Consider the following 72,089-nt stretch of genomic DNA (forward strand, 5'->3'; position numbering starts at 1 on the left):
CTTTCCCTTTTTTCGGATTCGCAGATCAAAAGTCTCAATTATTTTGCTAAAACTTTTTCTCGATCTTGATGACATATCAGTATGCCATGCCGAGAGAGGAGATATCCAGGAACTCCATCTCATCCTTGATGTACCTATGTAGGCAGACGTGGTACTTGAGAAACAAATGATTCTCAGAATCCTTGATACCCAACTTCGTGCGAAGGGTATGAAAAAAATGGTAAACTTTGGCACATATTGGTCCCTTCCCTATTGTAGCGTTGTCCACTTGATGTATTCATCCTCCTAGCTCCCTACAGGGAAGTACTGCTCCTTGATGGCATCCTTGAATGAGTTCCAAGTGAGTGCAGCTGAAAATAGTGAGTTCGTACTTTCATCCTTCTACTCACGGTAGGTTTCCCACCGGTCCTTGGGGGGCTGCTTTGAGAAGTGCGAAAGTGATCTTTTCCCGGCTGGAAAAATCACAAGAGGAAAAATATCCTTCTAGAAGATTTAACCATTTATCTACAATGTTTGCATCTATCTGAACCTCAAATATGGGAATGTCAAAGTTAACTTGTACCTTAAAGGGTGTGGCACTTCCAGAGTAGCTGCCGGAAGTAGATGCGTCTCCCTTGTGTAGCCACTGAAGGATCTGGGCAAACTTGTCCATCATCGCGTCCCTTTGTCGCTCGAGGGCTTCTTTGAGCAAAATTTTGATAGGATCTCCTTCCCGCTCATCTTTCTTTTCATTCGCCATGGGAGGCCATCTAGATTTACAAGGCTGGCCTTGCAAAGGTTTGACCAGTTCAAGCCCTAACTCCTTATATCTCAACCTCGTTGGAGACAAGAAAAGAAAAACAAGGAAAGAGCAGACTGCTCTGATACCAGTGATTGAGATTTAAACATGAAAGAAAAAAATTACAAATATAACCATAAATACAAACATGCAGTAGAAATAACACTTAATTTCATTAATATCAAATACTGAAATATGCTTACAGACAAAATGGAAATACGACTAGCTCGGGCAATGGTAGCTTATCTCTGAGAAGAGATGTGGTAGCTACATGCCTCTGAACTTTCTTACAATGAGGCTCAAAGGCCTATTTATTGACAAGAAACAATGGAAAACCCTAAACATCCAAAAACCTAACCCTAGGAGATGAAGCGCCAAACTATGGGCCCCGTTTTGGTAAATTGGTACACCAACATCTCGCGGTTGTAACTTTGGCATACACTCTTTGTTTGATGTGCACAATACCTCATTAGAAATATCTATTCGAGGACTACAAATTTTGAGTAAGAAAAATCAATTGAAAGGTGATGTTGCTCCTAGTTCTTCCAAAAAGCATCGTTTCGGGCCTCAAAACGACTCCGGAAGTTCAACACCCGAAAAACTGCCAGAAATAGTAAATTGTGCTACAAATAAGGAAACTGAAAAATGAATAGAAAAAATGGTGGGGGTCCAACTGGAATAGGTTGGTGGTCACAAATATACACCTATATCATTCCTCCCTCCTAGGAAGCAATGGACCCCATTCCGCTGAGTTCCTCCATGAAATGAGGAAACTTCTGCTGAACTTGGTCCACGATGAAGGAGTTGGTATGCTTTGACAAATCGATATAGTTCGATCCTTTGTTGTTAGGTGTTCTTGATATGCATGTCCATGAACCAATCAGTTGTGTCTTTTTCCATACAATCTGGATTTAACACTATAGGTGTGAGTTGTTCTGCAATGTCTGATGTGTCTAGCAATGGAGGGAAGTATGGTCGAAGGCGGTCCACATTGAACACTAGGTGCAGGCCAAGGAATGGGGGAACATTGAGCTCAAATGCATTAAATCCCGCAGCCTTGGTAATGGTGTAAGGACCATATCTGTCAGGCGGATAAATCGTTCTTGCGGACAAGACCGATCTCCCTAGTATCAATTGATATCCAGCGACAATCAGAACAAGAAAGTCTATCTTTCCCTAAACATATTTCGATTCATTAATAAAAACTAAGAGGTGTTTTAGACCCTACCTTAAGTCCAACGCTAGTTTGTGGCAGCCATGCTCCAATAGCTCCAAAGAGTCTCCTTTTAAGAACCTGCAATCACAAACAAGCACACTTCAAAGAACACCAACATAGCTAATATGATAAATCATGTTCATCATAGTGATCAAGGAGCCTATGAAATAAACCATATAACACAAATTATTGAGAAAAATGAACTTGATTGTATTAACTTTAAACAAAGAAAAACTTTACAACCTTCGTGCCTTGATGTTGTACAAGCTCCTCCTAGGGTCCAAGCAAGAATCTCCTTTACTTTGACCAGCTTCACACTCTTCCCAATGAGATCAAAGGGTGTGTGATCTCTCCTCTCAAGCTCAATTAGGAAGTCTAAATTTCATTAGCATTTACCCTAAAAATATTCAACTTTCAACCTCCCCAGTAACTGGCCCAATGCCTCATTTTATAGTGCTAAGGAAGGAAATTACAAGTGCCACCAACAGAGGGATAGGGCCACCAATGGAGGGATAGGGTCCTCCTCCAAAGGGATAAGCTCCTCACATCAAGGGGTTAGCTCCTTTCATAATGGGATGAATGAACCACCAAGGAGTGAACTTGCCACCTCAATATTCCCTCTAGAAGCTTCCAGAAATTACCCAAAGTGAGTTTTTAAGAATAAATTTCCGCCTTTTTGACTTTACAGGGGTCCGCACCCATCCCTTTAGAGACAGAGCTAGCAAGTCCACAGGGAACATGACCAGTGGGTGTGGGACCGCAAGCATTACTAGCAAAAAGTGCAGGCCCAGAGTTTTAGAGCTTCTGAAGGGCTTTCTTTCATTTTCAAGGCTTGACATGAAGAGATGAAACTTAAGACTTGCAAAGGAGGTAAGTATGAGTAGTGATAGACTCACACAGGTTACAGAAAGTCATGGTGACAATTTTTTGTGTAACAGATTGCCCCCTAAAGTGTGAAGTCTATAATAAATGAGGATAGCATTTTTCATCTAAGAAGAGTGAAGTACTTTATCATTTCGAGGATCATCTTGTGGAGAGGCCAGTTGGAACCTGTAAAAACATTCAATACAAAATATATATATGTGATCATATCATCACTGAGGTAGGCATTCCCATACTCAGATTAAAACTGACTAGAAAACTAAACTGCTCTGATACATGAATGATTTTGAAATACATCACAAGTAGAAAAATATGTAGACACAGTATGGGCGTAGCCATCTGTTTATGAATAGTCCACTGTATAATGAATAACAAAATTCCTCGCAGCCTTGATGGTAGAAACTAGATCCAGGGTCTTGATTTCTGCTTCCCGAACTAGTGTGATTCTATCCATGTGAATGAATGTGTCGAAGTCGAACATGGTAGAAACCACTTGATTACCAGTCAATGATGTAAAATGTTAACAAGCGTGAGAGAAAACACCAGTAATGTCAATGGCTCTCTAAGTACTTAGTACAATCCATGAAATGTGAATAGATGAGTCGATGTCGAACATGTCACGGAATCCTTTGATCGATGGTCAATGATGCAACCTATCATCGAAGGCGAGAAACCTACCATTGAGGCATGCAGATTCCAAGGTACTGACGATTTCTAGATCATCTTTCTAGATAATGAGCTAAAGTCGATAGAAAGCGATTCGTCATAGGCAAGCCCACAACACGAAATCATAGATCAAGTTTGAAGAAATATGTTTGCAAGGACTAACTCAGGGATGGTCAAGATGGATGACAGATATTTTGCAGATGAATGGTTTATTTGCACTAACCTCTTGAACACATAATGACACTGCAGATGGTTTGGTGACAATTTACCGAAAGCTAATACTCAGAAACTAGTTGAAGACTTTCAATATGGTTTGATTAACTGTTAGGCAAAGGATTTCCCAACCCAGGTGTTACAGGGAAAAGTGTCTACACAGAACTGCTTATCCCACTAAGGTGTGGTAGCTACCTTAGAAACAAACAAAGTAAAGCTACTTTCATTTTTCCTTTATGAAATATAGATGAGAGAAGAACAATGAAGACCAACCTCTGTCTTGCGCTTATCTCCTAGTTCGATTCCTCTCTCTCCTGATAGTCCTTCGCTACTTGCTTCCTTGTACGCCCAGCTTCACAGAGTACCTGTAGGATTAGAGTAGCATAACACTATACAAGAACATGGATCTATAATCATAAACAATCTTGGATCAGATGTAAATTGACCATACAAATGCATAAAACATAAATGACACAAGAGTATGGAGGAAAACTTGAATAGCTTTTATTGATAATCAAGAAAGAGCCAAGGGAGTTACAACCAGTTGTTCTGACCCAGCATCATCCTCTCAGCAAGTAAGCCCTTTTTCACCTCATGCAAAGCTTAGATCACCCAAAACTATGATGTTGTCTAAAGAAACCAACAACAATTCCTTACAAGATGCAAAATTCCAGCCTCTGAATCTCTGGGATGAGGGATCCATATATAGATATCTGTAAGGGAGATGAGTCAGCTTGTGATTTGATTAGTGTCTTCCCTTTGATAGTTCTTGCTTCCACTTGGATATTGATGATCTCTTACTCATCCTTGGTCGAATTCAGAGAGACAAGTGTGAGAGGAGAAGTTTCTGGAAGATTCCATGCCTCTCCACCTCACGGATTAACACTGCCATTTGTCACTTCTCACCCATCGCACCCCATAGAAGTGATTTTTGAAATGAAACACACCCACAGAGTGTACTTAGGTGAGATGCAACGCACTTTGCCTATGGAGCAGCTGAAATGATCCTGTTTTGACCAGTTCTGAGCAGTTTTTCATGGAGAACTTCTGGGAGAAGCTGTAATCAGTTGACCTTGTTCCTTTAGGGGTTATAACATGTTAAGTTATGGTATGTTCTATGCTTATAATAGTTTACTTCTTTTTCTTATTATATTCCACTGATTAGCAATCACATGTACATAAAGTAAAGTGCAGATAGAACATTAAACAATCGATAGAAAACAAGCCAAGATAAGAGACACAAGATGTGGTGGCTAGCCAGGAACAAACCCCACAATGTGTGGGGAAACCCTTTGATCAAATATTCTTTTATCTTCAATAATTCAGCAGAGAGAAATAGTACAATAAATCTGATTCATATCAGCAGTAGCAAACCCTAGATCAGTAGCATAAGCATTAGTGGCTTCATTATCAAACTAGGGCAGACCATATCTCACAAATCGATAGTCGGATTGACTTCATTCCACCACCAAAAGTTTTGGCTTCTAGAGGAGGTTCAGATGAACCTATAACACAGTTCAGATGAGGAGATCTTCTAGGCCATGCAAGTCAATCTTTACTTCTGTAGTTGCAGCTTCAGTTTCAGAAGTTTCCGGCTTCAAACTAGGGCAGTCGATATCTTGAAAACCGTTCGTCGGATTGACTTCATTCCACCACCAAAAGTTGTGGCTTTCAAAGGAGGTTCAGATGAACCTACAGAGCAGTTCCAAAGAGGAGATCTTCTAGGCCACGCAAGTCAATCTTTACTTCTGTAGTTGCAGCTTCAAATTCAACAGCTTCCGGCTTCACATGTGTGAGAGAGAGAGACCCATTTCAGCGCAGTAGAGAAGAGACTCATATCGGCGCAGTAGAGAGAGAGAGATGTGATGAGATGAGTGAGTCCAAATGAGGGAAAGTCCTCTTATATTTATACACAACGTTGGTGGGTGAATAGATGCGACTGTTGGGCTTCTGAGCCTACATGAGTTGTAGGTCGGCTTGATAATAATTCCATAATCAAAATAAATTCATATCTCCATGAATACTTATCGGAATTGGATGATATTTATATCAATCCTACACCTCTCAATGAGAGGAATCTAATAAAAATATTATTAGCCATGAATAAGATGACCCACATGAAGTTTTGCCCTGGTTGCAAATTTTAACACTCCCTCTCAACCATGGAGAACTTCATCTGCAATCTGTCTATCGGTCGTTACTATTCATCCATCAAATGCACTACCTTGTACAACCTGACCCTTGCCTTGCTCTGCTTTATTTTGCCTGTTCTGCTTTGTCTTGTTCTGCCCTGCACTGATCTGTACTGTTTTGTTCTGTTCTGCTATGCTCTTGCATTGTTCTGTTCTACTCTGCTTTTTTCTGAATTATGAAGAAGAAGAACTGATCGAGGATGTATCATACTGACTCAAAGTTAGTCTCAGAGTATGTACCACTGGTCCCAGACCAGTCTCAACCAACCCAAAGCCAGCGTCATAGTGAGTACAACTCCAATGGTCCCAGACCAATATCATCCTCCACTGACTCAAAGTCAGTCTCAGAGTATGTACCACTGATCCCAGACCAGTCTCAACCGACCTGAAGTCAGCGTCATAGTATGGTAAAACTCCTACCACTGGTCCCAGACCAGTATCATTGATCCCAGATCAATGGAGGTCATCCTAGCATAGGGAGTACGGTAGTTACAACGATGCGTCCATCGGTACTACTATGGTCCCTAACTTCATTTCCCTGCTCATTGATCAGATGAGAGGTACTTCCCATGAGTCCCAGACTGCATGGGTAGGATGCCTCGACAGGAGAACTAATAAATCCTGTCCTCACAGGAGAACACATCAATCCTGCTACAATTGCGATGGAGAACACATCAATCCAAGTCTCACAGGAGAACACATCAATCCTGCTACAATTGCATTGGAGAACACATCAGTCTAGGCTGCCATGGAGAACACATCAATTTAGGCCTCATAGGAGAACACATCAATCCTGCTACAATGTCGCCACGGGGTGTACATGTATACCACCAGGGGATAGTGAATAATCCTGTGGTCATATGCTGCTCCAAGAAGAACCCCGCACCCCCCTGGAGCTCTCAGAGTTCAATGCAACATACATGACCCTCATTGGAGGGTCTTTGAACAACTCCAAGTTGTTCACGGAAAGTCAGAAATTTTACTTTCCAAAGGGGTTTTGTTAGAATGTCGGCGACCTGTTCATCTGTACCGATATGATGGAGCCTTATAGCTCCCCGTTGCACCATATCTCGAATATAATGGTATCTGATATCAATATGCTTGGAGCGATCATGGAATACGTGATTCTCTGACAAACGAATCCCACTTTGGTTGTCACAAAGGATCACAGTGGTATCCAATGTGAATCCAAACAACTCACTGAAGAGCTTTCGCAACCAAACTGCCTCACAAGAAGCCATGATAGCAGCAATATACTCTGCTTCAGCGATGCTCAAAGACACCGAATTTTGTTTCCTGCCCATCTAGGATATCGAAGCAGATCCCAAGGAGAAACAACACCCTGAAGTGCTCTTACGGTCCTCCACATTGCCTGCACAGTCAACATCTGTGTATCCAAATAGTCTCACATCTCTGGCAATGTATCTTAACCCATAAGTGATAGTGCCACGAAGATATCTCAGCAGATTCTTGGCACCAATCCAGTGTATGTGGTGGGGTTCAACCATATGCTGGCTCAACGTGTTGACTGCAAAGCATATATCTGGATGGGAGTTCACTAAGAACATTAATGCTCCGACAAGTTGTCGATGCTCGGTAGCATTTCGTAAAACAGGTCCAGCAGCACTACCGCTTAACTTCTTGAAGTCAAGCTCCATCGGAGTAGTTACAGGCTTGCAGTCCACCATTCCGAATCTTTCCAATATCTTCACCACATATTTTCCTTGAGATGGGAAAATGTCTCCTGGCTTTTGCCACACTTCAAGTCCTAAGAAGTAGTGCATCAGTCCTAGGTCTTTCATTTCAAATTCAGAGGCCAGCTCCCTCTTACATTTGTGAATGAGAAGGTCTGCACCTGTTAGAAAGAGGTCATCCACATACAACACCAGTATGAGAGGCTTGTCATCTTCAAACTTAAAGTAAAGGTTAGGATCAGCTTCACTCCTAGTGAATCCCAGCTTCATCAAGTAGCTATCGATCCTCTCATACCATGCTCTGGGTGCTTGCTTTAGCCCATAGAGAGCTTTCTTCAACCTGCATACATGAGATTTTCGATCATAAATCTCAAATCCTTCGGGTTGCTCCACGTAGACCTCTTCTTTGATCGAGCCATGCAAGAACGCAGTCTTGACATCCATCTGATGTAGGCTCCATCCTTGTGAAGCAGCAAGGGCTATGATCAAGCGGATGGTCGTATATCTGGAAACAGGTGCAAATATCTCATCATAGTCTATACCTTCCTTTTGGGAGAAACCTCAAGCAAAAAAACGAGCCTTATACTTTTCCGTGCTTCGATCTGCTGCATGCTTTATCTTGTAAAGCCATTTGGAAGTAACAACAGTCTTGTCCTGGGGTTTAGGAACTACTTCCCAAACATCATTCTTTATGATAGACTCATATTCTTCGGTCATAGCATCCTTCCATACTTGATGCTTGATGTCATCTGAGAATGACGAAGGCTCATTTTGTATGATCGTGCTCATGATGGTCAGGTATCCTTGATACCTATTAGGTTTCTTACTTTCACGAAAGGTTCCTCGGGGTGCAGCATGTCCTTCAGCATCATCAAGTAACCCCTTAAGCCATGAAGGCCTCTTCCTAGAAGAGGAAGGCTCATATGGAGGAGGATCAATCGGATCCATGGGTTCTTCTACATCAGGCATTGATTCATCATCATTTTCTTTCGATTCCCTGGTGTCGGCTTCTTGAGAGCTCCTCAAAGTCAAAAGATTGATCATCTTGCTGAGGGCCATATCTTCATCAAAGGTGACATCATGACTAATTATGACTTCCCTTTGACCGGCTACATAGATTCTATAGCCTTTAGTATTTTCACCATAGCCCACGAAAATTTCCTTCTTTCCATATGCTCCCAATTTATTTCTTTTCTCTTTCGGCACATGAAAGTATACAGGGCTTCCAAAAATTTTAAAATGAGAAACATCAGGTTTCTTACTGGTGAATTTTTCTTCAAGAGTCTTGGAACCCAATGCTTGATGAGGGCATCGATTTTGTACATATACGGCAGTGTTTGCAGCTTCAGCCCATAGAAACTTAGGAAGACTTTGATCATGTAGCATGGCCCGGACAGCTTCCATAATTGTGTGGTTCTTCCTTTCTGCCACACCATTTTGTTCAGGAGTATATGGTGTAGTAGTCTCCCTCTTGATGCCAACCTCTTTACAAAAATCATGGAACTAATTAGATTCATATTCAGTCCCATTGTCAGTTCTTAAGATCTTGATCTTCTTTTCGGTTTGATTCTCGATTAGGGCTTTGAAGTGTCAAAACCAAGGGAACACTTCATCCTTCTTTTTCAATAAGTATATCCAGGTCTTTCGAGAATGGTCATCTGTAAAAGTGAGATAATATAAGTATCCTCCCAAGGAGTTCACAGGCATCATACCTGATATGTCTGAGTGAACTAGATGTAATATATCGAAGGTCTTGCTTTGACTTGAAGGGAATCGTCCTCTTCGGCACATCCCAGACATACACCTTCTTTCTCTACTTGGAATTTAGGCATCCCTGTTACCATCTGTCTTACATCGGGTAGAGCTTTGTAATGAAGGTGGGCAAACCTCCGATTCCAAAGCTCAGACTGAAGCGTTGTGTCACAAGACATGACACCTAGTGGACTTCCATCGACTTGATATACAGAATCAACTCAAAACCTAAGAGTGAAAGAATCTTTAACATTATTTTTCCATATGCGTACCTTACCATCGCTGAAGGTTACCTTATAGCCTTTGTTTTCCATTGCCAAGATGGATACCAGGTTCTTTTTGAGATCAGGTACATATAATACATCTTGTAAGTGAATCGTATTACCTTGATTCAGTTTAAGAGAAACATTGCCTACACCTTTCACTGGGTATTTCATGTCATCTCCAGGGACAATTTCCAGGTTAGTTTCTTTCTCTACCAGATTATAGAGTACTTCTTTGTAACCAGTGAAGTGTCTTGAGGCACCACTATCAATGAGCCAAATTCCCATTGAGTCCGAAGGAGCGGAGGTAGATAGAGTAGCTGGTAGATAATATTCAGCCTGCTTATCGTCAACAGTGTTAGATTCATACCTGGAATTTCTAGCCTTCTTGAATGGTTGCCCTCTTCCTTGATTTCCCGCATTCCTTTTTCCTTTGTTGTTAAATTTTCCATTCCTTCGATTACCATGAGAGGGATTTTGATCATCGTCACAGTGAGAGTCCTTTCTATCAGGGCATTCCCTTGCATAGTGACCTGCTTTATTGCAAATGAAACATCGTCCTTTTCTTCCACCCTTAAATCCAGCCTTTCTTTTCGATTCAGACCCAGAATTATTTCTTTTCTTAGCATGAGAAGAAAAAGCAGCAGGAGGACCTTTAGGCAAGGGCATTTCCTGCTCTTCTACCCTTATTTGTTCTTGAATGCATCTAGCCATTAATTCCTTGAAACTAGGAATTACATTATTGTTCAGAAGAGTAGTCCTGAACACATACCATTCAGATGGTAATCCTCTGAGAGTTGTGAGTGCCATTTCTCTGTCAGTAATGGTTTCCTCAATAGATAGGATATCGTTCTTGATCTCGGTGATTCTTAAGAAGTATGCTTGCATAATTTCATCTTTACCCTTCTTGATTTCCCTCGACTTATTTCTAAGAAACAAAACTTGATTTGCATCATTAACTTTAAATAAAATCACCAATCTGTCGTAGATTTCCTTGGAGGTGTCTAGATCAGAGATGTAGGCCACCAAGCACTTGCCGATAGAGTCCCGGATGATCTTCTTTGTTTTGACTTCTCCATTTTTCCATTTGTTCCAGGCAACAACAGATGCATTTGATCAAGGCTCAACAATATTGCCTCTTACATGGTCCAGCACTCCTTGATCTTCAAGCGTTAGATCGATAGACATCTTCCATCCGTGATAGTCAGCTTTCACACGGAGCTTGTCTTCGGCAGGAAAGAGTGTTGAGGACCCCATAGTTCTTTTAGGATAGCCTTGCCAATCTTCTCTTCAATGATTGCTCTTGCTCTTGCTCAGGCTTTGTCTTCACCTCAGCTCTGATACCATGTTAATTTATGGTATGTTCTATGCTTATAACAATTTACTTCTTTTTCTTATTATATTCCACCGATTAGCAATCACATGTACATAAAGTAAAGTGCAGATAGAACATTAAACGATCGACAGAAAACAAGCCAAGACAAGAGACACAAGATGTGGCGGCTAGCCAGGGACAAACCCCACAATGTGTGGGGAAACCCTTTGATCAAATCTTCTTTTATCTTCAATAATTAAGTAGAGGGAAATAATACAATAAATCTGATTCATATCAGCAGTAGCAAACCCTAGATCAGTAGCATCAGCATTAGCGGCTTCATTATCAAACTAGGGCAGACCATATCTCACAAACCGACAGTCGGATTGACTTCATTCCACCACCAAAAGTTTCAGCTTCCAGAGGAGGTTCAGATGAACCTATAGCGCAGTTCAGATGAGGAGATCTTCTAGGCCACGCAAGTCAATCTTTACTTCTGTAGTTGCAGCTTCAGTTTCAACAGTTTCCGGCTTCAAACTAGGGCAGTCGATATCTTGCAAACCGTTTGTCGGATTGACTTCATTCCACCACCAAAAGTTGCGGCTTTCAAAGGAGGTTCAGATGAAACTACATTGTAGTTCCAAAGAGGAGATCTTCTAGGCCATGCAAGTCAATCTTTACTTCTGCAGTTGCAGCTTCAAATTCAACAGCTTCCGGCTTCACATATGAGAGAGAGAGAGACCCATTTCAGTGCAGTAGAGAAGAGACTCATATCTGCACAGTAGAGAGAGAGAGATGTGATGAGATGAGTGAGTCCAAATGAGGGGAAGTCTTCTTATATTTATACACAACGTTGGTGGGTGAATAGATGCGACTGTTGGGCTTCTGAGCCTACATGAGTTGTAGGTCGACTTGATAATAATTCCATAATCAAAATAAATTCATATCTCCATGAATACTTATCGGAATTGGATGATATTTATATCAATCCTACACCTCTCGACGAGAGGAATCTAATAAAAATATTATTAGCCATGAATAAGACGACCCACATGAAGTTTTTCCCTGGTTGCCAATTTTAACAGAACAACACCTTTAGGGACTTAGGAGCCCTTGGTTTGTGGACATTTTATGCTTGGGGTTGCAGTGCCCAAAAATGTCTATAACACCATGTGACTAAAACGTGTCGTGTCAAGAGTGGTTGAATGCGTTTCTAAGACACAAAGTATGATAAACAGGTTCATTTTTCTCTCTTTTCCCCACCATTTCTAGCAAGTACCTCTTTATTTTTGACAAGCTTGAGGAGGATAACATTTGCTTGATTATAATCTCATCCTTCGGATGGGTCCAACTTAGTTTAAATTCGAACCCTAAGAAGGAGTGGTCTGTTCCTATTTGTAATTGAACAAGTCCTTTACTGTGAAATTTTAACGAGCATACTATAATAGAAACTCGGTGTTTTTCAATTTTAGGGAGTTAGAAGAAAAACTTAAGAAAACTCTGTGGTTTTCCTTTTTCATAAATTTGTGTCTCCCAAGCTCAAAAAGGTATAAAATAATACTTGAGAGAACTGCTTGATCATTACGTTCAAGGAGTAATTTTCATATTTAGTGGCCCTAATCTGAAAAAGTAAAAAAGCGATCAAAGACATGTCGTTTTATTACCAATATCGAACTTGAAACGACAAAAGTCCTGCAATCTTTTCATGTTTATATGGTCAGAAAAGAGCTGTAAGTGGACCTTATTTTAAATTCTGTTTTAACGAATTTAAAAGTAAAAACTCAACAATCTTTTCATTTTTCATGAGTCAGAAAAGAGCTTAAAGAGGACTCGTCCTAGAGGAACGAGTGGTATAAAGGGTAGTAACTGGTTCCAGTAATAGAGGAACTACTCAAAACATGTAATGGTTAAGAGGCTGGCTAATAAAACCACTCATAGATGCGGTCCCTCAGGAAGGATAAACAAACAAGTGAAAGCATATGATTAGCCAAAGAGATGGTGGCGATGGAATGAAAACAACCAAGGCTCATCTAACAAAATTCAGCGGATAAAGACGACAATCACGAGATGTAAATTGGGTATAGGTTCATTTTTACACAAGCTTGAACCAAAAGAACTCTGCTTGGATTCGGTTTCATGTTTTAACAAGCTTGAAATGAAAAACTATGCTTGTTATAAGTTTTCATGCCCCCAGCATAATGACGCCAAACGAGGTACATGCCCCCCAAGCTTCATTGCATTCAACCAGGTGGATGGAATGAAGCTTTACTTTCAAGATCTTGGAAAGACTCGAGGGAGTTGTTTCATTTTTTAGTGAGGTTGACACAGGGAAAGAAGTATCCTCAAAACCCTTGTTTCATTTTTTGAACGAGCTTGACACAAGATAAGGAACTATGTTCATGACTACTCTCTACAATCTACCTACATAACCCACTGATTCAGTTTTTTTAATGAGGTTGATACAGGAAAAGAACTGTCCTCATACCTAATTCATTTTTTAACAAGGTTGACTCAGTAACAGGAACTATCCTCTAACTTGATTCATTTTTTAACGTGGTTGACTCAATAACAGGAACTTTCCTCGAATCTACTCTCTACAATCTACCTACATAACCTACCCTTGTTTCATTTTTTAACGAGCTTGACACAGGACAAGGAACTATACTCAAGACTCCTTGTTTCATTTTTTAACGAGATTAACACAAGACAAGGAACTATTTTCAAGAATCCTTGTTTCATTTCTTTTAACGAGCTTGACACAAGACAAGGAACTATGCTCCAGAAGTTCGCATGCCCCTAGCATAACGATGCAAAGTGAGGTACATGCCCCCCAAGCTTCATTGCATTCAACCAGGTGGATGGAATGAAGGTTTACTTTCAAGACTCAACTCGAAAAGGGAGTTGTTTCATTTTTTAATGAGGTTGACACAAGAAAAGAACTATCCTCATACTCACTGATTCATTTTTTAATGAGGTCGACACAGTAAAAGGAACTTTCCTCGAACCAACTGATTCATTTTTTTAGCGAGGTTGACATAGGAAAAGAACTGTCCTCATACTCACTGATTCATTTTTTAATGAGGTCGACACAGTAAAAGGAACTTTCCTCAAACCAACTGATTCATTTTTTAACGAGGTTGACACAGTAAAAGGAACTTTCCTCGAACCAACTGATTCATTTTTTAACGAGGTTGACACAGGAAAAGAACTGTCCTCATACTCACTGATTCATTTTTTAACGAGGTCGACACAGTAAAAGGAACTTTCCTCAAACCAACTGATTCATTTTTTAACGAGGTTGACACAGTAAAAGGAACTTTCCTCGACACCTTGTTTCATTTTTTAACGAGGTTGACACAGGAAAAGAACTGTTCTCACACTTACTGATTCATTTTTTAACGAGGTTGACACAGTAAAAGGAACTTTCCTCAAAACATTTGTTTCATTTTTTAACGAGGTTGGCACAGGAAAATGAACTATCCTCACACTCACTGATTCATTTTTTAACGAGGTTGACATAGGAAAAGAACTGTCCTCACGAACACCTGTTTCATTTTTTAACGAGGTTGGCACAGGAAAAGGAACTATCCTTGCAACATCTATTTCATTTTTTAACGAGGTTGGCACCGGAAAAGGAACTATCCTCGCAACACCCTGATCATGGCTTCCAACTGGAAGAAAGACATGTCAATGGACACACCTTGATCATGGCTTCCAAGAGGTCTTCATCAGAAGGAAGAATAGTTCTCTGCAAGGAACACACGTCAAGGGACTCAAAAGGGATAAGAACATCACGGTCAAGTAATCCCATAGAGTTTTCCATGTCAATTACCGAATCTAAATCAAAGGAAGATGAGCAAATAGTGAGAGGCTCACTTATATCAGTAACTAAAAACATGGGACCAGTTGCCACATAATTAACCTGTGGCGGGGTAGATACCACTTTAGAATCAGAAACAGTTAGGGGTGTCATATTATTGGTAGTTGAAACACGACTAGGGAACGAAAGCTGGTCTACAGTCACAATATTTCCATTGTGAGGGAAAGACATCACACGAAAGAGTGTCGATACGACAGTTTTCATTGCATAAACATAGTCTTGCCCAAGGAGTAAATTGAAATCCAAGGGACCTTGAACTACCATAAGATCAATACAGACAGTTTTACCTTGCAAGGTAATAGAAAAATTAGGAAGGATCCTGTTGATGCTTCGAAAATCGCTGCAACAACATCGGGGATAACCACCCGGTCCAGACCTTAGTACAGCTCCTTTTCCGTTTGGAATAGTGGCTCCGACTGGGGATAATGGGACCAGTTTCCCAAAAGTAGATAATCGGGATGAATGGATGATTTATAAAACTAAGCTAGCGATGGGTGGATAACTAAACTATTTAACAAGAATACAAGAACTATAACCTATCCCGGGAATCTATTGAGCTTTAGAGTGTAGCGTTTGATGGTCTATGTCTTAACACAGGCATATAGATGACTCCATTTATCAGACATAGATGTTAACTTTATTCAAGATTGCTGTGCATAAATAGTTAAACAGAGCGATTAAAGCGATATTACCACACTCATCATTTATATTATTGACATATACATGATTAAAAGGAAAGCATTTCATAAAACATCCAATAGTGGAATGAATACAGATCTGCTGTTACAGCGCATGCATATAATCAACAATAGCAAGGATAAATAAATAACAATTCACATAACAGGAATGAATTCAGACATAGATAGAAATACCATATGAGCTGCTTTGACACTCCCGATATCAATTGCTACTTGTAATTCTTCGTTCAACATAGAAACATTCTCAACAACGACAATAGTGCACAATTGCATAAAATACTCCTTGCTGAATTAAGAATAACTGGTCCAGTTTCATAAAAGAATATGATTGAAGCACAATAGTGCAAACTTCAGTCTATTAAGTCTGATACAAAACTTTACGACCCTTTCCAAAATAACGAAAGGGTCTATAAATACTAAACTAATCTAAATATCTAATAAACAGAAATCCTACTTAATTGGCATCAATAACTTTTGATCCTATTTTTGCCATGCGATCTGGCAAGCGGGAGCATGATTCATCAAGTCGGCTGCTTTCCTTTGAATCTGAGCTGACTTATCGCAAGCATTGGCTCTACTTCAGGAGGTTTGTTGAGGCGCGAACTGAGCTGGGCGGCATAGGTGGCATCCTGAATATCGGAAATTATACACCCGATTGCATATGTTAAACAAATTAAGGGCGGCTTGCTGTGTGTGCGGCTTAATCAGAAAAAGCCAATATGCATCCATAGTTAAACTATTAATCCCAGCGATTAATCTCCCTTTCTCCTCTAAATCAGGATAGCATGATTGTTCCAATGTATTTGTTGTTGTCATCTTTCCTGGTGTACATTGGGAAATCATATTTGCTAAGTAGAGAGTGTTGTTAACTAGATCAACCAGATTGCTGGAAGTTGATTTACACCTTGAAGCTGCCCTTTCTGCTTTCATCACCTGAGTGTGCCATTCTGTGAAAAGTATGTCTTTATATGTTTCTGAAATCTTGGGCAAATTTGCTTCTCTCCCTTGATCAGAATCTTGCCAGTCAAGATATCCAGTTATGATCTCTTCGGCCTGGTCTAACTCATTTCTGGCCTTCTCTACCTGCTGATTTATGGATGTCGTTAGCTCACACAATGGCTCTGCCTGAGCGATTTGTTGACACAGGAGCCTAATTTGGGATATTAAGGCAGTGTTTATTTGCACTGCTTCTGCTCTGAATTCACCCACCTGTGAAGTGCCCTTTGCTTTTTCGAGCTGCGATGACAATTGAGCGATTTGCTCATCCTTTGTTTTCATCATTTGCTCATTCGCTGCTCTTAATTGTGCCAATGCCTCCGACAATTCTTTTTGTTTCTGGATCGCGCTTTGGTCGATCCTTTGCCTTTCTTCCTGCAATTGCTGGGTTAATTGATTGTTCATTTGCTGTTGTGCCAACAATTGCTCCTCTGCTTGATCTGCCTTCTGCTTTGTTTCAGTCAATTGTGCCTGTAATGCAAAAATTTCTTGGTCCTTAGTCTTTAGTAGAAGACTTACCTCCGATGCCTTGTCGATTGTTGCTACCGAATAGGCTCCTACATACTGTGACAGTTTTGTCAAGTCATCGGAGGGGTCGAATTCCTCTTTCCAAACCACGCTGCCCGTAACAGTTTGTTCTGGGAAAAGGGAAGGTTGATCAATCCTCCTTCTTTTCCTTTGTCGTTTTACCACTGCTCTATGCCTTGGGCTGTAGAAGACATCCAGGGGAGGAATATCTTCTACCTGAAGAATGATTTGGTCAGAGGGGTCTTTTGGTATTACCTAAACATCCTTAGAAATGGGTGGGCCGCTGGTTCCACTTAGAACCTGAGGTGAAGTGATGTCCTGTGTATCATTTGTCTTGGAAGTGTCCGTATCTTTCGAACATTCCAATCCACTGATGATGGAATGAAACTGCTGCCATTCGTGGAGTAATTTGGGGTCTATGGTAGTATCCATATTGACATCAGTGGTGGTTTGTTTCTCCTTTTCGGCTTAGGACTCCTTCCGCACTGTTTCCTGCTCTCTTTTCAGTTGTTCCTCTTGTTCTTTCTTTTGCCTTTCCTCTTGCTCTTTTCTTTGTTGTTCCTCTTGCTCTTTCCTCTGTTGTTCCTCTTTCTCTTTCCTCTGTTTCTCCTCGTGTGCTCTCTTCTGCCTATCTTCTTTTTCTTTTCTCTGTCTTTCCTCCTGTTCCTTTTTATGATCCTTTGTTACCACCGGAGGTTCCTTTGACTGTTGCCGAACAGGCTCGCTTGATGATGTCGCCGGGGTTGTTGCTAGTAAATCTAGAGGCAGAGTTTGCAACCTCTGTTCTCTAAGCTTATTAAACTCAGTCAGCCCTTCATCATTATATTTCGTTCGAGCAAGTTCTTTAGCTTGACCTATTGTTTCGGATGCAACGAATAGGTCGTCAAACATATCTTCTTTGTGCTCAAATTTTGTCAATTTGGCCTGTTCTAGTGCATTGTAGGCAACTTTGCTTGGATCATATGGCCTGTTTGGGATAGTAGCCAGAGTTAAGGATTGAATTTTTGTGGCTTCCTTTTCTGCATGTTTGAGATCATGCAGAGTATAGACACCACACCTAAAGGGAAAAGAGGGCCAGCCCCTCTTCTTTTCTTTCTTGAGAGTCTGTGTAACACTCTCAGCCATAATCTGATAGGCGATTTCTCTTGCTAGCAATTTATCTGGTATATACAAAGGGAGAACATGTGGGTTGGCTTGGCTGCCGAAAACTCTTATCTAGGTAAATTTCTCCTCTCCAAACCAGCTTGCTACCGCTGTTATATCAAACGAAGCTTGATAGGAAATCTTGGGAATGGGTTTATCAAAAATAGAATAATGAATAGGCACCATAAAGCCATTGCAAATTTGGTACAGATGGTGCTTGTAAGAGGGCTTCCATAGTTTTTGATGGTATATGTGGATAGTCGTGGGATCTTGTGGCATCCACCTCCAGCCGAGCATGGGAAATTCAGAATTGAAACATATTGTATCTAAGATATATGCACTGTAATAGAATGGGGGAATTTTCCTTTCAGTGACGACAATCTGATGTCTAAAATCACGCACAGCTTGAGCTGATTTGTCAGAAAGGATGGTGGCCCAATCCATAATTATACTGTTTACAGCTGCCTCCATTAGAGGAACCATCTCTATGGTAAAATTAGCAGAATCATGCAATCCCCATAATCTACACATCATTATTCCCGCATAGCAATAAGGAGAAGCCAGAGAATCAACCGAGTACTTACCGGAAGATTCGTGTTTGTGTTTGGCTGGATTTTGTCTCCAATCCCGAATGGGTTCGGATTCAACTTCATTTTCGCTTGCAAACTTCTCCAGGAACGCTTTATTATATATCTTCTCCAGCTCGGGCAAATGATACATTTACCTTAGATCATCCGGCCTGAACGATCCAAAGATTCTTCCATCTCTAGTGTTGAAAGTTTTGTCCAAGATTGGGATTTCTTGAATCGCCCACCGCACTACATCTGTGTATGGGAGAATTTGCTCCCTGGCCGCTATTCTGTGAAGGAAAGAGTCGGCTAAATCCTTGAGAGTACATTCCGACTTCCGAGTAGGATCCACAGTAGCTTTTGTTACTGTCTTTTCTGGTTCTTCGGCTTCAATTAGGTTGTAAGTGCCTTGCCAAGTAACTCTGGTGAGACCAGTGCATGTAGTATCAGATATTAAGCCTTTCTTCTTGTCCACGAGAGCTTGTCCTGCAGTTGGTGTAGTGGAAGCGCCTGCGGTCTTCTTAGATTTCTTCCCCATCTTATTTAAGCTTCCTTTTATGGATGAATGCTGCACAGCGGCGCAAATATACGTGATACAGAGAAATAGCAATGAAAACTTGCAAGTGATGAGAAAATATGGACAGATGCGTAATAAGGGATTAGCCTTTAAAATGGGCGCGGACACAATCCATGGGAAGATTTTAGGACTTATGATCACATTAATTGGCCATTGAAAACCTGTCATCCCTTAAATGCCCATTATATCGTTAATAGGCCGAATGATTCATTTAAGCGTGCAGTGGGCATTTTGGTGGTTGAGCGCAGGTGAATGATTGCTTAACCGATCAAGCTTTAAATATGAATGAACCGTGATATCCCATCACTTAACGGCTTTTTATTGAAATCTGTGCTTTATCGCAATCGGGTATCGGGACAACCTTAAACCTTGCTGTATTGACACTATTCACAACCTCCGATCGCCGATAGCGATATCGCATCGCGTCGGGGGTATGACCTGAGCGCCTTTTTATTGTGCATTGGATATTGCCGATCCCTAATTGCGATATCGCATCGCATCGGGGTGGAGAGCTTTGGGCGCATCAAGAATGTTTTATAGAATATCGCCGAACGCCGATCGCCGATAGCATATCGCATCGGAACTAATGGCATGTGGGTGCTTTAAAACCTGCATAAAGTATCGCCGATTGCCGATTGCGATATCGCATCGGCGGAGATTAATGTGCCGCTTATTTGTATTCCTTATGTCATTGCGATATGCGATCTTGCGATCGCTTTATCGCAATGACAAAGATTTTCTTTATTCCATTTTATGGGTTTTACAAAAAGGGTTTTATATAATGATTTCATTTGATTATTGGTTTTTTCGAAATAATGAAGTATTGATACCAGCTAACTTCTAAAGGGACCCATTTCATATGATAATAAAAAGAATGAAATGGGGGGTTGTTGTAGAGCACAACAATTGGCGATTCGCTGGAAGAACCAGTTATCTCTGGAAATCATAGAAATACTTAAGCTTTTTCAGAATAGAGTTTCAATCAAAGGGGAAAATTCTAATATAACTAGATTTCTATGCATTCTGAGTAAAATGAAACTATTTTGTTGACTTCCTCCCTTTTTTAAGAAAATAAATACATTCTAAGTTTAAAATAGGCCTTTATTGGTTTATAATGATAAAATAGAAAACCTTTCCAAATCAGCTTTTATAGTAAACTCATCTGTCATAGGTAGAGCCTCTGCTGCCAGCAAACATCTATAGTTTCGACAGGGATACCTTTTAACCATGTGATTGTCCATTGTCCCATCCAATTAAGAGTGTGATTAACAGAATGAATTCAAAATATGTTTTCATATTTTGTATTTCATTTCCTTTTCTGTTGTTGATAAGATAAAAAGCCATTGTCCTGGTTTGGTGGCCAGCTATTGATAATGCCATTCACTGGTAGTAGTCTAACTGAACAAGCTGGCTCGTGATGAGACCCCTTGTCTTGTAATTTCAAGCCATTACCCTGTTTTGGTTTGCAGTATTGGTAATGTCAGATAAACTATTTCCCTATGAACATGGTAAGCAGACTTGTGATAAGACCTCTTATCTTTAATATCTTATATTTTAGAATTACACTCTGAATAATCATAAACTTTAGTGAATGGGATGAACAATCTTTTCCTTAAGAGTAAATGGATGACAGGGTAAGACTTGAAGATGCTGAAATTGGATTGACTTCTATCTTGATATTGATAACCTCTTGAGGCCAATTTGAAAATAGAAAATGATTTAGAATACTTCTATGCTTTGAGAGGAGTTGACAAAACTTGAACTCTGGTTTCAGAATACAATGATATCTAATTTCCTAGCAATTATCCTTTTTGGTTAAAAGTTCTATTTATTTAAAAGAAAATATTCATACTAGTTCTGTGGGACAACTTTTCAAACACAGCAAAAGGTCAATGGAAGATATCTTACAACCTTATTTTCTAAAAATCCTACAAACTATAAAATCCTACCAAAATGAAAGGAGAAGGGGTTACCTCCTCAATTAAAGAATTTCTTCAAGATAAGGCCATTAACAGGGAGAGAATCTCTCAAACCTGATAAATCTTGCAATATAAAGGTTGAATGGCCTATCTTCTCACAGATCTGAAATGGTCCAAGCCACAACTTCTGGAACTTGGAGTGTTTGCCCTTGTCCTCATGGGCTTTGTCCCATTTCAAAACTAAATCACCGACTTGGAATTGTTTTGAACCGAATGAGACTGAATCAAAAGCTGCTTTGATGACTTGCTGATGTTTGGCATAGATAACCTTGGCTTTTTCTCTTTCCTCTTCTAATTTTAGAATTTGGTCATGTCTAAACTGAATAGAAGAGGAAGAACTTTCCTCAATAAACTGCACTAGGGCTAAAGAAGGAATAACAAGATTTGTGGGTAGTATTGCTTCTTTTCCATATACAAGATTAAACGGAGAAGTTCCAATAGAAGCTTTCTGTGTTATCCTACCAGCCCATAATGCAAACACTAAAGATTTGTGCCAGTTTTTATGATTTTGTTCGATAGTTCGCTTAATGATTTTGATCAGATTCTTATTAGTAGACTCCGCTAAACCATTACCTTGGGGATAGTAATTAGCAGAATATTTTAATTTAAATCCTCTTTTAATAGTGAAATCAAACATAGCATTGCCTGAAAAGTAAGATGCATTATCAAAAACAAGAGCATTTGGGACACCAAACCTGGTAATAATGAATTGATCTATGAATTCAATGATTGCTTCAGAATTTGCTGTCTTTAAAGGGATTGCCTCAACCCACTTAGTGAAATAATCGGTAGCAGTAAGGATATACTTATTCTCTTTGGAAGATGGTGGAGTAATCTCCCCAATGATGTCCAATCCCCATTGCTCAAATGGTTGTTCAATGTTGACTGGTTGCAGAGGGAAAGCTGATTTACGTTGTCTTCCACTAGCAGTTTGAAAATTGAGACATTTCCTTACATACTCGTGGGCATCTTTAAACAGAGTAGGCCAATAGTAACCAGCATGAATAATTTTGTGAGCTGTTGTATTAGCTCCAAAATGTCCTCCTGCTGGTCCATCATGTAAATCCTGCAAAACCTTTTGGGCTTCAAGTTTCTCAAGGCATCTTAACAAGATAGAATCATAATTCTGCCTAAAAAGCACGTCATCGATAATTGTAAAATTCTTTGCTTTCAACCTAATGGCCCTTTTGTTCTTGTAAGATAAGTTCGGAGGTGCATAACCATTCTTTAAATAAAAGATTAAATCTGCATCTTGTGATTCAGAATCAGTAACACTTATCTGATTGATTTCTTCAGTTTGCTCTATATCGCTTGATTCTGGAATGTTGGATGCTCCTGCCAATATCCTGCAAAAACCTTGGCCCCTAACAATCTTTGCTGGCCTAATTTCTAAGTCATACTCTTGAAGCACTGTGACCCAATTTGCCCTTTTTTCACCTAGTTCTTTTTGAATTAATAGTTGCCTAACTGCTGGGAAAGGAACTATAACTTTTGTGTGGGTTTTCAAAAGGAAGGGTCTATAATGCTTGACTGCTTTAAATACAGCGAAGGCTTGTTTTTCTACATCGGAGTAATTCAATTCAGTACCCTGAAGATTTGAGCTGAAAAATGAAATGGGTGCTTCCAAATTGTGATCATTTAGTTGCGTGAGTACTGCAGCATAAGACAAGTCGGATGCAATGGTATACAATGTAAAATGATTAGAAAAATTTGGAGTATTCAATGCTGGCACATTGATTGTTGATTGCTTGATTAGATCAAAAGCCTCCTTTTCTGCTGATCCCCACTTAAAGACTGCATTTTTCTTAATCATTGTCTGAAGTGGAAAAATAATTTGAGAAAAATCTGGAACAAATCTTTTAACAAAATTGATTTGGCCTAAAAATGACTGCATCGACTTTTTATTATGTGGGAAAGGGATTTCAGAGATTTCTTTGATCCGATCAGGATCAATATAAATGCCATCTTTGGATACAATGAAACCCAAGAACTTTCCTTGATCAAGAGCAAAGAAAGACTTTTTAGGGCTAAGAGAAATACCATATCTTTTGTAATGCTGAAAGATTTGATTTAGATCACGCAAATGATTATACCTCTCCTTAGAGAATACAGTAATATCGTCTAGATAGACGACTACTGTTCTATTAATTAACCCTCTAAAAGCTACATCCATAGCTCTTTGGAATGTCGCTCCTGCATTTATAAGCCCAATAGGCACTTTCTGATACGCATATGTTCCCCATTTTGTCCTGAATGTGGTTTTAAGCTGGTCATCAGGATGAACCAGAACTTGGTTATATCCTGAAAATCCATCAAGAAAGGACATCAATTCAGAGCCTGCTACTAATTGGAGTATTTGCTCCATAGTAGGTAATGGGAAATTGTCCTTCAAGCTCGCTTTGTTCAAATTTATGAAATCAATACAAATTCGAACGTCGCCATTTTTCTTTCTGACTGGCACCATATTAGAGACCCAGTTTGAGTGTCGGACAGGAAAAATAATCTTGGCCTTCAAGAGTTTGTTAAGTTCCGATTTAATCTGGGTTTCCAAATTTGGATGTATTTTTCTTAACTTCTGCTGAATTGGTTTCTGATCGGGAAGCATAGGAATGGTATGCTGGATAATGGATGTATCATAAGTCTTCAAATCATCATATTTCCAAGCAAAAACCTGTTTATTTTTTCTTAACAGTTTGATGAATGCCTCCTTCTCTTCTAAGGAAAGTCCTAATCCTAAATTAATATGTTGAGGAGCTTGTTCAGTTCCTAGATTTATCAATTCAAACCTAAGAGTAGAGCTTTGGAGCTTTGCATTAATTACAGGTTTAAATCTGTCTTTAATATCATAAAGATCTTCCAGCTTTACCACAGGCTTAGGAATTGCATTTTCCTGAGGTATTTCTTTCATTTGTAAATCATGGTCATTCTCCTCAATAATTTGATCGTCATAGGACTTTTCAGAAGTTAGAAATTGTAAAATATCCTCATCATGATTGAATACTCTCCAATTAGTGACATTGTCAGGAATTGAAGGCCTAAAAAGTAATTCTACGGAAAATCTATCTAGGCTGTAGTCTTCAGAAGGTAGAAGCTTGGAAGCTACATTGGCTAGGAGATCGGCTGCCGAGTTTTGGGACCTGGGGATGGAGGAAATATTGAATGCGGAAAAGTGCGAAGTAAGTTCTTGTACTAGCGATTGATAGTGCTTGAGGTGATTTGAAAGAAAATGAATTGCATTCCTCACTTGTTTAACAATAATTTCAGAATCGCCAAATACTTTCAAATATTGCACTTTAAGACCGATCGCTTTATACAGTCCCTGGACTAAGGCTTCATATTCGGCTGTATTGTTAGTGCATTCAAATTCCAGCCTACAGGACAACATTGTCTTTTCTCCTTGTGGACTAACCAAAATGAAACCTGCTCCTGAGCCCTCGGTGGACTTAGAGCCATCAAAATATAAAGACCAAAATAAAGAGGTATTAACAAAAGTATTTACAGTTTTCTCAGCATCATTGAAACATCTAGACTTATCAGTTTGTGAAAAATTCTCAATCTGAGATGTAAAATGATTGACTGAAAAAGGAGATGGTTGGGCAAAAAAGTTGCCAAAGAATGACTCTGACGAATAATTCCCCAAAATGTTGTTGTTGAACGCTACAGGTTGGTTTTCTTGCTCAAATTCAGTAACTGTGTGGGTCATATGTTTCTCTCGATCGATCCTTATTTGATTTGGCTTGCCCTTGTAGGGAAGCCACATATGTGACCAATTAGTGGAAATGTACCCATGCAATTTTTCAGACCAATCCCTACTCAGAATTAAACTGTAAAATTCAGGTATATCGGCTATTAGGATGTCAATCCTTTGTACTACTCTGGGATTAGCAGACAACCTGATAGTTACGAAATTAATTTCTCCTACAACCTGCACTTTGGTCTTGTCCAACTGTACAATATGAATAGCAGACTTCTGGGGTTCAATGTTCAGTTTAGAGCAAACTAAAGCTGGCATTATGTTAGATGATGCCCCCGATTCAATTAAACAGTTGTGCAGGTTTCTGTTATAAATCTCATAGGTCAGCAAGAAGGGTGGAGTATGAGAATTCGATCTATCTCCAATTAGAACTGAATCGGTAGCTTCAACCATACCTGGAGGAGGCTGGCCTGAATCATTAGCAGCTTTCGCACTGGGAAGTGGTGTAGAGGGAACAACATTCAGCTCCTTAAGAAGTAATTTCTGCTGATGCTTTAATTTACTAAGTTCAAACATAGTAATGTTTGCTTTAGTTTTCTTCATGTCATCAACAATGTTATACTCCATTGAATCGGATACGACTAATGTTTTGGATGTTGCAGGAGTATTAGAAGTTGAAGGCTGGTTTTGGGGAGCTGGCGCAGGTGATTTCTTTGCAGGTGTTTTCTCTTTGGTTGTAGTGGCACCTGCGCTCCTCTTCTTTGAGGATACCTGAACAGGTTCAGAAGTACTTTTGCTCCTAGTAGTGACTGGGAACGCCTCTTCTTCATTATCAGTATCAGAGTTGGGGAGTATAAAATCCCACATCCCATGACATTCGACTACTTCTTCTTCATCATCAGTCGGTGCGATTGTTTCCTCTTCCTCTTCTTCTTCTTGCTCTGAGTCTGCGTTAGATATGACATTTGGGGGTTTTGACTCATTTCTCTTAAAAGTTCTAAAGGGTCTTTTGGTTGAGGTTTCGGCCACCTGCTTCTTTATTTCGACCATTTCATTTGATAATGTTTTTAAGACCTTTTGCAAACCTTCCATGTCGTATGGGTCTTTTGGGGTCTTCTTCTTTGAGTCATCTTTGAAAGAGACTTTTTTGGCTTTTCTGTCTTCCAGGGCAGCTTTCTTTTCCAAGGCATTGATGCGTTTTTCCACAGCAAGCGCTTCTTTCATATTTTCGGCTAAGGTAGGTTTCCCTGCTCTATCTACAAAGATGGCTATATTGGCAGGCAGAGTTGTTATATACCATTCGCTCCGAATTTGTTCGCTTGGTTTGGAAGCAGTAGGGATTTTATTTAGGAGTTTATTGAAGCGTGCATTAAATTCCTTAATTGGTTCCCTATGTTCTATTCTCAGATTGGAGAGATCGTTTATTAAAGTAGCCAAAGACCTATCATCTCCATATTTGGTAAGAAACTGCTCTTGGCAAGTGTTCCAACTGGTAATGGAACCAGAGGGTAAAGAGAAATACCAGGATCCTGCTGACCCTTGTAAGGTGTAAGAGAAAAGTCTAAAAACAACATCTTGTTCTGTTACTCCTTTTAAGTTGACAGCTAGCATGAAATTATTGATGTGTTCCTCAGCTTGGGTTCCATCATCTGGGTTAAACTTGGGTAGCCACTTTTCAGGGGAATCTGGTAATGGATGCAACGACGCAAGCATATTGATTGCACCAGGTCTGGTCCATGGATCTGCCATTGTAATAACAACAGTGGTTGATACTACTGTTGGAATTCCAGATGTATGGGAAGGAAATAATGCTGAGGAGTGGGCAGGTTGAGATGTTGAAGCTTCTAATCCCTGGTGAACAACAATATGTAATGGGGGAGTGGATGGTTGACTTTGCAAAGGGGAAGATGCAATGGAGGATGTGGATGAAAGCTCTTCACTATCAGATCCTTCAGTATTTTTCTTAGCCTTTTTTCTTTTGGGTAAAGGGAACTCAGTGGGTTCAATACCGAGTTTTTCGCTCAGAAGTCTGGTGAGAGGGTGAGGTAAATTGAATTGCGAAGTCGCACTTCTTTGTGATACCTCATATTTCTGTGGTGAAATCGAGAAGCTCTGAAGTTTATGGATAAGAGACTGGACTTCAAGTGATTCAAGACTTAATTGTTCTAGAGTATGATGGGTTTGAGCAGTGGTAGTTGATTCCTCTTCTCCTTTTTTGGATACTGGCGAACCAGTATGCAAATAGGAAGATCGAGGGGATTCAGAGGGAGAATTACTCTTAGAATGGCTTATAGGTTTTCACTTATGTGCCATTCACAGTTGAGGCCCTCCTTCTAGCGCCAAAAATGTTGATGCTTCAAAAATCGCTGCAACAACATCGGGGATAACCACCCAGTCCGGACCTTAGTACAGCTCCTTTTCCGTTTGGAATAGTGGCTCCGACTGGGGATAATGGGACAAGTTTCCCAAAAGTAGATAATCAGGATGAATGGATGATTTATAAAACTAAGCTAGCGATGGGTGGATAACTAAACTATTTAACAAGAATACAAGAACTATAACCTATCCCGGGAATCTATTGAGCTTTAGAGTGTAGCGTGTTAGCGCTTGAAATTTCACCTTAGGTTGAGAAAGGTAAACCTCAAGGCAACATCAAACCATTTAGCCTCGTAGCTAGCCCTACGGGGGAGGAGAAGGCTCTCTCCGGTCTATCTCGTAAAATCTTCAATAGATGAGATGACCAATAAGGTAACACTGATTTTAGGTTAGTAAACTGATTAAAAAGGTTGATTTGGGGTTTTTTGGGTTTTTGGTGGCAATTTGAGGAGAGGGCAATTTTGGGTGCGGGGATTGGACACAGTTTCTGCAGGGGGTTCCTTGGGGCGAGGTAGGAGACAGCGTTGATGCCTTTAACTGAGGTGGATGGTCAGGAATGAAAGATAAAGAGCTAAAGGTAGCAAACAATAACTTTGAATTCTCTTTAGACAGAAGAAAACATTGAAATTAAACAAACTTAAAAGCAGAGCATGGCAAGCATGAATTCTTACTTTAACACTTCATTTGTTTAATGTGCAGAAGTAAAAGAAAGGAAATGAATCACATAACAAGCTTACAAGTACATTGAGAAACACACCATCAACACATGAGTCCACAAGAATCCCAAAGAGGACTGCAAAACCCTGGTCTTCCTTAGCCAAAAATTGCAGAGATACAGTGAAATAATACAATGATAGTTTCTCCCTCAAGAGTCCAACCATGAAAATGAGCAAGAAAGTACATAATATAGATGATCTAACCTCTTTCCCTACCTCCATGGGTCGATCTCACTATCCTAGGAGCTGTTTCAACCACTTCTAAACTAAGCACTACAATCTAGGCAGTCAAAACAACTTGCCTCTATAAGCTAGGAAACCAATCCATTCATTAAATATTTACCCTTTACATGAATGAATCTTCTAGAAGTGTTAAACAAGAGTAAAAGTGTCTTAGAGTTACAATAATTACATCAAATATAATCATATTCCACCCCAAAAAGTCAAACTGGGTCAAAACTGCGTTTTCTGCGCTGTACAATGCAATCTGGCAAAAACTGCCTGACGGGTCGCGCGCCCCTGCCTGACGGGTCGCGCACCTTTGGAGCGATGTTTGAGGCACTTGCAGGTGTCAAAATTGAGAAAAAGTGGGCTTGTTGGAAAGGTATGTGAGTCTAATTTCCAACCCAACTGGAATTGTTGAATTTGTAGGTCATTTTTCCTGTCAAAACTTAAATCTCCCAAGACTACTTTCTGCAGTTCAAAAAAGTGGCAGAAAGTCATTTTTTGCTAGTTTTTTGACTTTCTGGAGGCCCAAAACTGCACAAAATCTCAATTCCATCCATGGGCATATGTAACTTTGCATGAAAAATCTAGAAATGCTGAGTTTTCACCAAAAGGAGTTGCCATGATGAAGGGTCGCGCGCGGGGTGAGACCCGTTAATGGGAAAAACCTGCAAATTGCACAAAAAATTCACAAATGACAAAATTTTCTCCAAATTTCTTGAAATTTGGGCTGGGAGTCCCCAATCAAGCACCATGCTCAGTAAAAGAGGCTTTGGCCAAAATTTGGAGTGGATCGGGCGTTTTCCTTCGTTTTTGTGCTTTGGCCAACCGTCCTTGGAGCACCTTCGTTCTCGCCGGTATTTTTGACATTTCTTTAAAACCATGACACCTGTGAAAAAAGTGAAGGAGGTTTTCCTTCCTTGGAATGTTTTGGACAAAAACCTCTCTCAATTTTGCAAAATTCATCTTTTATTGCTCTGGAACATCATTTGAGTGTGACTTGTCCCGATGTGTGAAACAAGGAATTTTGTCGAAATGGAGCGAAATGAAGGGAATAAGAGGCTTCTAAATTCTTGGGGAAATTTTTGGGAGTGGGGAGGGATGTTAGGAAGCAGGGGAAAGATGAATCTCAGAGATTGAGTGAGGGGAAGGGGTCCAAAAGGGAAAAACACAGGCCCAACCTAGAAAATTGCTAGGTTGTAGCTAGAAACTAGGGTTTGTGCAAAAATGAGGAATTTGGCGGATCTAAGGGATGGGAAGTGTTTGATAAGGTACTTTAAGGATAGGGGAAGGTGTATGGACATCAGGATACAATTTTTGCTAATGATTTGACCATTCAAGAGAAACTAGCTTTCAAAACCCTAGGAGAGGGAAATGACCCTGCCTAGGCGCAACTGAAGCATGAACAAGGTGTACAATGACTCATTAGACACTGAGATGATAATGAAAACCCTATGAATGATGATAGACTTAGCTGAATAGTGACATGAATTGGAATTTTGACAACTTTAAGCCCAAAAGCACAATGGATACTTTCACTTGCAAACGAAGACCTTTAAAAATACAATCATGATCTTCTTGAACTGTAGCAAGCAATAATTTTTCATGATGGAGGGCCTACCTTGCAAAATTTGGAAATTTGTGGCTCCTTGGTGAATTTTCAGGCGGTTTTACAAAGAGGGCACTGACGGGTCGCGCGCCTCACCCAACGGGTCGCGCGCCTCTGACGGGTCGCGCGCCTCTGACGGGTCGCGCCCGTTATAATTTTGCACTGGCGGAGGGTGCCTGACGGGTCGCGCGCCTCTGACGGGTCGCGCGCCTGGTCTGACGGGTCGCGCGCCTGTCAAGCTCACAAATTTCACTCAAACTGTCTTGCAATCAGTTGCTCTATCACTTGGATGCATAATGAGGCTTGATAGAGGGAGATTAGGGCTTTTATAGCCTTGTTTGAATTAATTTCATGTCACAACCCACATGGTTTCCTTTTATCCTGAAATTGACTGATTTGATGCTTTTCTTTGATGCTTTTTGCAGGGATATCATCTGAGGGATCTTGACAAGGGAGCCAGGGTTATATGCTGTCCTTTGAATCATTTTGAATTTTTTACAATTTTTACAAAATTTTGAGAAATGACCTTGGCTTTAAAAACAGGGTTTTTAAATCCAAGGTGAAAATTAGCTGCACAAGATAGAATCTTTCGAAGAAACACTTTGAAAATCATCCCTCTGGCTTGCTGGGCACTTATTGACCTTCAGAGACATGACCTTGAAGACAAACTTGACCAAAACCCTAGACCTAGAATTTTGACTTCAAGACAAGACAAGTAAGCTTTAAAAGAGTTTAAGGACTGAAACAACTTTGATCCAGCAATGCCAAGAGGGGGACAAAAACACCAGCTCCTCCATCAGGGTTATGGCATGCCTAATGGAATGCAAGACACTGATGAGACACCTACTTATGCAAATGCAAAGAGCTTTGATCGCTGATGGAGGGCACTAGACCGACTCTAACATAGCGTTTGATGGTCTATGTCTTAACACAAGCATATAGATGACTCCATTTATCAGACATAGATGTTAACTTTATTCAAGATTGTTGTGCATAAATAGTTAAACAGAGCGATTAAAGTGATATTACCACACTCATCATTTATATTATTGACATATACATGATTAAAAGGAAAGCATTTCATAAAACATCCAATAGTGGAATGAATACAGATCTGCTGTTACAGCGCATGCATATAATCAACAATAGCAAGGATAATCAAATAACAATTCACATAACAGGAATGAATTCAGACATTGATAGAAATACCATATGAGCTGCTTTGACACTCCCAATATCAATCGCTACTTGTAATTCTTCATTCAACACAGAAACATTCTCAACAACGACAATAGTGCACAATTGCATAAAATCCTCCTTGCTGAATTAAGAATAACTGGTCCAGTTTCATAAAATAATATTGACTGAAGCACAATAGTGCAAACTTCAGTCTATTAAGTCTGATACAAAACTTTACGACCCTTTCCAAAACAACGAAAGGGTCTATAAATACTAAACTAATCTAAATATCTAATAAACAGAAATCCTACTTAATTGGCATCAATAACTTTTGATCCTATTTTTGCCATGCGATCTGGCAAGCGGGAGCATGACTCATCAAGTCGACTGCTTTCCTTTGAATCTGAGCTAACTTATCGCAAGCATTGGCTCTACTTCAGGAGGTTTGTTGAGGCGCGAACTGAGCTGGGCGGCATAGGTGGCATCCTGAATATCGGGAATTATACACCCGATTGCATCTGTTAAACACTTAAGGGCGGCTCGTTGTGTGTGCGGCTTAATCAGAAAAAGCCAATATGCATCCATAGTTAAACTATTAATCCCAGCGATTAATCTCCCTTTCTCCTCTAAATCAGGATAGCATGATTGTTCCAATGTATTTGTTGTTGTCATCTTTCCTAGTGTACATTGGGAAATCATATTTGCTAAGTAGAGAGTGTTGTTAACTAGATCAACCAGATTGTTGGAAGTTGATTTACACCTTGAAGCTGCCCTTTCTGCTTTCATCACCTGAGTGTGCCATTCTGTGAAAATTATGTCTTTATATGTTTCGGAAATCTTGGGAAAATTTGCTTCTCTCCCTCGATCAGAATCTTGCCAGTCAAGATATCCAGTTATGATCTCTTCGGCCTGGTCTAACTTATTTCTGGCCTTCTCTACCTGTTGATTTATGGATGTCGTTAGCTCACACAATGGATCTGCCTGAGCGATTTGTTGACATAGGAGCCTAATTTGGGATATTAAGGCAGTGTTTATTTGCACTGCTTCTGCTCTGAATTCACCCACCTGTGAAGTGCCCTTTGCTTTTTCGAGCTGCGATGACAATTGAGCGATTTGCTCATCCTTTGTTTTCATCATTTGCTCATTCGCTGCTATTAATTGTGCCAATGCCTCCGACAATTCTTTTTGTTTCTGGATCGCGCTTTGGTCGATCCTTTGCCTTTCTTCCTGCAATTTCTGGGTTAATTGATTGTTCATTTACTGTTGTGCCAACAATTACTCCTCTGCTTGATCTGCCTTCTGCTTTGTTTCAGTCAATTGTGCCTGTAATGCAAAAATTTCTTGGTCCTTAGTCTTTAGTAGAAGACTTACCTCCGATGCCTTGTCGATTGTTGCTGCCGAATAGGCTCCTGCATACTGTGACAGTTTTGTCAAGTCATTGAAGGGGTCGAATTCCTCTTTCCAAACCACACTGCCCGTAACAGTTTGTTCTGGGAAAAGGGAAGGTTGATCAATCCTCCTTCTTTTCCTTTGTCGTTTTACCACTGCTCTATGCCTTGGGCTGTAGAAGACATCCAGGGGAGGAATATCTTCTACCTGAAGAATGATTTGGTCGGAGGGGTCTTTTGGTATTACCTCAACATCCTTAGAAATGGGTGGGCCGCTGGTTCCACTTAGAACCTGAGGTGAAGTGATGTCCTGTGTATCATTTGTCTTGGAAGTGTCCGTATCTTTCGAACATTCCAATCCACTGATGATGGAATGAAACTGCTGCCATTCCTGGAGTAATTTGGGGTCTATGGTAGTATCCATATTGACATCAGTGGTGGTCTGTTTCTCCTTTTCGGCTTGGGACTCCTTCCGCACTGTTTCCTGCTCTCTTTTCAGTTGTTCCTCTTGTTCTTTCTTTTGCCTTTCCTCTTGCTCTTTTCTCTGTTGTTCCTCTTGCTCTTTCCTCTGTTGTTCCTCTTTCTCTTTCCTCTGCTTCTCCTCGTGTGCTCTCTTCTGCCTATCTTCTTTTTCTTTTCTCTGTCTTTCCTCCTGTTCCTTTTTATGATCCTTTGTTACCACCGGAGGTTCCTTTGACTGTTGCCGAACAGGCTCGCTTGATGATGTCGCCGGGGTTGTTGCTAGTAAATCTAGAGGCAGAGTTTGCAACCTCTGTTCTCTAAGCTTATTAAACTCAGTCAGCCCTTCATCATTATATTTCATTCGAGCAAGTTCTTTAGCTTGACCTATTGTTTCGGCTGCAACGAATAGGTCGTCAAACATATCTTCTTTGTGCTCAAATTTTGTCAATTTGGCCTGTTCTAGTGCATTGTAGGCAACTTTGCTTGGATCATATGGCCTGTTTGGGATAGTAGCCAGAGTTAAGGGTTGAATTTTTTGTGGCTCCCTTTTCTGCATGTTTGAGATCATGCAGAGTATAGACACCACACCTAAAGGGAAAAGAGGGCCAGCCCCTCTTCTTTTCTTTCTTGAGAGTCTGTGTAACACTCTCAGCCATAATCTGATGGGCGATTTCTCTTGCTAGCAGTTTATCTGGTATATACAAAGGGAGAACATGTGGGTTGGCTTGGCTGCCGAAAACTCTTATGTAGGTAAATTTCTCCTCTCCAAACTAGCTTGCTACCACTGTTATATCAAACGAAGCTTGATAGGAAATCTTCGGAATGGGTTTATCAAAAATAGAATAATGAATAGGCACCATAAAGCCATTGCAAATTTGGTACAGATGGTGCTTGTAAGAGGACTTCCATAGTTTTTGATGGTATATGTGGATAGCCATGGGATCTTGTGGCGTCCACCTCCAGCCGAGCACGGGAAATTCAGAATTGAAACATAGTGTATCTAAGATATATGCACTGTAATAGAATGGGGGAATTTTCCTTTCAGTGACGACAGTCTGATGTCTAAAATCACGCACAGCTTGAGCTGATTTGTCAGAAAGGATGGTGGCCCAATCCATAATTATACTGTTTACAGCTGCCTCCATTAAAGGAACCATCTCTATGGTAAAATTAACAGAATCATGCAATCCCCATAATCTACACATCATTATTCCCGCATAGCAATAAGGAGAAGCCAGAGAATCAACCGAGTACTTACCGGAAGATTCGTGTTTGTGTTTGGCTGGATTTTGTCTCCAATCCCGAATGGGTTCGGATTCAACTTCATTTTCGCTTGCAAACTTCTCTAGGAACGCTTTATTATATATCTTCTCCGGCTCAGGCAAATGATACATTTGCCTTAGATCATCCGGCCTGAACGATCCGAAGATTCTTCCATCTCTAGTGTTGAAAGTTCTGTCCAAGATTGGGATTTCTTGAATCGCCCACCGCACTACATCTGTGTATGGGAGAATTTGCTCCCTGGCCGCTATTCTGTGAAGGAAAGAGTCGGCTAAATCCTTGAGAGTACATTCCGACTTCCGAGTAGGATCCGCAGTAGCTTTTGTTACTATCTTTTCTGGTTCTTCGGCATCAATTAGGTTGTAAGTGCCTTGCCAAGTAACTCTGGTGAGACCAGTGCATGTAGTATCAGATATTAAGCCTTTCTTCTTGTCCACGAGAGCTTGTCCTGCGGCTGGTGTAGTGGAAGCGCCTGCGATCTTCTTAGATTTCTTCCCCATCTTATTTAAGCTTCCTTCTATGGATGAATTCTGCACAACAGCGCAAATATACGTGATACAGAGAAATAGAAATGAAAACTTGCAAGTGATGAGAAAATATGGACAGATGCGTAATAAGGGATTAGCCTTTAAAATGGGCGCGGACACAATCCATGGGAAGATTTTAGGACTTATGATCACATTAATTGGCCATTGAAAACCTGTCATCCCTTAAATGCCCATTATATCGTTAATAGGCCGAATGATTCATTTAAGCGTGCAGTGGGCATTTTGGCGTTTGAGCGCAGGTGAATGATTGCTTAACCGATCAAGCTTTAAATATGAATGAACCATGATATCCCATCACTTAACGGCTTTTTATTGAAATCTGTGCTTTATCGCAATCGAGTATCGGGACAACCTTAAACCTTGTTGTATTGACACTATTCACAACCTCCGATCGCCGATAGTGATATCGCATCGCGTCGGGGGTATGACCTGAGTGCCTTTTTATTGTGCATTGGATATTGCCGATCCCCGATTGCGATATCGCATCGCATCGGGGTGGAGAGCTTTGGGCGCATCAAGAATGTTTTATAGAATATCGCTGAACGCCGATCGCCGATAGCATATCGCATCGGAACTAATGGCATGTGGGTGCTTTAAAACCTGCATAAAGTATCGCCGATTGCCGATTGCGATATCGCATCGGCGGAGATTAATGTGCCGCTTATTTGTATTCCTTATGTCATTGCGATATGCGATCTTGCGATCACTTTATCGCAATGACAAATATTTGCTTTATTCCATTTTATGGGTTTTACAAAAAGGGGTTTATATACTGATTTCATTTGATTATTGGTTTTTTCGAAATAATGAAGTATTGATACCAGCTAACTTCTAAAGGGACCCATTTCATATGATAATAAAAAGAATGAAATGGGGGGTTGTTGTAGAGCAAAATGGATCCCTAAAGGTTCACTAGTGGTTCTGTTAAAAGCTTTCAGATTCTGCATAATAGGCACAAGCTGAGGGAAACCCAAAGCTTTCCAAGCAATTGAGGATAAAATACTAACAGAAGCACCTTCGTCTACCTGTGTGCGGCGTATGTCCCTACCACCGGCCTTGACAATGATTTGGAAAGGGATGGAGGAAGGAAGACAAGGTTATGTCAGTCTATTCCAATCAAAGGAAAAGACCTCCGTACTTGGAGGGGGTTTTGTAGAAATACGTGAAATACCCCCCGACGTAGAAGAATCTGATGTAACAAGAAGAACCTGAGCAGTATGAAGTTCACTATTTAAAGTGAGAGTGGGATCGACCAAATGTGAAATTGAATTGACCACTTGATCAACTATTGGATCATCAACCTGAGTGATATGAGTTTCACTCTCCAATGGAAGAGTGGGATCGACTGTACTTGAAATTAGATCAATCACTCCGTCTGTTGACGGTAGGTTGGGAGAAAGTTTACGGTAACTAGTTGGAAATTCTTGTTGTGGAACAGTAAGGTTTTCCAACAATTTTGAGGCTTCATCCATGTGAGGGAAAATGTGAGTTTGATGACTCCCTTTGCATAACTTACAAGGAAACCTAACTATACCGTTTTTCCTAGGAACCTGACTATAACTGGATGATGGATCAATGGAAAGTTGATGAGATTTTTCAGACCATACTTCCAAGACCTTTGGAATACCAGGACAATTGATAAGGAAGTGGTCACCCTTACAAAGCCTACAAGGGTATTTGGGTTTACAATGCATGTTGGAGGTTTCCTCAACACAACTAACACTTACAACCATGGTTGGTTGGTTGAATTCTTTCTTATCTTGCTTCTTCTTCTTCTTCTTCTTCGTCTTCTTCCCTTTCTTCTTCTTCTTAGCCACCTGGTTACTAGCGTCAAGGCTTTTACCAAGTGAAGAGGAAGAAATGGAGGAAGAAAAATTAGGCGAAGAAGGTAAAGGGTCAATAGAAGGTTGGTGATGTTGAGATGGTGAACTCTGTTGAGGTGAAGCATTCGGTTGAGGTGGAACAATTGGAGTATTTGCGGCCAACGAAGTTGAAAATAAACATATCGGCAAACCTATTGTAAATCTAGGTAATGACAAAGTAGCCATATAATGAGGACCAACATTTCCAAAGTAAGGAAAAGTACTAGGATTCTCGTTAAGAGGGGTTCCATGGTTGGTAAATTCTGGAACAGTTGCCATTATATTCAACTTCAGTGAATTTTATTAACAATTTAAAACAAAAATTAACAATTAACAATTCACAATTCACACCTAACAATTAAATTTTACAATTCACACCTATGGTCTCTAAAAGTAAAAACAAAAAAATTAACATGCGTTATCAAATCTAGGAGTCAAACCACACACAAACAGTAACTTCCCCTACTAGAAACACTAGTTGGTGATGAAATCCAACGTCGCAGAATTAAATACAGAAATGGCGGCTGGAACAATTACCCGAGAACCTGCTTAATGAAACAGACTAGCACAAGTTTCTTCAGAAAACCGGCTCGAGTGAAGAGAACCCCCCAGAGAGTCCAAGTGAGTCTAGTCGACGTCTACCCCAGGTACAGTGGGATCTTCCCTCCACCGTCACCTTAGGAAAGAATCCTATAGATTATGGCCACTAAGGTTGCCAATAGAAACAAATATACCTGGGGGAACAATCTACGATCTGATACACACGCAACGGTAGAGTAACAAAGCTCAATCCCCTTGAAGGCTTCTTGACATAATCCAAGGTTTACCAACAAGTGACCCCAGGCTCCTCGACAATGGTTAATCTGAGGTTTACCGTTTTTAATACGTGTATACCTACTATCGTTCCCAATTAGGAAGGATTGATTAGCTCACTAGTTCAGATATGATCTCGTGCTTGACTCCTTTAAGAGGAGCTTCCCAGAGCATAGATGTAACAATTGGAATTTATCTCCTACCGCAAGATATAGCTACTTGTTTGTTTTGCTGTCTTGGAGAGTTAACTAAAACCTATTCCAAGACACTAGCCTAAGCTAGATTGGTGGAAAGAGCCCTAAAAATGTAAAAATAACTAGATGAATTTTAATTAAGCGCTGTGTTATTTAGGCTGTTATTACTCAAAAGGGTAAATAAATATGAAACCAATGGTGTTATGACCTGACCCAAAACTGAATGCAATCGAATATGATAATGTAATATTTTCAATTCGATGAATCCTAACTAAAGTAAGGAGAGAGTTTCCATTCGCTTCTAACAATGCAAAAAATTGATCACTAAGAGAAAATATAACAGATTCTCTAATGCACTAATTTCATCAAGAAAAACTAATGCAAATCAATTCCAAAACAATTTTTTTTTAGTTTTATTTTTGTGTGTTAAAAACAAGCATAAAAATATGTAAATTCAAATAAAAAAAATATGATCTAAATCTACAATTGATTTTTCAGAATGTAAACTATGAAATTGTAATCTATGCACAATTCACTTGAAAAATATGCAAATGTAATCTATGCACATTTTTCATTCATATTCTGAAAATGAGAATTCTAATTATGCAAATATGATCAATGCAAGAGAATTTTCAAACACAAGATGATTCTAATGTAATCTAAGAACCAATCAAGTGCAAGTCAAGAAAATTGGGTGAGAGTTCCAAAGATCAAAAAATAAAAACACTCAAAGGTTATTAACACTCATACACAAAAGCAAAAAGATGTGAAATTGTGAAAGGACTGAGACAAACCTCCAAGTAATGACCAAAGGAAAACAAATTAAGAATTTCTCAAAAAAGAGACTCTAAACACCCAATTAACTTAATGGAGATTGATGAGTTGAAGAATTTGCTGAAAGAAACTCATAAACAAGGATTTTTGATAGAACACATGCAGATCTAGTTAGAGGCTAAAAACATAAACAAATCCTAAGCTTAACTGGATGAAAAGATTTTAGATTTTTCAAAAATTTGACAGGGTCCGCAGGCCCCCGGTATAACCAGGTGTGGTACCGCACTGTGTAGTAAAGAAACAATGCGGGGATGTCCGCACTATGTTACAAACAGTACGTGCGGTCCTCTCTCAAAAACGTGAAAAAACAGAAAACAATTCAAAATCTAAGAACCTACCCAATCCCACACAAATCAAGCAAAAACCAGAAACAGAGAAAAAGTTTCTCAAGTCAAAGTAAAAGTAAAGGCAAAAAACCAAAATTCAAGTCCCCAGTGGAGTCGCCATTTTGTCAGGTGGATAAATCTTTCTTGTAGACAAGACCGATCTCCCTAGTATCAATTGACATCTAGCGACAATCAGAACAAGCAAGTCTATCTTTACCTAAACATATTTTGATTCATTAATAAAAACTAAGAGGACTTTTAGACCCTACCTTAATTCCAATGCTAGTTTGTGGCAGCCATGCTTCAATAGCTCCAAAGAGTCTCCTTTTAAGAACCCGAAATCACAAACAAGAACACTTCAAAGAACACTAGCATAGCTAATATAATAAATCATGTTCATCATAGTGATCAAGGAGTCTATGAAATAAACCATATAACACAGCTTATTGAGAAAAACGAACTTGATTGTATTAACTTTAAACAAAGAAGAACTTTACAACCTTGGTGCCTTAATTTTGTACAAGCTCCTCCCAGGGTCCAAGCAAGAATCTCCTCTACTTTGACCAACTTCACACTCTTCCCAATGAGATCAAAAGGTATGTGATCTCTCCTCTCAAGCTCAATTAGGAAGTCTAAATTTCATCAGCATTTACCCTCAAAAATATTCAGCTTTCAACCTCCCCAGTAACCAGCCCAATGCCTCATTTTATAGTGTTGAGGAAGGAAGTTACAAGGGCCACCAATGGAGGGATAGGGTCCTCCTCCAAAGGGATAAGCTCCTCACATCAAGGGGTTAGTGTCTAGTCAATTTAACGTCTTAAATTGCTCTACATAAATTATCAATCTGGGTATCGTAAACTCATGAAGTGTGGTGCACCATATTTGCTTAGTTAACCTTTTTCTTACTTCGTTGTTTTATAGATTTTATTTTGTTTTGGGGTTTTGTTTTTGTTGGTTTCCAAAAGTGTCTAATGCAAATGGAAATCCTATTCTAAGGTCTTAAGAATACTTTTAAAGGACAAGTATGGATAGAGATTTCAAGACAAGGCCTAAGGCCTATGTCCCTAATGGTAACTTCCAAAACTTTAGCACTTCAAAAGATCTCAAAACATGTTATTGATGGAATTAGTACTTGAACAAAAGTGTAAATATGCAGCTACTTCAATCAAAATGGAATGCAATAACCAATCAATGAGCTAGTGACTATGAGTCCCAGTATCCTTGCTGCTTTATGAAAAAGAAAGTAAAAACTGAACTTAAAGCAACTCAAAGACTGAAAGCAAAGCAACTAATTCATCACACTACTTCAACTCTTCTGATCCTTTACCCTTAAGCTCAATCTACCTTATGGGAAGCAATCATGAACAAGTTAAGCAATATGATATCTAAATTGCAAGAAATTAAATTTCATAAAGGAAACTAATCACACTACTTCAACTCTTCTGATCCTTTACCCTTAAGCTCAATCTACCTTATGGGAAGCAATCATGAACAAGTTAAGCAATATGATATCTAAATTGCAAGAAATTAAATTGCATAAAGGAAACTAATCACACTACTTCAACTCTTCTGATCCTTTACCCTTCAGCTCAATCTACCTTATGGGAAGCAATCATGAACAAGCTAAGCAATATGATATCTAAATTGCAGGAAAGTAAATGAGCAAAACAACACTGATTGAAATAACAATGCTGGAATTAGAACTCAAAAAAAAAAAAATCAGTAGAAGGACAAGATGATTCCGTCATATCATTAGTCATTAAAAATCTATGTGCATTACTAACTTACAATCAACCGGTTGAACACACTTGCATGAATTAAAATTGCATGAATGAAAAATCTAATCTATCAACTTGAAAGCAATCAAATGACATAATGAAATCAAAGCAAAATTACAAAATGAAATCTACTCTACCTTACATTGTAATGTGCTCCATGACATCTACTTCACATCTCCTTCCATGTTGAGAACATCAAAGCTTTATTCAAATTCTTCAAAATTACAAAATACAACAAAGTTCTCCAAAGCTTTCAAAAGCCATCAAGGAAGAACTACAAACTCCAAGCTAAAGAACTCACAAGCTAAAAAGACTAATAAGCTAAGCTCCCAAATGAAGGAGAGAGATCTCCTATTTATACAAAAAGATGAGAAGCCATCTCATTAATGAGAATCCATGAATCTCTCCCTCTACCTCTAGAGTCCTAATCAAAATAGGAACTGATAAGACACATGTCTTCTTAGAGTTACAATACAATTAGGAGATGTGACACATATCCTCATGATCCCATGATTCTTTCCAACCAAATTCGAATTTGGCCTTAGAGTGCCACATAAGGGTCTTCTATAAGTCTCCTTTCAACTTACACATGTCAACAACCTCAACCCATTTGTTAGGTATAAGCATATGCACATTATTTTCTAATTTTTAACCACAAATTCACTTAAAAGGCTTAGAATTAATAAAGATTGGAAAAACATAAATGTGGCCCAATGATAATGAAAGTGGGATGAATGTGGTGACATAGTAGTGAAATGGAGGTGAAATGGAGGTGATATAATGGACATAATAGTGAAAGTGTAATGGAAATGAATGACATTTTCAAAACTCAACAGTTAGCTCCTTTCATAATGGGATGAATGAACCACCAAGGAGTGAACTTGCCACCTCAAGATTCCCTCTAGAAGCTTCCATAAATTACCCAAAGTGAGTTTTTAAGAATAAATTTCTGCCTTTTTGTCTTTTACAGGGGTCCACACCCATCCCTTTAGAGACAGAGTGGGCAGGTCCATAGGGAGCATGACCAGTGGGTGTGGGAGCGCAGACATTGCTAGCAAAAAGTGCGAGCCTAGAGTTTTAGAGCTTTTGAAGGGCTTTCTTTCATTTTCAAGGCTTGACATGAAGAACTGAAACTTAAGACTTGCAAAGGAGGTAAGTATGAGTAGTGATAGACTTAGACAGGTTACAGAAAGTCATGGTGACATTTTTTGTGTAACAATATCGAAGTGGTCTGAGTTTCCGATAGGCTCTGGTAAGTCGTTCCTTTTGCAAATGCAACCAAACTTTGTTGCCCACCTGGAACTTGTGTGGCACTCGATGTTGATCATGTTGCACTTGGAATTTGATTTATCCAAAATGTCATGGACCTATTGGAAGATATGTTGGATGTGCTCAATGAAGTTGTTTGCCTTATCAGTTTCGGAGTGGACATGAGCCGAATCTGCTTTAGCAGGTGCAAATGGCTTGGGCACATAAATGGGACGTAGTGGCTGGAATCCTAGGCCCACCTGAAAAGGTGTGTGGCCAGTCGAGTTGTGGAAAGCCTAGTTATAGCTGTGCTGACCATAGTGGATGCTCTAATCCCATATGCATGGATTCTTTGAGTTTTACATGCACAAAATGTGTACGATCATCCTGTTGAAGACCTCTGTCTGGCCATCAGTTTGGGGATGGAAAGCTATGGACTTAGTGAGTTTGATGTCTGGTGAACACCAGTATTGCAGCAATAATGCTGCAACTCCTAGGGCTTCCTTCTTTACTTTTATCAACTTGGTAGTCTGTAACAAACTTGGAAGCGATGGTGCTGTATGCACAAGTACTAGCTCTTACTGCAGGTTGTCACTTGGTCAGCTGGCGCAAGTTTGCTAGGAGCTTAAGCCAACTTCTATGAGTTCTCAGAAGAAGCTTTTAGCTGTGATGAAAGAAAGCTAACTCTACAGGGACTATTCTACTTGCAGAAAGAGAAGGAAAAATGAAATGTAACACAAACCCTAGCAAACCCTAATTTACCTATTAACCCTACTTTTGCAAGAAAAGAGATGAAAACTGATGGAATGAGTGCCATTGACTACTGAAAAGGTAAATTGCATTTATTCAAACTACTTCTGAAAAGAAATGGGAAGAAAACATCTTTTTGTGCTTTCGAGTGTTTTTATTATGCTTGTGATTTATTTGGTTGTGACTATGCAGAGGTTTGGTGGTAAAGAAAGATGGACTTGGTTGTTGCATAGGTGGAGGAAGGTGTGGAGAGGTCCTAAGAAGCCCCTAGTACCCTTCTAAAGACTTTCATAGCGATTGGAATTTGAAAAATCACTCGCAGGAAATTCTATAGGAGGCTGTAGGGGATCTACAGGAGGATCTACAAGAGGAGGCCGAGAGCTAATTTTGGAGTTTTGAAGGTGGAAAATGATGGGAAAGGGGAATTGAAGGCTATACGAAGGTGTTGAGGTGTCTAGGACTTGTCAAGGACAATCAAGAATGAATGCGATGGTTGGATTTGTTCAAATGGCAAGAGAGCAGCTTTATGGGGAAAAACGTAGAAATTAGGGCAGATTGGCGAAATGTTGCGAATGATTTAGGAAATCTATGAGAACTGAGCTAGTGCTGGCTATTGTATGGATGTATGGTTAGCTTAGGTATCCTGCAAGAGATCTGCACATCTACCTACAAAAACTTTTCAAAGAAAAGACTAAAAACTGAAATTTCTCTAGCTTGACCTAATTTCTGACCTAAAAACAGAAAATGTTGAATAACAACATGTGAATAGAAAAGCATGCAGAGAGATATATGGTAAAAGAACATGAAATGATCTAATCAACTGAATCTGAACCAATATCAATCTTTCCAAACCGAGGTATCACACTAGCAGTTGCATGGAAGAGCAAAACTGTGTTTTTTGTGGCAACAGTAGTGCCTTGACCTCAAATCATAGTCCCAGGAAGGGAGAAAGGAGATTAGGGCTGTTGTTGGCCTTTTTGAATCTTATTCTATTACTACAGTAACCTACTTGAGCAACTAAAACAAAAACAACTATGCTAACCATCGAAAGCAACCTAATCTAACAAAGTAAAATGAATCTATGCAACAGAAATTAACTCATGAACTGAGGCAAAAACATATAAGTACATAGTAGGAGGTGCTGGGTAGCTTGGGTTGGGACCTAACCCAAGAGCTTCAGCCCTCTAAAAGAGATCAGTGCTAGCTCAAAAACTGTTTCATCTTCATTATCAAAAATAGCAGTCACATTACATAAATTGTTCTCAAAAAGGAACTCGAAAATGAGCTGAACACAATGATGCACAAAAGTGTGAAAATCTACTGATAACTAGCTAACCTACTAAGGCTCTAAGCCTCCTTATTTATACAAATGGAGTCCTCCAACAGTCCTCCTAAAATCAAGGAACTCGACTTCCTAGAATTGGAGATAAACAACAATCCTACTTTACTTGCTCGGCTTCCCCTTGGAATCATCAATGTGAACCTTTGTGCTCTAAGTTGCTAATGGAGGATTCGAGGAAAGGGGTCATAAATGAAGGAGATACCCCCTACAAGTCCTCTTCCCTATTTTCCTCGAGTTTTGGCTACCATTTGCTCATAAATCCCTTGACATTGTCCAAAATTAACCAAAAAATCTGCATAAGGCACATATTAGACTACATGGCAAAATGACTAACTCAATTCACTCTATTAGCATAAATATATTCAAAAGCATGAAATAAACTAATGGGAATGGTGGATTAAGTAAAAATAAGAGGAAGAATGAGCCCATATAATTACCCATTTCTTGGGCTCATCATCACCCCCCTACTGAATGGGTTGCTCATCCTCTAAGCAACTACTCTAACTCTTCATCCTTGATGGCTCTGACAGATTCCCTGACATCCCAAGCCTCTGATGTGATGTATTCCTCTTTATCATGGAAACCTACTTTCCTATCCACTTCTTTCCACTATTTCTGTTCTTCCTCCTCTCTTAGTCCTTCCAGCAGTCCTAGTAGCAGTGGAGGACTGAATTTAAGGCCAATCCAATTTGCCTTAAATCTTTGCATTGAGTGCTTATATAGGGGCACTTTCCTCATGGCTTCCCCCATCCTATTTGGGGAGCGATACTCCGTGATCCTTAGGTTGTGCGGAAACATATTCCACCTTCTCATGCATGCATGAATGCAGTCATCGCCAAACAATCTCTTCATATCCTCGAAATGAGCAATGGCCTGGGCTTGCTTGTCAACATAGTCAGGCACAACTTGAGGATTAGCTGCAAGGTGTTGGTGGGCATGGATGAGAGCCAAGGGTTCTGCTGGTTTTTCTTTAATCATTAGGGGTTCACTCAACCCTTTTGCCATCATTTTCTGGATTTCTACTGCTCTTTTCTCTTCATGGCTCATCCAAGATGCCATAGCCATTAGCTACAAGTCTCCCAACATAGCATTTGGATCCCACAAGTTCATGTCAGTAAGTGCCATGTTGTGCAACTAGAATTCTGCTAGCTTCGCTTTATCCTCAACTGAACTGTGATCACATAAATGCATAAATTGGCCATAATCCTTAAAAGGTATTGTGCCCCTCTGGGCCAATGTCTTAATCTGAAATTGGAGCCACTGATCTTTGAGGTACAGTGCATATGATTTGGCTGCCTGCCTGCACTATAATGCCTCCATTTCCCAGCTAGCCATGTAGGCTAACTATTATGTTCTTAACCTGCAAAAAGATACCCAAATACAAAATATGCGAAGAAAGATACCCAGAACATAGAATAGTGAGAGACAACAACAAATATTTTATTATTCAGAAAGTAATGTTCATTGGCCTCTTCGATGGGGCAACCTCCAATAGAGTAGAGCTCGATTCTAAAATAAGACACAATGCTCCTTGCAAGGAGTCTCTATCCTTTATATATGACTTATACATGCAATACCATGGATCAATACCATGGGTTTTATTAATACCATCTATCTAATACTATAGCCCATGTGCAACTAACTGTGGTCTCATCATTAATTGTGGGTTAACCAATTACAATTATTAATATGGGCTTTATTGACTCTTGACTATGACTCGATCCCATTACATAAATAAGGGGGTTAGGGTGGGACCCTAACATGCCCTCCCCCTTAAGACTAGCCTTGTCCTCAAGGCTGAAGCTACGGAAACTGCTGAAGAATAGTGGATGGTTCCCAAGTTGCATCTTCCGGAGAGGTGTCTTTCCACTTGACGAGGACTTCCCTAATCATGCGGCCCCGCAGGTGCTTGTCTCGTGTGTCTAGGACCTCTTCAGGTTGGAGCCAGATTGACCCTTCTTCGTCCAATTCAGGCAGACTGAATTCTGCAATTGTTTCCAATCACTTTCTTGAGGCATGAGACATGGAAAACTGGATGGATTTTTGCAGTAGGTGGCAAAGCCAACTTGTAAACCACTTCTCCAATGCGCTGAAGTACTTGATATGGTCCGTAGAATTTTGGAGATAGTTTCTTACAACCCTTGTCTTTGAGTGATGTTTGCTTATATGGTTGCAGCCTCAAAAAGACCTGATCCCCCTGTTGAAATTGGCGCTCTGAGCGATTCTGGTCTACCTGTTGCTTCATGCAGTTTTGAGCTTGATGAAGATTCTCTCTAAGATGGGTGAGCATCATTGCGCGGTGTTGTAGGAGTTGATCCATTGCTTGTACCTTTGAGCACCCCTTGATATAAGAAGTAGGGGAAGGAGGGATTTGACCATATATTGCTTCATAGGGAGTCATTTTGGTGGTGACATGATAGTTGGTGTTATACCACCATTCAGCCAGAGGTAACCACTGTACCCAAAGATGTTGCTTTTCTGAAGTGAAACACCTAAGGTAGGTTTCCAGACATTTGTTGACGGCATCAGTTTGACCATACGTTTGTGGGTGATAGGAAGTACTGAGTTTTAGTTGAGTGCCTTGTAACCTGAAGAGTTCCTGCCAAAAATTACTGGTGAAGATCGGGTCGCGATCGGACACAAAGGAAGTGGGCATGCCATGCAATTTGAAGATCTGATCCATGAAATATTGAGCGACCAAAGTCGGTGTAAACGGGTGGGGTAGGGCGTAGAAATGAGCATACTTCAAAAGTCTATCCATAACCATCCTAATGACAGACTTGTTTCCTGACTTTGGAAGACCTGTAATGAAATCCATAGAAACCTCCATCCATATTGATGCCGGGATGGGCAACGGTTGTAATGTGCCTGGTGCGTTGACGGTCTCCCCTTTGTGGCGTTGACAGACATCGCATTCTGCTATGAAAGTAAGGATGTCCTTTTTCATTCCTGTCCAGAAAAATGATTTTCTGGTGTCAGCACACATCTCCTAAAAGCCTGAATGTCTTATAATGGGGGATGAGTGCAATTCTGCCAAAATACGACTTTTGAGGGTGGATGTTGGTGATATTATGACTCTGTCCCTATAGCGAAGAATCTCATCCTACCACGAGTAGCCCATGGTGGAATTTGGATTCGCCTGCAATTGAGAAATGAGATGGGAGAGCCTAAGATGTGAAAAACATTCCCTGCGAGCCTCTTCAATCCATTCTGGAATGGGGAGGGAAATTGCTAGCAGAGTACTTTCCTCCTTAAATTGGCGAGATAACGCATCGGCTACACTATTGTCTTGCCCTTTCTTGTAGATGATCTCATAATCGTATCCCAACATTTTGGCGAGCCATTTATTTTGCTGTGGGGAGGATAGGCATTGCTCAAAAAAATATTTAAGACTGTGATGGTCTGTGCGGATTTGGAAACGTCGCCCCAATAAGTAAGGTCGCCAGGTCTCTACTGCATGTAACATGGCCATCATTTCCTTCTCGTAGGTAGATTTCCCAGATTCTTCCCACTTAGTTGTTGGCTTGTGAAGGCCAAAGGTCATCCTTCCTACATTAAGACTGCCCCAATACCCATACTCGAAGCATCGCATTCAATGACAAAAGATTTGGTGAAATCAGGTAGTGCTAAGACTAGAGTGGAACACGTGGCATTTTTTAGAGATGTAAAGGCCTGTTGTGTATCCTCATTCTAGAAGAACGAATTTTTCTTCAAGAGTTGAGTGAGGGGCTTCGCTATGCGACAATAATTGTGGACAAATTTGCGATAATAGCCTGTGAGACTGAAAAATCGTCTCAGGCTCTTCAAGTTCCTAGGTTGAGGCCAATCCTGCATTGCCTAGATCTTTTTGGGGTCCACCTTGACACCTTCATGCCCCACAATGTGGCCCAAATACTCAACTTCTTCCATGCCAAACGAAGAAGTTGATTTGAGTCAGTCAACTCATCAACTAGTGAAGGATTAAGGGATAGTTTCCTGTAACCAGATGGAAGTCATTGTGGTGAAGCAGGAGGGTTATCCAACACCTTCTTGGCTTCATCCATATAGGGACAAAGGTGAATGGGGTGATTCCCTTCACATAACCTACATGGAAACTTAACTTTACCCTTCTTTCCATGAACTTTACTACGACTAGTTGATGGTGTGTCACCAACATGATCTCCAGAAGTTGATGACATAGGATGATGTGAACGAGAAGACCATTCTTCTAAGATATAAGGTATATCAAGACAATTTTGAAGAAGATGGTCTCCCGCACAAAGTTTGCATGGATATCAAACTTTGTGAGGCTTGATGGATAATTTCTCATCAGATGTTGCATTCAAAGCAATGGTTGCTTGATTGCCCCTCTGTTGAATTTGCTTATACTTGTTCTTGTTCCCTTTCTTCTTCTTCTTAGCCACCCGGTTACTAGTACCAATACTTTCACCAGGCGAAGAGGAAGAAGGGGAGCAAGAAACAATCGAGCAAAAAGACAAAGGGGGAAAAAGGTGAATGGGGTGATTGCCTTCACATAACCTACATGGAAACTTAACTTTACCCTTCTTTCCATGAACTTTACTACGACTAGTTGATGGTGTGTCACCAGCATGATCTCCAGAAGTTGATGACATAGGATGATGTGAACGAGAAGACCATTCTTCTAAGATCTAAGGTATATCAAGACAATTTTGAAGAAGATGGTCTCCCGCACAAAGTTTGCATGGATATCGAACTTTGTGAGGCTTGATGGATAATTTCTCATCAGATATTGCATTCAAAGCAATGGTTTCTTGATTGCCCCTCTGTTGAATTTTCTTCTTCTTGTTCTTGTTCCCTTTCTTCTTCTTCTTAGCCACCCGGTTACTAGTACCAATACTTTCACCAGGCGAAGAGGAAGAAGGGGAGCAAGAAACAATCGAGCAAAAAGACAAAGGGTCAACTTTAGGATCTACTGGAGGTTGATTTTGTTCAGTTGGAGGTGTACTCGATTGCGGAGAGATCACGACATTTTGAACCAAGGAGAATGGAAACAACCTTACTAGCAAGCCAATGGTAAATCCCGAAAGGGACAATGTAGCCATATATGGAGCACCAACATTTCCAAAAGGAGGAAAAGGACTAGGATTCCTATTAAAAGGAATTCCTTGATCGATGGACTCCCGATTTGTCACCATATGTTTCAACCTAAGATCAACTAAGGAGCAAGTGTGGAGGATGTTATCCAAAGTCAATTAAATTTATTTTAATCAAGGTAACATAACAAAACACAAGAGGGATAATCTAGGCGAAAGGTTTACCAAGCAACTGTGAACTGCAGAATACCTCCTAGCGAACAAAGAAGTACGGGAAAGCATTCTCCCCAAATGTTATGTTCGGTGTATCAAACTTTATGACACAGTTGACTCGGTTACTTAAGGATGGATAGCAACCTAGAGTTTTCCTCCCATATATACCCGAAGGTACGTGGATGCCCAGTCCGTATAAGCGATGTCTAATGTAAGACCACATAGTGAGAGCATTCCCATATAATTTACATACTGTAACACCGCCCTATATACCCAAAGGTATGTGGACGAGCTATGATATACTCACGTATGTGGAATGAGGTATCACACTTGGGATGTATTGTAGACAAGTTAGTGACAGCTGCTTTGTTTTACGACGTTGGAAAACGTCTCTAGCCTAGACCTCTAAATGCTTTTCGTTAAGTGACAATGCTCCATTAGGTAAATTCAGATAAACTTTAAGTTGATCTTCTTTAGAATTTTCCTTTCAAGGTTCACCACGTGATATATGTTTGAAATTCCTAAAATGCAACTAATATGATAAGTATTCTTTCCATTGAATTTAACAATGAAAATCCTTAGCTAGTAGGGATAGAGCAATCAGATTTCTTTTGATCAAAGAGCAAAGAGCACAATCTAAATGAAAATTCCCTACACTATTCCTATTAACACACAAAAACTTTCTCAATGCAACATGCATGTATTTCTTTTCAATTTCCTTTAATGTGAATGAACAAAGGAAAACTAATACAAAATCAATCAATAAACTCTTTTCATAAAATGACGATTTTGCAACAATTTCTTTTCAAGGAAAGGAAGACTTTATGACACTTTCGTTTTTAAAGAAATGAGGAATTACGACACTTTCAATGAAAAGACTAATCATTTGCACACATCAATCAATTGTGTCAATCCAGGTAGTAACTCCACAAAATTCAATTCATATTATTCCTTTAGGTTGGTATTTATTATATACATGAGGGAGACTGTTCACTTCATCTCCTGATGACTATTCATATTACTTATTTATTTATTTACATTATATTCACCCAATCTTGATGATTAGGTGTCAACATTCCCCCCTTAATCTGAAGGGATGTTGGTGAGTCCAAGCATCATTCTGAATCGTTCAAGCTTTTCTCTTCCAAGTGCTTTGGTGAAGATGTCGGCAATTTGCTCATTAGTGGAACAATGATGGAGATGGATTGTTTTGGCCTCAACATGATGTTGAATCAGATGATATTTGGTATTGATGTGCCTCGTTTGATCATGGAACTTTGGGTTCTTGGCCAACTATATTGCAAAGGTATTGTCAATTATGAGTGGAGTTGATTGTACTTGTTTTACCTGCAAATCTTCAAGAATTTTCCTGAGCCACACAATTTCTTTTGTTGCTTCAGCTGCTGCCACGTATTCTGCTTCTGTTGTGGAATTTGCTAGAACTAATTGTTTGCATGATCTCTAGGAGACAACTCCTGATCCAAGACTCATAGCATATCCTAAAGTAGATACCCCAGTTTATTTGTCTCCATCGAAGTCTGAATCAGAGTATCCAATTACACTGAAGTTGTCCACCTGTGTATACTTGATTCCAAAGTCTTGAGTTCCCTTCAAGTACCTTAGAACTCCTTTTGCAGCAGACCAATGTCCCTCACAAGGCTTTTTCATAACCCTGGAGAGGATTCCAATAGCAAACAAAATGGCTGGTCTGGTAGTAGTTAGGTAGTTGAGACTTCCTACAAGCTGTCTATATTTTGTTGCATCCTCAAATTCTTTTCCTTCAATAGATGTAAGCTTTAAGTTTTGTTCCATTGGAGTAGTAAGAGGATTGCATTCTGTCATGCCAAACCTGTTCAACAGATATCCAATGTATTTATTTTGAGAAAGAAATATGGACTTCAGATGTTGGGTTACTTCAATACCAAGATAGTAATGAACATAGCCCAAATCAGTCATCTCAAAACTTTTCCCCAATTCCTTCTTTATGGATGCAATGTAGCTTTCATTGTTCCATGTCATCAAAAGATCATCTACATATACTATAAGATATACAACTATTTTGCCAACTTTCTTGACAAATAAAGTTGCATCATCAAGATCATAATGTTTGAAATTGAGTTTCAGAAGATTCTTAGTTAGTTTTTCATACCAGGCTCGCGGTGCTTGTTTGAGGCCATACAAGGAATTCACAAGTTTGCATAATTTATGTTAATGTCCTTTCACAGCAAATCCTTCAAACTGGGACATCAAAACATTCTCTTTTAGATCTCCATTCAAGAAAGCAGTTTTTACATCCATTTGATGGACTTTCCAACCATTCTGAGCTGCTAGGGCAAAGAGTGTCCAAATGGTAGCCCATTTTTCTGTGGGGGAAAAAGTCTCCTCATAATCGACCCCTTCCTTTTTTGCAAAACCTTTTGCCACAAGCCTAGCTTTCTGCTTATCAAGTGAGCCATCAGCTTTATAGTTGTTCTTGTAGACCCACTTGCAGCCAATTGGTTTGGTTCCTAATGGAGGATCAACCAGCTTCCAAGTGTCGTTCTTTATGAGGGCATCATACTCCTTTTCCATCGCTTTTTTCCATTCATCATGAGAAGCATCTTCTTTGAAGGAAGTTGGTTCAAAATCTGTAGACAAGTTCAATTCACAATCATAAGAAACATCCATATCAACAGGTGAATTAGAGTCATCTACATCACCTCCATTTTGCTGGTTTGAATTTCTAGTTCCTGTCTTTCCAACCTCATCAGGATGAAAAATTTCAAGTGTCTTTGTCAGCCACTCTGGGGGACCTTTCTCAGATGGTCCAGGCTGCTCCATTGATTGAGTTGGGACTGAATCAAGATTGAGTCTCCCAATTCTATCAATCACATCACTTAAAGCATCATCTGTTGTTGGACTTTCATGCGGGGGAGAGTGTTCTTTAGAAGAAGATTCCACATGTTGATATAGTATAGGAATCCCCCCTTCAAGATGTGGAATCTGATTATCAAATTCTTGAAATGATTTTGCTTTTTCGAATCTATCCAAGCAATCAAGTTGCCGCTAAACAACATTGTCAGTTTTGGATGATTCAAGAAAAATTACATCTCTAGATATAACAAACTTTTTATTTACTTCATCATAGAGACGATATGCTTTGGAGGTGTTTGAATACCCCAGGAAGATACATTTACGACTTCTTGCACCAAGTTTGTTTCTATGTACCTTTGGTATCAAGGAATAACAGGTGGAGCCAAAGACCCTGAGATGCTTTACCGAATGAACATGTCCATACCACATTTCATATGGAGTCTTGTTTCTAATAGCATTAGATGGACATCTATTCTTTATATATGCAGCACATAGAACAACATCAGCGCAAAACATTATCTTTACATTTTTGAAGAAGAGCATGGATCTTACCATATTTAAGATTGTCCTATTCATTCTTTCAGCTACACCATTCTGTTGGGGATTATAAGGCACAGTTGTTTGATGTTTGATCCCATGTTGGCGAAGATAGCTTTCAAATTCATTTGATGTGTATTATTTTCCATTATCAGTCCGAATAGACCCAATATGAGATTGTGAATCATTTTCAATCCATTTATGAAAGTTCTTGAATGTTTGAAAAGCATCAGATTTGTTCCTCAATAAATAAACCCAACACATTCTAGTGTAGTCATCAATAAATGTCATCATATATTTATTTCCATTTGCAGAAGGAATAGACATTGGACCACATAAATCTGAATGAATGAGTTCAAGTTTTCTATGTGCTCTTGAACATGAATCATGAAAATACTGTTCGCTATGCTTTCCTAGAATGCAAGCATCACATTGCTTAAGTTTCCTAGGAATTGTAGCCAAACCAGTGACACCATTTTTCTTCAACAAGTGGAGGTTGTCATAGTTCAAATGTCCAAATCTAGCATACCATAATAAACTTGATGGAAGTGTACCTTCTTCATAATGAGAATTGTATGAGAAATGTTATGCACGAGCAGAGGTACCTTGCAGCTTGATAAGCCTTTCTTCTTCTATTCCCCTCATGACAAGTGAGTGGTCAAATGCTTTTCTCACCTCAAGCTTGCCATCAAACATATGAATGGAGTGACCTTGCTGGCGGATGTGAACCAAGGACAACAAGTTTCTCTTCAGCTGTGGGAGATATAGAACATGGTGCAGAAATCTAGAAGACTAGGCAATTTAAGCCTGATTGTGCCAAGCCCTGATGGCTTGATTTTTGATTGGTCTGCAAGGTATATTGCTCCATCAACATTGTCAGTAAATTGTTAAAAAAAATATTTTCTATGAGTCATGTGGCAAGTTTCTCCTCATTCAAGAAACCAATCATTTTTCCAAGAAGCAAGTGAAGCATTAAATAAATCTTCATTTACTCCAATATTACATTGTGCCACAACATAGTGAGTGGATTCAGGTGCTTTACCTTTGTCTGTATCATCAGTTTTACCTTTCTGTTGGTTTATTTGCTGCTCAATTTTGTCCCATGGTAGCTTGCATGTAGAGGCATCATGTGATCCATTTCTTTTGCAGTGTATGCAGTGAAAATCTGCCTTTTCTCCTTGAGAGTGTCTACCCCCCCTGCCTCTGAAGTATCTTCCTCTTCCTCTTCGACCACCTCTTCCTCTTGAAGAATCTTGAGTAGGATGCTTTTCTTTATGAGCAAGGCACATAGCCTCTTCAAGAGATTCAGGGGCTGTCTTCTTTCCAAAAGCTTTCTCTCTTTTAGCAAACTTTTTCACAAGAGAGTCAAAGGTGATATCTTTGAGATTTCCATTTGCTTGCAATGACTCAAGATAATTGGAGTAAGTAGGATAAAGTTCCTTGAGAAAAGCGATGAGAGGAATATCCAATTCAACCTTAGTGGATTTGATATCATGCATTATAGACTTTATTTCAGATGCAAGAGCAAGAGGATCATTATTTTGCAGTTCAAGAGTGAAGAGTTTAATCATGAGTTGAACAACTTCAACTGCAGAATGTGAGTCATAGAGTTCTTTCAGCTTTTGAAAGGTTTCGAACGCAGTTGAAAATGGCGAAATGTGGTGACTCACCTCTTCATTTACAGATGATGCGATTAATGCATAAGCTTTACTGTTCTTATTTTCCCAAATGGTGAGCTCTTTGTCTGAGTTAGGTTGTTCTGGCTCTTTGTCTCCGTCTCCAATGCACACTCCTTTCCACAACTCATTGAAAATGAGGGTGTGTTTTATCATCTGGGACCATTCAGGATAGTTCTCCTTGCCAGTGAGAACTATTCCCACCATGGATATGATTGAATGCATTCTGTAACAAAAAAACTTCTGCCTAATATAATTCAGCCTAAATATATTGTGGAGCAGCTTCAATACAAAAAAATTGTACAGCGCATTCAAGAAACTAGACTGCTCCGGCAACTAGCGTTCAATGTAATACACTAACCAGCATTCAAGTGTAAATACAAGAACTGTGTATTAACTTATAAATTGACTTATAACAGGCAGCGTAAATCATATTACACAGCATTCAAACTTCAAACTTCAGGCCTCAACGCATATGCCAGCACAGATTTAAAAAAGAAAATCAACGCTCATACCATAGATACCATATTCATTATCATTTTCATATACACTTTATACTTCACTTCATGTACGCTTCACTCCGATACTCTGATAGATAGGAATTACGCATACCATAGATAGGAGATAGGAATTACGCATACCATACCATGAAACTCTCTCACAGTTTTCGTGAAGAGCAGAACGTAGTATGCGTCTTAGCTCTCAATGTGCTTAATGACGACGAGCTCCTTCATTCTTTTGTTGCACATTGCCGGACTTCTTTTGTTTCACTCCCTGTTTGTGAGCAGAAAACCTTATGCTGATTGTATGAAATGAGCGAATTCGTGGAGCTGGGCGTTTCTCTATGGGAGCTAGGCATTCATCAAATGCTCTTCTTCTGTAAAACAGAGAGACGTTACACCCAAAAAAAATGTGCCAACAATGAGCGCAGGGAGGACAATTATGAACGGGTGCAGTCAATGGTTGAAGGCAGGTATCGAGCAGCGTAGTAGTCAATGGTGCAGGTATCAAGCAGCGTAGCAGACAAGCATACAGGTAGGCTTGAGAGAAAATGTCAGGCAACTGACACCACAACGTTTATATGGGCAGCGCTTTTAAATGGCCAGCATATTATATGGACAACGCTTTTGAATGGAGAGTAGAGGAGCAGATTTTTGTATGCAAGGTAGAACATAGGCAGAATAGGGAGTTACAAAGTAGAGGAAAGCCAAAAATAGCTCCTTCTCTGATACCATGTTAGGACAGGTAGTAACTCCAAAATATTCAATTCATATCATTCCTTTAGGTTGGTCTTTGTTATATACATGAGGGAGACTATTCACTTCATCTCCCAATCACTGTTCATATTACTTATTTGTTTATTTACATTATATTCACCCAATCCTGATGATTAGGTGTCAACAAATTGATCTTTCATGAATGAATACTTAATGAAAATTCAAATTTCGAAGGAAAATACGATTTAACGACACTTTCTTTCACTAAAGATCAATCGATCAAAAAATAACTTTCGACTATAGATTGAAAGTGACAAAGTAAATACAAAAGAAACATTTATCAATCCTAGTCTAAGTAGGGTCAAGTAAGGAGATGAAAAAAACTATTTTTAGAGACAAGACATCATTGACATTCAGAAAATCATTCAAACAAGAGAAAATTGGCTCAAAAACTTTAGCTCTTAGATGGGAAATTGATCCTCAAGGGATCAGCGCAGGTAGCAATGAGAGACAGTACACTGAAGCGCATCAGATTTATGCGACAAGTGCATTGCAGTGCATTGTGTCCTTCATTGAGCTGCACTAGTGACAGTAAGCAATTTTGAAGGCAATTTGACACAGTTTTGGCTCAATTTTCAATGAAAGAAGACTGAAATTCAATCAACGACAACAAGTACAGTATGTAGAAATTTCTTAAGAGGTTGATAAGCTACTAAGATGGATGATTTATCCCCAATGAAGTCACCAATTTGTTTTGGGAAGTTTTAGTGTCTACGGATAAATGCTTAAACCCCTAGACTAGTAGCTAAGTCTAGAACAACAGTGCAAAGCATTCTCTAATTTTTCTATGACCAATAGATTAAATAAGAGGTAAAGAAGCGTACTTGTATCTTTTTCTTACTCCTTATCTCCCTCAACCAACTCTATCACTCCTCTTTGTACTTAATCCACTCGAAGAGTACCTACACACAGACAGAAGACAAAAACTGATCAAAGCATATGATAATGATCTATTGATTAAACATAGCATGGAATCAAGTACATGATACACATATGAAAGCATAAATGAATAACACAAGAATATGGAAAAAGCTTTGAACACTTTATTAGTAAAAGGAAGAGTTACAACCCAATTTGCTTGATTCAACATCACTCCTCCAGTTCAATCCCATCCTCTCCTCATAACAAGCAAGACATTTTGACATCATTACAATACCTAAAATCAACTCAAGTCTCATACTAACAACATCTCCCTATAATTCAATAATTTCCAGCCCCTGATCACTTAGATGAGTGGTCATTTATAGGTGAACGAAGGAAGTTATGCCATAAATGGTGATAATGAATTCCCTCCCAAACTTAGGATTTAGTTCCATGGAGGAAGGGATAAAGGGATTGATGTTCCTTAACTCCCTAGCTCATCCAAATACGAGCTCAAAGGAGTATATAAACCTTGGAAACATCTAGATTCATCCAGTGGATAAGAATATTCCCAAACCCCAATGAAATTTCACTCAAATTCACCCAGCGCAGGCCAAAGAGGGCTCAAGTGCACTGCATAGCACCCTATCAGTGTATGGATTGCATTGCAGTGCACCCTAATGAAGGCTTGCCTGCGCTGATCTTCTTAGAGGCAGTTTTTGGATGATTTTAGTCATGAAACTTCTTGGGAAGCTAGGCATTCTGATGGTTGACTTCTTTAGGGCATGTAACAACTGAATTAGGGTTTGATGGGCCCTAATAGTACTGATCTGTAGGTTGGGGTTGATGTGCCCAAATGGATCTGTAACAGTTGCCCCCTAAAGCATGAAGTCATAAATATGTATGTTGAGTGAAATGCTTTATCATGTGGAGAGGAGGTTTCGAAGCGGAAGGTGACCTGCATCAATTACAATACATATATCATGATAATTTGATTTTTTCTCATGAACTTGCTGAGGGAAGGCATACCCATGCTCAACTTATAAACTTTCATTACATGTACAAATATAGTCGTCTACAGATATAGACCCATGAATGGATGACCATGAATGTAAGGCCATTGTACATTTGATTTAGTACTCCTGAAAAAATTGTAGCCTAGATTGACAAAACTAGATCCATGGTCTTCAATCTCATTCAATCTTTCGCTCAAGTAAAAGTCTAACCATGTGAATAGATGATCTGAAGTCGAACATGGGAAGGCATCGTCTGATTACTAGCCAATGATGTAAGCCATTAACAGATGCGAGAGGAATCACCGATAATGATGATGACCCTCAAGGTACTATAATACATTTTGCATGGTGTGAATAAATGGTTTGATGTCGAACACCATACAAAGTCTTTCAGTCGAAGGCCAATGATGTCAACCTATCGCCGGAAGCGAGAAACGTGCCATTGATGTATGCAAGCCTCAAGGTACTGAAGGGGTATTTCTAAATCAACTTCTTGGATAATGTGTTGATGTCGACAAGAAGCGACTCGTCGCAGGAGGGCCTTGATGTATCCCACATCAATGACACGAAACGAGGTAAATTATTTTGGAGATGAAAAAATGACTGACGACAAAAGGTTCAGGAATGGCGGTCATGAAAATCAAGGTTTACGGTATTGCAAAGGATGAAGTTTGAACTAAATGACTTCTCTTAAACATGTCAGTGACACTAAGATGAATTGGTAGCATTGACCCACAACAAAGTAATGGATGGTATGATAGAAAAATGATGTGATAACCATAAAGCTAAATGACCCAACCCACATTGTCACAGTGATGAGGTGAAAGTGTCATGTTCAAGAGCGACTTGCTACCATAAAGTGTTTTCCCCTCTTTCCAATTTTCCCTAGTCATTGCTAACCAGTACCTCTTTATTTTTATCAAGCTTGAGGAGGATAACATGTGCTTGTTGTAAAATTTCAACCTTTGGGTGAATCCATCACTATTTGATGTTTTAACGAGTCTAGCGAAGGTGAAACTCGGTCTTGTCTAAATGGACAAGTTTGTCGCTATTTGATGTTTTTAACGAGTTTAACGACAAAGATAACTCGGTCCTTTTCATGTTTAGGGAGTTTGAAAAGGGACAAAAAGGAAACTCCAAAAGTTCTTTTTCGTAGATTAATCTCTCAAGTCTGAAAAAGCGTAAAATAATACAAGAGAGATATCATTTCCAATCCGTTAACGAGTTGGAAAGGACAAGCGCTCGACAATCTTTTCATGTTTAGAGAGTCTGAAAAGAGCTTAAAGAGGACTCCATTTTGAGGAACGAGTGGTGTCTAGGGTAGCAACTAGTTCTGATGATGTTGGAACTTCTCAAAACATGTTGATTTATGTGAAGAGGCTGGCTAATAAGTCCACTCATTACAATTGCTCCTAAAAAAGGGTAAAACAACCAAGTGAAAGCATATGATCAGCCAAAGGGATGGTGGCGATGGGATGAAAACAACCAAGGCTCATCTGATGAAAGAGGCTGATAGAATGGAAATAACAAGGGTTAAAAATAGAGATGGGTTCATTTTTACACAAGCTTGAACCATAGGGAACTATGCTTGGATTCAGTTTCATGTTTACAGAAGCTTGAAACGAAAAACTATGCTTGGATTCAGTTTCATGTTTACACAAGCTTGAAATGAAAAAACTATGCTTGAGATTGGTTTACATGCCCCCAGCATGATGAAAGGCAGAGTCCCTAGTACATGATGTACAACATCATTGAATTTATCGTCAGTTGATGTAAGTATGAAACAGGTTGCCACATAATTAACCCATGGTAGGGATGATACCATTGGTAGAAAAGACCATTTAGGGAAGATGGTTGACAGGAAGCCATATTTGGACCGGGAAATGATAGCTGGTCAACAGTGACAATTCTGCCTTCATGCGGGAAAAAAATCACTTGAAAGAGTGTTGAAAAAATAGCTCCCATGTCATAAACATAGTCACGCACAAGAAGTAAATTGTAATCTAAAGGGCCTGGGACTACCATCATGTTCAGATAAACGATTTTTCCTCCCAAAGTAATAGGCAACTGAGGGAGGATCCCTAGTGGTTAACTAGTTCCTCTGTTAAAAGCCAATAGATTATGGGTAACAGGCACAAGTGGTGGTGAACCGAGCGCTTGCCAAGAAGTTGAGGAAAGGATACTCACTGATGCACCTTCATCTATAATAGTGCTAGATACAATCATATTACAAACTTGTACTATGATCTGGAAAGGCACATAAGAAGGAAGACGAAATCCAGCTAGTCGATTCCAATCAAAGGAAGTCACCAGACTACTTGGAGGGGGTACCATAGAAATAGGAGAATTAACCCCTTGAGTTACCAGAATGGGAGGATTTTCCTCCTTTCTTGATGGAACATGTGGATTTCCCCCAATCTCATTTGAATCTGAAGAAACATAGAGAACCTTAGTGGTATCATATTCACTCTCTTCGGGAAAGGTATGATTAAGTGAAGGTGAAATTGGGTCATTTGTTTCCTCGACCTGTTGATTTGGGTTAGGTATAGACTCATAGGATTCACTTTCAGAGAGAGTGGGTTTGACCGACGGTTGATTTGAGTCAGTCAATTCATTAACTAATAAAGGATTAAGGGATAGTTTCTTGTAACCAGATGGAAGATGTTGCGGTGAAGCAGGACGGTTATCCAACACCTTCTTGGCTTCATCCAGATAGGGACAAAGGTGAATGGGGTGATTCCCTTCACATAACCTACATGGAAACTTAACTTTACCCTTCTTTCCATGAACTTTACTACCACTAGTTGATGGTGTGTCACCAACATGATCTCCAGAAGTTGATGACACAGGATGATGTGAACGAGAAGACCATTCTTCTAAGATCTGAGGAATATCAGGACAATTTCGAAGAAGATGGTCTCCCGCACAAAGTTTGCATGGATATCGAACTTTGTGAGGCTTGATGGACGGTTTCTCATCAGATGTTGCATTCAAAGCAATGGTTGCTTGATTGCCCCTCTACTGAATTTGCTTCTTCTTCTTCTTCTTCTTCCCTTTCTTCTTCTTCTTAGCCACCTGGTTACTAGTACCAATACTTTCACCAGGCGAAGAGGAAGAAGGGGAGGAAGAAACAACCGAGGAAGAAGGCAAAGGGTCAAATTTAGGATCAACTGGAGGTTGATTTTGTCCAATTGGAGGTGTAATCGATTGCGGAGAAATCACGACATTTTGAACCAAGGAGGTTGAAAACAACCATACTAGCAAGCAAATGGTAAATTGCGGAAGGGACAATGTAGCCATATATGGAGCATCAACATTTCCAGAAGGAGGAAAAGGACTAGGATTCCTATCAAAAGGAATTCCTTGATCGGTGGACTCCGGATTTGTTGCCCTATGTTTCAACCTAAGATCAACTAAGGAGTGAGTGTGGAGGATTTTATCCATGGTCAATTATATTTATTTAAATCAAAGTAACATAACAAAACAAAAGAGGGATAATCTAGGAAAAAGGTTTACCAAGCAACTGTGAACTACAGAATACCTCCTAACGAACCAAGAAGTACGGGTAGGCAATCGCCCCGAATCTATGTTCGGTGTATCATAATTTACAAGGCGGCTGACTCAGTTACTTAAGGATGGATAGAAACCTAGAGTTGTCCTCCCATATATACTCGAAGATACATGGAGGTCCAGTCCATATAAGCGTTTTCTAATTCAAAACCACACAGTGAGAGCATTCCCATATTCTTTACGTACTGTAACACTACCCTAAATACCCTAAGGTACGTGGATAAGCTATGATATACTCACGTACGTGGAATGAGGTATCACACTTGGGATGCATTGTAGACAAGTTAGTGACAACTGCTTTGTTTTACGACGTCGGAACACGTCTCTAGCCTAGACCTCTAAATGTTTTTCGTTAAGTGACAATGCTCCATTAGGTAAATTCAGATAAATTTTAAGTTGATGTTCTTTAGAATTTGCATTTCAAGGTTCACCACGTGATGTATGTTTGCAATTCCTAAAATGTAACTAATGTGATAAATATTCTTTCCATTGAATTTAACATTGAAAATCCTTAGCTAGTAGGGATAGAGCAATCAAATTTGTTTTGATCAAAGAGCAAAGAGCACAATCTAAATGAAAATTCCCTACACTATTCCTATCAACACATAGACACTTTTTCAATGCAACATGCATGTATTTCTTTTCAATTTCCTTATTGTGAATGAACAAAAAGGAAAACTAATGCACAATCGATCAATAAACTCTTTTCATAAAAATGACAATTTTGTGACAATTTCTTTTCAAGGAAAGGAAGACTTTACGACACTTTCATTTTCAAATAAATGAGGAATTATGACACTTTCAACAAAAATACTAATCATTTGCACACATCAATCAATCGATCTTTCATGAATGAAGACTTGACAACAATTAAATTTTTGAAGGAAAAGACGATTTAATGGCACTTTCCTTCGCTAAAGATCAATCGATCAAAAACTAAATTTCGACTATAGATTGAAAATGACAAAGTAAATACATAAGAAACATTTATTAATCCTAGTCCAAGTAGGGTCAGGTAAGGATATGGAAAAAAATATTTTGAGAGACAAGAGATCATTGACATTCAGAAAATCATTCAAATAAGAGAAAATTGGCTCAAAAAGTTCAGCTCCTAGATTGGAAACTGACCCTCAAGGGATCAACGCAGGCAGCAGTGAGAGACAGTGCGCTGAAGCGCACTGGATCTATGCAGGAAGTGTGTTGCAGCGCATTGTGTCCTTCATTGGGCTACACTGGTGACAGTAAGCAATTTTGAAGGCAATTTGATACAGTTTTGGCTGAATTTTCAATGAAAGAAGACTGAAATTCAATCAACGACCAGAAGTACAGTATGTAGAAATGTCTTAAGAGGCTGATAAGCTACTAATATGGATGATTTCTCCCTAGTGGAGTCTCCAATTTGTTTTGGGAATTTTTAGCGTCTACGGATAAATGCTTAAACCCCTAGACTAGTAGCCAAATCTAGAACAACAATGCAAAGCATTCTCTACTTTTTCTATGACCAATAGATTAAATAAGAGGTAAGTAAGCCTACCTGTAGCTTTCACTTACTCCTTATCTCCCTCGACCAACTCTGTCACTCCTATTTGTACTTAGTCCACTTGAAGAGTACCTACACACAGACAAAAGACAAAAAGCGATCAAAGTATATGATAATGATCTATTGATTAAACATAGCATGGAATCAAGTACATGATACACATATGGAAGCATAAATGAATAACACAATAATATGGAAAAAGCTTTGAACACTTTATTAGTAAAAGGAAGAGTTACAACCCAATTTTCTTGATTCAGCATCACTCCTCCAGTTCAATCCCATCCTCTCCTCATAACAAGCAAGACATTTTGACATCATTACAATACCTAAAATTAAATCAAGTCTCATACTAATAGAATCTCCCTATAATTCAATAATTTCCGGCCCCTGATCACTTATATGAGTGGTCGTTTATATGTGAATGAAGGAAGTTATGCCATAAATGGTGATAATGAATGCCCTCCCAAACTTAGGATTTAGTTCCATGGAAGAAGGGATAAAGGGATTGTTGTTCCTTAACTCCCTAGCTCATCCAAATATGAGCTCAAAGGAGTAGATAAACTTGGGAAACTTCTAGATGCATCTAGAGGATAAGAATATTCCTAAACCCCAAAGCAATTTCACTCAAATTCTCCCAGCGCAGGCCAAAGGGGGCTCAAGTGCACTGCATAACACCCTATCAATCTATGGTTTGCATTGTAGCACACCCTAACGAAGGCCTGCCTGCGCTGATCTTCTTAGAGGCATTTTTTGGATGATTTTAGTCATAAAACTTCTTGGGAAGCTAGGCATTCTGATGGTTGACTTCTTTAGGGCATGCAGCAATTGAATTAGGGTTTGATGGGCCCTAATAGTGCTAGTCTGTAGGTTGGGGTTGATGTCCCCAAATGGATCTATAACAGAAGCTCCAAGCGAACTCATGTTCTTTCAAGGAAATACGGCCCAACTGCCAAAAACAGTGCGATAGCCCCCGAAACCGCCTCCCCACCAAAATTCAAAACTGTTCACACTTTAATCCCGTGCCAAAATGTGACCGTTGTCAGTTAAAAGCCAAAAAAAACCCCCTTTTTTCCCTTTTTACTATTATTTCGTTGCGAACACCTCTGTAGACAAACTCTAAACCCCAAACCACTGTGGTAACACATGCGCCATGCTAAAACTACCATACCACTCCGCACAGTGTAATAAGCCCCCACTGTTTGAAATCCATACCTGCACCCTATAAAATCTGCAAAATTTTCAAAAGAAACTTGGTTATTCTGTCCGCAACTTACCTCTGTTTGAATTGAAAAAGTGAAAAGCCATTGGTAGCTCGATTAAGCCTCATTATAGTTTGGAATTATTCCACAGACTTCCATGTTACCTGAAGCCATTATCACCTTCCTGCCAACCTGTGTTCTTATTAGCAAGTGTTGTGTTTTGTAGGTAATTAACAAGGCGAGGAGATTGGACAAACAAGTTTTGATACTAGTCACAAAACCTGTTTGCTCCGGATTCTCAGGAAATGTATTCAAAGGCTTCATTGAGTAGGAGTTTTGTGTACAAAGAGAAAATCAAGTTTAATATAGTAGCAGAGCAAAAGGAAACAATTTACACAGTAAATGTTAAAACAAAGATAAAATCATTTTGACCAGCACAACAAAAGATTCTTACAAACTACTCTCCAAGAAACATTTTGTATTCTACATGTGTCTTTTAGTAAAAATCATTTTTACTAAAAACACAAAAGCATGAAAGAGTGAGTAAGATTTACAGTAAAAGGTAAAAATGAAAGCAAGTGACAGAGCAGTCAGGTGAAAGATTTACTACAGTTAAAAGATAGAGGAAGAAGAAAGTGTGAGAGACAAACCAGCATAAAAGAAACAGATAGATAACAACTATCAAGTAAAATAGGGACAATTTTCAGTCAGTTGAAAGGTGTCACTACCTTTTAGCATCCAGATATTTTATTCCTAGAATAAATCCTAAAATAGTTTAGGATATTTTGTAATAATTTTTGTATAAATACTTCATAATTTGAAGTATAGAGGTGGATTTCTGAATATTGTTATAGCTGACTGATCTACTACCTAAGGGTTATTGTACCAATTTCCAGTTGACAAACAGGACAAGTTATAAAGAAACTTCTTTACAGGATTCATGTGTTGAGCTATCTCAGTGAAGTACAAATTTCATCTTGTTTATGTTCTTTTTCTAAGTGTTTCATAAACTTAAATGTTATCCAAATTTGAATGAATTAAACTGGAAATATAACTCAGAACTTGTTTAAGTACACTCTGTTTTGCACAGTTGATCATTTATATGTTTTCCTCTGATATCCGGATTTGAGAACCCTTAATTTCTCTCCCATCCCGGTTGACCTCTTGCATTTCTCTTCATAATCCGGTTTAAGGAATCCTTAACTGCTCCTTGATCCCGATTGGAAATCATTTCACCATCCAGCCTTTGAGATCTAATATTGCTCACCTATCTTTCCCTGTAACATTTTCTTTATGGTTTGTTGTTGTTTTGTTTTCAAAGCCTGATTGACTCCATAGCCCAATGGAAAATATACATTCATCTATCCATCTAAGTAAGTGATCCCACCACCCAAATTCAAACCAAATCAAGCCTACATAACTAGCCTAAAATCAATTAAAACAGCAAAGTTAAATCATTAAGAGAGAGCCCTCTCTGAGCATTAGGAAGGCTAGATCCTGATCTGAAAAGTAGGTTTGTGGTTACCTCCATGAATTCTTTCTTTAAACTTGAGAAATTACGGAGTGATAACATAATGGCAACCATACTGGGGAGAATAAAATTTGCTTCAGAAAGATTATACAAAGACCATATCTGACCTATGATGGTGGACAGTGATCAGACACACAAAGGTTAAAATCATCCACCTAGCGACTCCAGCTCCAAATCAATTTCACAATCAAGACTCCACTAGAGGAATGAACCTAAAAGAACAATATGGAAAGATGAGGCTTCTTACTTAGAATACAATCCAAGACATTATGTTCTTTCTCATCAAGAAGGTTTTTCAATGTATATTGTATTTTAGTGAATATCTTAGATTAATTTTTTATTATTTTCCTTGGAAGATTGTAAATATAAATTCTCCTTATCCATTTGAGCAACTTTCTTCTAAATCTTATGATGATCATTTTCTGATTGAGAAGCCTCAAACAATCAAAAGTAATCTTAAAATTCCAGTACATATTCCTGTACCTTGTAAAGCTCCTGATAGATATAAGCCCCTCATGTTACCTCCTATACTCCATGATTTCCTTGATAACTATTACAAATATCTCCCCAATTTTGATGGAGACAATGGTATCACTGCCCAAAAACATATTCAAGGCTTTGAGAATTATTTGGACCTATTTGAGATTGATGAAGATGATGTTATTATCAGGCTTTTTTTCTCTTTCTTTGCAAAGTAAAGTAAAGAGTTGGTTCAAGAACCTATCTATTGCAAGCATCTCAAATTTCCAACAATTTGTTAAATTGTTCCTTGATATATGGATAATCAAAGTCAATCTTTTTGTGATCATAGAAGAATATAATCAGTTGAAAAGACAGCCAAATGAAACAATACAACAATTTTCTGATAGATTTAATCAAATATTATTCAATGGTATCAATTATAAGACGTCCTCCTGATTCAGATCTCTTGCATTATCCAAAAGCATTTGATCCAGAAATAGAATTTCAGCTAAGAGAAAGAAACCTAGCAACTCTTGAAAAGATGTAGAACATTGTAGTAGATGTAGAAGTTCATTTGCTGATTAAAAAACAAAAGTTGAAAGCAGAAGTAGAGAAGAACAGCATTGCAAAGGTAAAACTTGACATTTCGGTAAGAAAAATAGAGGAAAGGATACAGAAGATCACCATGCAAGATAATTTTTTTGTGCAAGATCACCATGACAAATTTCTTTCACAAAAAGAAGAGGTTGATATCCATGAACAAATTCTTGCTAATTCCAACTACCATAGATCAGAAAATAGATTTACAGATCAATATGTGGAAGAGGAATTTATTGATTTAATGTTTATGTTTGATGACATTCCTTGTTTTAATGATTTGCCTAAGTATGATCAGTATGATGATAATTATGTTCTTCGAACTCAAGCTAGCTTTACAGAGCAATCAGAAACTAGTTTGGAGGATGAGGAAATTTAGTTTCATCAGCATGATAATAGTGATCAACTTATTCATTTCAGCCATGAGAATGAGGAAGGAAGTGCAGAGAATTTGGAAATAAGTGAAGGTTATTTGCCTCTTTGTTTAGCTTCATTCCAGTTCATCAGAGAAAAATTTAGAGCAATAAAAATCAGCAGTCTTTAGGTATTGATATTAACAACAAAGAAGACATTCAAAATCTTAATCAGGATTCTTCAGACTCACAATTACAGTTATCAAATTTCATTGAAACACCTGATCAAATGACATAGGAAAGCTCTATACCACTATGTTTTGAACCGTTTAATTTTTTAAAGGAAATGTGGTATAAAATCTCTAAATAAAAGGATGAGAATCTTGTTGAAATCGACGAAGTCCCATGGAATCATATATGTAATAGGTTGCAGCAATCCTTTCAAGTCTTTTATGATCCAATGGTTGATGTGTCCGATAATGAATACAATCAAATTTTTTCTCCATTTACTAACTATGAGATTCGGGATCAGGGGGATAAAGATAAAAATGACATTTCAGTTTCATGGCATGGAGGCCATCTAGAACAATTGTACAATTGCTTAAATCAGTTGAAAATTAGTGTATATATTTTGGAAGATCCTTTTGCACAATTTTTAGAGTCAACAAAGGAAATCAAGTATTTCCTTATCTTCTCATTTGTTGACAAGGTTATATTGGGCTGTAGAACTTCAGTTTTAATCACAAACAAGAACAAGTGGAAAAATACACCAATGTATATGATGCTTGAATGGTTGCATTGTTTGTTTCATTTTACCTAACCAGTAATTGGACAGCTGATTAGAGTAAGTAGGTAAGATTTCAAATTGATTAAATTCAGTTTTTCAGTAGCAAGTTTATTTCAGATCAAATTTCAGTGCAGAATGTGTAAGATTTCAGTTTTCAAAAAAGGTTAAGGTTTTAGTTCAAGATTTTCAGTTACAAAGATTATATAGCAAAGCATGTGCAAGCTTGGGATCAGCCCAATGGATTAGGCCACTATTCAACGGTGTTCTTGACATTTCACCAGGAAATGCCATCCCCAAGTGGAGCCACTATTAATAGGGATCATAATTTTGAATTGACTATGTTAAGTCTTGTAATATTGTACATACCTTTGTTTTCTGCAAATGTTTTCTATATTAAAAATTAAAAAATGTAAAGAGGGTATGTCCTAAAAGAAATATCAAAGGACAAAAAGAATAAGAAAAGATAAAAAAATTGAAAAATATGAATCCCAAACAAAAACAGATCATGAAAGTGTGCAAATTCAAGTGTCACTGCTTTTACTTTTATGTGAAAAATAATGGTTGTGTGCACCTTGTCATAAATGCCACAGCTCATGATAGCCAAATAACTTAATCTTGACTAAATCATGCTTTAAATTTCATGTTTATAGATAAAGAATAAAGATCTGGCCAAACTGTTTAATCTTGGCAGATCAGTAGTTAGGTAGAGAAATAAAATGTGCTCAACAGCTTAATCTGAGCCATTGGAAGATATAAGGTTAGAATTACATAGTTTTCTTTTCAAAACAAAAGGAAAAAAGGGTATACTAATTTAAATGAACACAATAAAGTGAAGAAAAAATGTTAGGGTAAGTAAAGGGTAGGTACAAGAAAGGTTGCAGAAGAACAAGGTTGTTAAAGCATAAGCACATTTATCATGCTTAATCCTATGTTTTAGTGTGCAGGAGCAATTATGAAAGTGAAAGGATGTTCACAAGTTGATTTGGTTAACTTCCCCTCATTTCAATTCACCCCCCACTACCTATTTACTAATTTCCCCCATTTTAGCCTCATTTCTTATGAAAATACCCTTTCCCTTCAATTTAACCCTTACTGCTTTGTTTCACACATTTCGCTAGCAAATTACCCTCCAGAACTCAATCCCACACCAAAAACACCTTTTCCCTAGTGTGAAACCCTTTACCCATGGAAGAAATCACCTTCCCCCTTAATAATTTCCCTAAATACCCATAAAAAACCCATAAAGATCCTTTATCCTAAGTTTTGTTCCCCCCCATGCATTGTTTAATTAACTTCGCCATGTCATATTTCCCCGACATAAAACCCTTTAACCCACCACCTTGGGTGTGGTTAATAAACCCTCCCTGATACCCTTTTAACTTATATCCCTAATTGTATTTATTCTGGGGTCCCACATTTTGTTAACCCATCGCAATATGTTAAATCCTGCTCATATACTAATATTAACATTTAAATTTAATTATTTAATTCCCCTTATACATGTATCCTATATTAAAATAATTCCTGCATATATATTAATCCCAAATCCATATAATACAAACTCGCATATATTAAACTATATTAAATCCTGACCCCACCTACATTACATCAAACTACTCTTCTGTACCCGACCCCACGTCAAGGTTAATACCCCACCATATTCATCACGTGATATCCCTCCGATCACTCACCCCTAGACCTAACGACGCACATCCATATCACGTTGACTCCCTTTCTGTTATTTACCAGACTGAGAGCACGTGAAATTTGCGGTTTTGATCGGGCCCCTTTCGCTACATGGCAGCTCCAGGTGAACTCACATGCTCTCAAGGAAATACCGCCTGACTGCAAAAGGCGGTGCGATGGCCCTCGAAACTTCCTCCCTACCAAAAGCTGAAACCACCTCCCCACCAAAAGCCGAAACCACCCACTATTCACACTTTAATCCCGTGCCAAAATGTGACCGTTGTTAGTTAAAAGCCAAAACCCCCCCTTTTTTACCCTTTTTATTGTTATTTCGTTGCGAGAACCTTTGCAGACAAACTCTAAACCCTAAACCATTGTGGTAACACATGCGCCATGCTAAAACTACCATACCACTTTGCAAAGTGTAATAATCCCCCACTGTTCGAAATCCATACTTGCACCCTGTAAAATTTGCAAAAATTTCAAAAGAAACTCGGTTATTCTGTCCACAACTTACCTCTATTTGAATTGTGAAAGTGAAAAGCCATTGGCAGCCCAATTAAGCCTCATTACAGTCCAGACTCTTTCCAAAGACTTCCCTGTTCCCTGAAGCCATTATCACCTCCCTTCAAACTTGTGTTCTTATTAACATTTGTTGTATTTTGCAGGTAATTAACAAGGCCAGGAGATTGGACAAACAAGTTTTGATACTAGTTATAAAACTTGTTTGCTCTTGATTCTCATGAATTGTATTCAAAGGCTTCATTGAGCAGGAGTTTGGTGTACAAAGAGAAAATCAAGTTTAATACAGAAACAGATTACAAGGAAAAAATTTATACAATAAATGTTAAAACAGAGATGAAATCATTTTCACCAGCACAACAAAAGATTCTTACAAACTACTCTCAAAGAAACATTTTGTATTCTACATGTGTCTTTTATTAAAAATAGCTTTTAATAAAAACACAGAAGCATGAAAGACTGAGTAAGATTTACAGTAAAAGGTAAAAATGAAATCAGGTGGCAAAGCAGTTAGGTGAAAGATTTACTACAGTTAAAAGACAGAGGAAGAAGAAAGCGTGAGAGACAAACCAGCATAAAAGAAATAGATAGATAACAACTATCAAGTAAAATAGGGACAATTTTCAGTCAGTTGAAAGGTGTCACTACCTTTTAGCATCCAAATATTTTATTCCTAGAATAAATTCTAAAACAGTGTAGGATATTTTTAAATAATTTTTGTATAAATACTTCATAATTTGAACTATAGAGGTCGATTTCTGAATATTGTTATAGCTGATTGATCTACTACCTAAGGGTTATTGTACCAATTTCTAGTTGACAGACAGGACAAGTTATAAAGAAACTTCTTTACAGGATTCATGTGTTGAGCTATCTCAGTGAAGTACAAATTTCATCTTGTTTATGTTCTTTTTCTAAGTGTTTCATAAACTTAAATGTTATCCAAATTTGAATGAATTAAACTAGAAATATAACTCAGAACTTGTTTAAGTACACTCGGTTTTTCATAGTTGATCATTTATATGTTTTCCTCTGATATCCGAATTTGAGAACCCTTAATTGCTCTCCCATCTCGGTTGACCTCTTGCATTTCTCTTCATAATCTGGTTTAAGGAATCCTTAACTGCTCCTTGATCCCGATTGGAAATCATTTCACCATCCAGCCTTTGAGATCTGATATTTCTCACCTATCTTGCCCTGTAACATTTTCTTTATGGTTTGTTGTTGTTCTGTTTTCAAATCCTGATTGACTCCATAGCCCAATGGAAAATAGACATTCATCTATCCATCTAAGTAAGTGATCCCACCACCCAAATTCAAACCAAATCAAGCTTACATAACTAGCCTAAAATCAATTAAAACCGCAAAGTTAAATAATTAAGAGAGAGCCCTCTCTGAGCATTAGGAAGGCTAGATCCTAATTTCAAAAGTAGGTTTGTGGTTACCTCGGTGATTTCTTTCTTTAACCTTGAGAAATTACGGAGCGATAAGAACACATACCTTAAAAAAATGGTAAATAATGTACAAATCTCCACTAAAATTTTATGCATGATATTTTTGTATGTAAATACCATTTATGGGTTTTCCTGAGGGAATACCATCGTAATCAACCAGCTCATAGGCTTCTTTAGCTAATACACGTTTTATGATGTAAGGGCCATGCCACATAGACTAGAACTTCCTCACGCCTAACTTGTCATGAGCTTGATCATAAACCCAGACTAGGTCACCTTCTTACTATGAACAAGGATTGATGTTTTGATTGAATTGAGCTTTAACACATTTTTTGTGAGATTTGCTAGCAAGTGCGGCATCACGACAATTTTCATCTAAACGTGCTAAATGTACAAAACATTCTTCGTCTGTAGAGGTAGCAGGAAGTAATACGATAGCTAGTTTCAGGGATGGGATTTCACATTCAACGGGTAATACTGCTTCCAAACCATAAACAAGTTGGAAAGGAGTAAAGCATGTCAATGTTTTTGTAGTAGTACAGTAATCCCACAACACTGAAAAGAGCATAGAATGCCAATTTCCTTTATGAATACCAACTATCTAATTAATCATATTGGTTAAAACTTTATTGACAGCTTCAACTTGACCACTAGCTTGTGCATTGTAAGGATTAGAGCTATCATGGCATAGGTAGAGCTGTGGTGATAGTTCAACCATCATAAAGTGATGAAAATGACTACCATGGTCCATAAAAATAGCTTGTGGGACACCAAACCAAGCAATCACATGATTGAAAATGAAAATTGTTGCATTCTGACTGTCGTCTTTATATGTAGGCATCGCCTCGACCCATTTCGTAAATTAATCGTCTGCAAGGATAATATACCCATGCCCCTCAACTGAGTGAGGGTTACAAGTGATGAAATCGGTGCCC

The sequence above is a fragment of the Pinus tabuliformis genome, chromosome 9 (assembly GCF_031772625.1).
Source record: "Pinus tabuliformis cultivar Carrire ecotype Pingquan chromosome 9, CPIR1, whole genome shotgun sequence".
NCBI lineage: Eukaryota > Viridiplantae > Streptophyta > Pinopsida > Pinales > Pinaceae > Pinus > Pinus tabuliformis.